The sequence below is a fragment of the Mobula hypostoma genome, chromosome 24 (genome assembly GCF_963921235.1).
Source record: "Mobula hypostoma chromosome 24, sMobHyp1.1, whole genome shotgun sequence".
Taxonomy (NCBI): Eukaryota; Metazoa; Chordata; class Chondrichthyes; order Myliobatiformes; family Myliobatidae; genus Mobula; species Mobula hypostoma.
The window spans coordinates 27,232,814-27,293,761 of NC_086120.1; the positions used below are offsets into that span (position 1 = coordinate 27,232,814).

General features: G+C 45.4%; 2 protein-coding genes across 3 annotated transcripts in view; both read right to left on the minus strand.

The window, feature by feature from the left end:
- Nucleotides 1–6,362, minus strand: part of kxd1 (KxDL motif containing 1) — a 13,561-nt gene extending 7,199 nt beyond the window's left edge. Inside the window, 3 exon segments of the mRNA XM_063032586.1 lie at nt 922–1,028; nt 6,223–6,266; nt 6,269–6,362. Of these exon segments, the coding sequence (XP_062888656.1) occupies nt 922–1,028; nt 6,223–6,266; nt 6,269–6,356 (239 nt within the window). The 5' untranslated portion in view covers nt 6,357–6,362.
- Nucleotides 6,363–21,931: 15,569 nt separating this feature from the next.
- Nucleotides 21,932–51,052, minus strand: LOC134337503 (homer protein homolog 3-like). Of its 2 annotated transcripts, XM_063032583.1 has the most exons (9): nt 50,760–51,049; nt 32,766–32,922; nt 32,084–32,215; nt 30,539–30,646; nt 27,780–27,922; nt 25,613–25,769; nt 23,617–23,727; nt 22,630–22,710; nt 21,932–22,262 (listed from the first exon to the last, which is right to left on the minus strand). In XM_063032583.1, exons 1-9 carry the CDS (start codon nt 50,936–50,938, stop codon nt 22,065–22,067), a joined length of 1,266 nt encoding a protein of 421 aa, XP_062888653.1. In that variant the 5' UTR covers nt 50,939–51,049; the 3' UTR covers nt 21,932–22,064. The 2 variants fall into 2 exon arrangements, with proteins under 2 accessions (XP_062888653.1, XP_062888654.1); XM_063032584.1 differs by lacking the exon at nt 30,539–30,646 and having other exon boundaries at nt 50,760–51,052.
- Nucleotides 51,053–60,948: the final 9,896 nt, after the last annotated feature.

Below are 60,948 nucleotides of genomic sequence, written 5' to 3' on the forward strand. Positions count from 1 at the left end.
GGACCACCTGATCAGAATATATGTCAGACAGTTGTTCACTGTCTGCAACTTAGCATTCAAACCATGATACCCTCAGAACTTACTGTCAAGCTCTAAAGACATGAGACTCTATATCTGCAACCGGATTCACAACTTCCTCATTCGCTGGGAGACCACACTCAGTGCAGATCAAAAACATCATCTCCTCTCCACTGACCAAAGGCAGCCCTCAGAGATGCATGTTTGGCCACCTGCTCTACTCTCTCTATACCTATGATTCTGTGGCTAAGTAGAGCTCCAATACAATCTACAAATTTGCCAATGACACCACCATTGTTGGCTGGATCATAGATAGTGACGAGGCGGTGTACAGCAGTGAAATAAGTCAGCTGGTTGAGCTGTGTCGCAACAACAACCTTTTACTCAATATCAGCAAGTCCAAGGAACTAACTCATTTTCCACGGAACCAACACTTGCTTTCTTAACCTTTTATAAATATCTTCAGAAGCTCTTGATTTTTCTTTCCTATTTCTGGCTATTCATACTCTATATTTTGTTCAATTTCCTAATCTGCCACCTGTCTTTGCATAATTATACATTACTTCTCCAAGTCTGATAATTAGCTAGTGAACAATGGTTGGCGAGTTCAAGATGAATTTTTTATTTTTATTTGCAGCAATAAAAAATTACAGTAGCTCAATAAAACGGAAGCAACTGACTTTAAGATGGCAAAACAAAACATTTAACAACTATGATAGCAATATTCAGCTTGTGTAGATGTGAAAGACAATGTTAATTTGCTCTGAATGTTTCACTTTAAACAACTGGAATAAACAGATGTTAGTTTCATGATAAACTCAGATTATAATGAAAACAGTATTCCAAGGACTGTGACACCTGAACAGCAGAGGCTAGTCAATGTCTGCAGAACAAGGTACTCACATGTGTCTCTGTGCCTGGACAATGGCATTAACATCCTCACGATTCACCATGCTTAACATTCTGCTGCAGAACACCCCGGCAGCTGAGGACTCCATCCCTGTGGCAGCCTGGCATGGACGTAATAATAATTATCTGGAGTATAATAACCCATAATACTCTCCCACATTATAACATGTCAAACCTGCAGCCACAATTTCAATGCTGTCTCATACACTGACAGACCTGTACTGTACTCAGGTTTGTAGAGTGAAAGATCTGTACCCATCATTACATCTCAGGGTTGAGCAACAAATCCATACTCACCACAGTATTATAGCCCAAGCTTACAGAGACAAGTAATGTACAGTAACACCAGAGATTCTACAAATTCTGGAAATCTTGAGGAACCCATACAAAATGCTGGAGAAACTCAGCAGGCCAAGCAGTACCCATGGAGGGAACTGAATAGTCAACATTTGGGTAGTGTACACATGTTACACCATGACACACCTATCCCCAACACTGTATACAGGCAGTCTCCAAGTTACGAACGAGATCTGTTCCTAAGTCTGTCTTTAAGTCGAATTTGTAGGCAAGTTGGAACAGGTACATACGGTTCTTATTTAGCATCAGTTAGTCAAATGTTTGTCCTAGTATATTTTACCTTTCTATGCATATAAAACACTTAAGAAACACTTCCAAGTACGCTAAAACATCTTAAACGTAATAGTACAGTACATAATAATAATAGTCACAATCACCTCCACATGCTGTACGTGCAACTTTTAAATCATTGAAAAGGCTTCGAGCCTTTTCTTGCACTAAAGTAAGGCTAATAGGCTTATTACACTGATTTTGATCATCTAACCAAATTATCAATAGCCTTTCCATTCCAATGACTGATGGTGTTTCACCTTTTCCCGATCGTTTTATTACTTCCACTTTATTCTCAGTCGTGATCGTTTTCCTTTTCTTTGATGCATCACCAGCACTTGCATCAGATTTACGCTTTGGAGGCATGGTTACAAGGGTAAATAAGAGAAAAATTTAAGCCAAATACAAAGTTACACACCCAACACAGTGTTAATGGCAACGTGATCCGACTTAAAATGGCGGACGGCGTTCTCCTTCCTCAAGCCGACGAACCGTTGAAGCCGCGCAATGTTTTCATGAACATCACAAAGTAGTGCGTGCGTTCGTTAATACGAACCATTGTATTTAACTCAAATTTTTAATATAATAGGCTTTATGGCAGTCCGTTCATAAGTACGAGTTGTCTGTAAGTTGGATGTTCTTAACCTGGGGACTTACTGTATTCCACTACAATGACAGACCTCCATCCATAATACTCTATAATGACTGGCCCATTCCCAGTGATACTACACCCATTTTACACAGTGACACAACTACATCCACCAGAAATGTATTCAGGCTCAAATCTATTACACTTGTATTGCAATAGACAACATACAATTCTGTACTCTAGTGTAATATGGCAACAGATTTACAACCAACAGCATTATATCCACATTCAGCAACAGACCCAATCCCTTCTGCAATGACCTGCAGTGTTATAAAGTGACTTGGGACAGACAGCACTAGAGTAAGAAACAATCACACCTGCACCTAGCAGCTAATGATAGAGCTGTCTCCAATACTGCGTTGTGATATCACAGCAGGTGAAAGCAATAATAATTCCCCCCCCCCCCACAACTCTAGCATTCTTTGATAACCAACCTGTCTCCATCAGTACTATAACCCTGTATCATTCAAAGACAGATTAATACCCACTAATACTGAACCACAGTTCTCTACAGGCTCCTATTGCTACATGGCATTCCACAGCATATACAAAGATAGGTCTACATCAATCTACTGCAGGCTCACATTTGCACCTACCAGAAATGAACAGGCTTGACACTGCTTTAGTGTCGAGCCTATCCACATCAATACAGCACTCAGATGTTACACAGCAACAAACATGTACCCATCATAATTGTTCCTCAGCGATAGATCCATTCATACCACTAACATACCAGGTCAGTGCCCCAGTGACTGACCTGGCCCTAGAAGTACTTTACCCAATGTCATACAGACCTCTAAACATGGGAATAGTATTCCAGGGTTACGAAGGAAAAGCTCTGCCCCTACTGGTACTGTAACCTAATGTTATTCAGCTACAGCTCTATGCCCACCACTACTATCCCAAAATATTATACAATGACTGACCTATTCCACTAGTTATCCCACCTAGTCACAGTTCTAACTCTCAAAGCAGCTCAGATTCACAAAGCTATCTATTATGACACTGAAGGCTGCCATTTGGCCAGCTGGCCCCCTGCCAGCTTCTAGCCAAGCCATCCCGCCAGTGCCATTCCCCCTCTGATTATGTCCCCCATGGCCCTGCAGCTTATTCAAGCTCTCACTACATCCACTACACCCACCAATTGTCCCTTGATTCTTTTGCCACTTAAGTTTTGGAATTTTAAAGAAACTTGTAAGCTAACTTTGGGACGTGGAAAAGAACAGAATCATCTGGTGTAAACCATAGACTCACAGGGAGAATGTGCACAGGCAGCACCTGAGATCATGAACAATTCCACATCCTTTTAACAGTGAGGCAAAGGATCTAAATGCTGCACCAGCATTGTGTCCCACATTATCATACCTGTCCCACTGGCACTGCCTGTGCCCAGTGTTATGCATACCTGTCCCACTGGCACTGCCTGTGCCCAGTGTTACACATATCAGTCCTACTGGCACTGCCCATGCCCAGTGTTACACATACCTGTCCTGCTGGCACTGCCTGCACTCAGTGTTACACATACCTGTCCCACTGGCACTGCCTGCACTCACAGTGATACACATATCTGCCCCACTGGCACTGCCTGCAACTTTAAAAATGCATCCCTTGTCTTAAGTATACTATCATGCTGTTTTATAAAAAAAAATTGGCTCCAAGCATCTTAGAGAATTATCCACAGTTCTTCTGCAGACTTTGGCTGTCTTGGTTGCTTCTGTCTCTAGGTAGTTGCAGACAGCCTCGAGGATGCTGAAATAGGGTCTCTGTGGAGGCTCTTGCAGAACCCATTCATCTTTTTGCTGAAGATAGCTCCTTATGACATTGGCCACGTGTTTGGGATTATTGTCATGTTGGGACCAATCAGACACATCCCTGATCTAACAACCAACTCCATTTACAGAAATGCAGCCCCAGATCTTCGGGGAACCTCTACCGTGCCTGTTCGCTGCAGGCACTCAACCACGTAGCATTCTCTAGCTCTTCCATGGACAAACTGCCTCCTGTTGGAACCAAAAATTTCAAATTTTGATTTGTCAGTCCAGAACACTTGCTGCCATTGTTCAGCACCCCAATCCTTGTGTTTTTGTGCATAGGTGAGTCTCTTGGCTTTGTTTCCATTTCAAAGGAATGGCTTTTTGGCAGCAACTCGTCCATGAAGATCATTTCTGACAAGACTTCTCCAGAATATTTGGATCTCAAAGGTTTCTGTGTGTTCAGAGCAGATAGCGGTGGTACACTTCTTCCAATTTAGAAGGGAACTCAGTTTGATTTATCTCGCCTGCTGCATTCAGCTTCTGTGGCCGACCACTGTGCTTCTAGTCCTCAACCTTGCCAGTTTCTTTGTGCTTCTTCAGAAGAGCTTGTTGAAACTCCCGTCTGCCACAAAATTTGTGCTTGGTAAAGACCTTGCTGATGCAGGACAGCCACCTACGTCTTGTTGCTATGCTTACTCTTGTCGTGTAAGAATTGATGATTTGAATGCTAATCTATCACACCTACCACACTCTCACCTTCCAGTTTGGTTGTCCTCCACTAAATTTAATTCTTTCTACGCCCATTTCTGTTTCAGTTAATCAGTTTAGTTCATTTTACTCAATATGCCATTGATCATTACCAGCTGTTTACCTTTGTTTAATCATGCACCAGGCTATATACCTACAGAATAATCAAGTTTGCATTTCATAAGTAGTCCATTACTTAACAGGTTAATTTCTTTAACAAAATACAAACATTTCTGTCTAACAGTGAATGTTTGGAAATCTAAAATTTGCTCTTTTCTGACACATTAATGCAGAAGACAATAAAAAAACATCTAAAACAATACTTACATTAAAAAATCTGGTGTGCCTAAGACTTTTGCACAGTAATACACCTGCCCCACAGGCATGCCTGCACTCCAGTGTCACACACCCCTGCCCCACTGGCACTGTCTGCACTCACGCCACACACCCCTGCCCCACTGGCACAGCCTGCACTCCAGTGACACACTCCCCTGCCCCACTGGCAGAGCCCACACTCCAGTGTCACACACACCTGCCCCACTGGCACTGCCTGCACTCACGTCACACACCCCTGCCCCACTGGCACTTCCTGCACTCCAATGTCACACGCCCCTGCCCCACTGGCACTTCCTGCACTCCAGTGTCACACACCCCTGCCCCACTGGCACTGTCTGCACTCACGCCACACACCCCTGCCCCATTGGCACAGCCTGCACTCCAGTGACACACTCCCCTGCCCCACTAGCACAGCCCGCACTCCAGTGTCACACACACCTGCCCCACTGGCACTGCCTGCACTCACGTCACACACCCCTGCCCCACTGGCACTTCCTGCACTCCAATGTCACACGCCCCTGCCCCACTGGCACTTCCTGCACTCGTGACACACGCCCCTGCCCCACTGGCACTTCCTGCACTCCAATGTCACATGCCCCTGCCCCACTGGCACTTCCTGCACTCCAGTGACACACCCCTGCCTCACTGGCACAGCCCGCACTCCAGTGTCACACACACCTGCCCCACTGGCACTGCCTGCACTCACGTCACACACCCCTGCCCCACTGGCACTTCCTGCACTCCAGTGTCACACGCCCCTGCCCCACTGGCACTGCCTGCACTCCAGTGTCACACGCCCCTGCCCCACTGGCACTTCCTGCACTCCAGTGTCACACGCCCCTGCCCCACTGGCACTTGCTGCTCTCCAGTGTCACACGTACCTAATCCACCGGTTCTGCACCCCAATACTGATGGGACTGACTTGTCCCACCAGTACTTCGGTGTTATACCTCAGATAAGCTAACTCCATCATTATTATACAGTGATAAAGCCGTCTCCCATCGTATTGACCCCGAGTTTATAATCAGGAGACCGGTACTCATCAGCACTGTGTTCTTTAGACAGCTTTACACTCGCCAATACACTGCACAGAGTTAGATGTCTGCAAGCTCCCGTTAGTTCCTGTGTTATGCCGGGAGCTGAGCCTCTACCAACACTGCCTCAGTAACTGCTGTTACTCACCGGTCGGGCCTGCGGCTCCAACGCTCCACGGTTCCCGCTTCCCGGCTAAGCCGGGTCGGGCCTACCAGATCCACTTCCCCCCCCCAGCCCCTCCACAGCGTCACCGTGGAAACCAAAGCACGCATGCGCACCATCCACTGGTTCCCGCCCTTGACACGGGGTCTCCCAGGCGCTAAAGCGCGGATCCGCGGGGTTTCCCGGCCGGGTAGCAGGGCTTCAGCCAACGTTGCGCTTCTGAGGGGAAGTTAATGCACGGCAGGATCCCATGAATTGTCCGGTGACTGGTCGAATGGTGCCTTTTGAGGATATGGACTGAGGGATAAATAATCTCATAAAACACCAAGGACTGTTCCTTCGGCACTGCCTTCCGGCATGATGACACTTTTCAGTACTGCCCAACAGTAAGACACTTACAACAGAGTAGAACTCTGTCATTAATACTCCCCGTTTGTGCACTCTCCAGCACAGAAACGCCCCTAGTCCCTGTACTGTGAAATATTCTGTCAATGCTATCCCTCCAACAATGAAGGACTTTCTTAGCAGGGCCCCTCTAAAAGCAAGGCATTCTCTGATACTGCAGATGGCAGATGCTGGCCGAATTCAACAGGTCAGACAGCATCTGTGGAGGGAAACGGGCAATTGAGATTTCAGGTTGGGACTCTTCATTTAGACAGTAGAAACATCAACTATTTTCCTCCACTGATAATGCCTGACCTGCTGAGGTCCTCCAGCATGTTGTCCGTTATTCAGCGAGGACAGGAAAATTTTTAATTGGGGAAGGGCAAATTCTGAGGCTATAAAGCTAGAACTTGCGGTTGTGAATTGGGATGATGTTTTTGTAGGGAAATGTACAATGGACATGTGGTCGATGTTTAGAGATCTCTTGCAGGATGTTAGAGATAAATTTGTCCCGGTGAGGAAGAGAAAGAATGGTAGGGTGAAGGAACCATGGGTGACAAGTGAGGTGGAAAATCTAGTCAGGTGGAAGAAGGCAGCATACATGAGGTTTAGGAAGCAGGGATCAGATGGGTCTATTGAGGAATATAGGGAAGCAAGAAAGGAGCTTAAGAAGGGGCTGAGAAGAGCAAGAAGGGGGCATGAGAAGGCCTTGGCAAGTAGGGTAAAGGAAAACCCCAAGGCATTCTTCAATTATGTGAAGAAAAAAGGGATGACAGGAGTGAAGGTAGGACCGATTAGAGATAAAGGTGGGAAGATGTGCCTGGCGGCTGTGGAAGTGAGTGAGGTCCTCAATGAATACTTCTCTTCGGTATTCACCAATGAGAGGGAACTTGATGATGGTGAGGACAATATGAGTGAGGTTGATGTTCTGGAGCATGTTGATATTCAGGGAGAGGAGGTGTTGGAGTTGTTAAAATACATTAGGACGGCTAAGTCCCCGGGGCCTGACGGCATATTACCCAGGCTGCTCCACGAGGCGAGGGAAGAGAATGCTGAGCCTCTGGCTAGGATCTTTATGTCCTCGTTGCCCACGGGAATGGTACCGGAGGATTGGAGGTAGGCGAATGTTGTCCCCTTGTTCAAAAAAGGTAGTAGGGATAGTCTGGGTAATTATAGACCAGTGAGCCTTACGTCTGTGGTGGGAAAGCTGTTGGAAAAGATGCTTAGAGATAGGATCTCTGGGCATTTAGAGAATCATGGTCTGATCAGGGACAGTCAGTATGACTTTGTGAAGGGCAGATCATGTCTAACAAGCCTGATAGAGTTCTTTGAGGAGGTGACCAGGCATATAGGTGAGGGTAGTGCAGTGGATGTAATCTCTATGGATTTTAGTAAGGCATTTGACAAGGCTTATTCAGAAGTCAGAAGACATGGGATCCAGGGAAGTTTGGCCAGGTGGATTCAGAATTGGCTTGCCTGCAGAAGGCAGAGGGTCATGGTGGAGGGAGTACATTCAGACTGGAGGATTGTGACTATTGGTGTCCCACAAGGATCTGTTCTGGGACCTCTACTTTTCGTGATTTTTATTAACAACCTGGATGTGGGGGTAGAAGGGTGGGTTGGCAAGTTTGTAGATGACACAAAGGTTGGTGCTGTTGTAGATAGTGTAGAGGATTGTCAAAGATTGCAGAGAGACATTGATAGGAGGCAGAAGTGGGCTGAGAAGTGGCAGATGGAGTTCAACCCTGAGAAGTGTGAGGTGGTACACTTTGGAAGGACAAATTCCAAGGCAGAGTAGAAAGTAAATGGCAGGATACTTGGTAGTGTGGAGGAGCAGAGGGATCTGGGGGTACATGTCCACAGATCCCTGAATGTTGCCTCACAGGTGGATAGGGTAGTTAAGAAAGCTTATGGGTGTTAGCTTTCATAAGTTGAGGGATAGAGTTTAAGAGTTGCGATGTAATGATGCAGCTCTGTAAAACTCTGGTTAGGCCACACTTGGAGTGCTGTGTCCATTTCTGGTCGCCTCACTATAGGAAGGATGTGGAAGCATTGGAAAAGGTACAGAGGAGATTTACCAGGATGCTGCCTGGTTTAGAGAGTATGCATTATGATCAGAGATTAAGGGAGCTAGGGCTTTACTCTTTGGAGAGAAGGAGGATGAGAAGAGACATGATAGAGGTGTACAAGATAATAAGAGGAATAGATAAGAGTGGATAGCCAGCGCCTCTTCCCCAGGGCACCACTGCTCAGTACAAGAGGAGATGGTTTTAAGGTCAGGGGTGGGAAGTTCAAGGGGGATATTAGAGGAAGGTTTTTTATTCAGAGAGTGGTTGGTGCATGGAATGCACTGCCTGAGTCAGTGGTGGAGGCAGATACACCAGTTAAGTTTAAGAGACTACTAGACAGGTATATGGAGGAACTTAAGGTGGGGGCTTATATGGGAGGCAGGGTTTGAGGGTCGGCACAACATTGTGGGCCAAAGAGCCTGTACTGTGCTGTACTACTCTATGTTCTATATTACCCTCTCAATACCACCCTACTGTTGGCATGATGCTCCCTTTGTGTTTCATTAAATAGTAAAGCTTATTGTATATTTTCCCGTCAATTTCACCAAGAAGTGGTGCATACCCTTGTTTTTAAATGGGATATTTTCACTCTAGGACATGACCAATGGTGTACCCAGCACCCCCATTATTGAAGGAGTGAACTTTTGCCATTGGGATGAATGAATATGGCATGAAACCGGGTGTTGGAGCAGCCTGCCACATGACACAAAGTTCAAGCTGAGGATGTTGAAAGGTTTCAAGAATGTGGAACAATATTGACCAAGTTGTCATACTTGGTCTGTGCCTCAAACTCGGGCCCTGAAACCCTTCAGCTCTGGGAACTAGCTTTGTATTTCACACTGTACAAAGGACTTTCCTTTAAGGGATGTAGTTACGTACTCTTCATTTTCTTGGAGATCCAGAAGGAGCGGAGCATCCTAATGCATGATTTTCAAAAGGCTAGCATGCAGGGAAGCGAGTTGGTAGAATTGTCATTCAAGGCTACAAGAATCAACTTTATAATTTAGGGGGTTTAAATTTGACTTACAGAGGACATTGGTGAAGCCACATCTGGTATATCAACCTCCAAATTTAAGGAAGGTTATAAGCATTAAAGTAAAGATTTACTCAACTAGAATGGGCTGATTGCCTTATGTGGAAAGCTTAGGTTAAACTTGTATTTGCTGGAGTGTACGACTGAAAGGTGACTTGGTTGACACATAAAAGATGCATTAACAACTTCAAGAGGATCAAAATCTTTGGATTTCTCGTCAAAGGGAGGTGGAAGCGGAGTTTTTCCAATATTTTTGAAGCAGAATTATACAGAGTCTTGATATACAAGGGGCTGAAAGGTTAACATGGAGTTGAGGTTGTTATCACATCAACTGATCTTATTAAATGGCAGGCATACCTTCATACCTTGAAGGTATGAGTGGTCGACTCATAATCATTATGCTTGTGTGTATGCTCAGCCATGCTGTGGCAGTCAGTTCTGCCATCTAGTGGTCAATGGAAACCTCACTGCAGGATTCTGCTTTATATTTGGGGCCGAGGGTGGAGAGATTTACAGAGCAGTCCTATGCAAAGGATTTTAACCTCATTCGCAGACTCAGATTCTTGACATCTGTGCTCTGATGGGTCCAAGCGTGAGACCTTGTAGTTCCTGTTCAAATATCTAAGGGGGCCGCACTTCAGTCCTATGCTTCTGATATTTATTTCAGTGGGTTGATTGAGGGATCTCCTCATCATGATGGCATTTACATTACCAAGCAGTGGGCTGTCATGTATTCTGTCCTCTGGCATGCCTGCCCCTCTTCCAAGGTTACATACAGCTAAGATGGCAGTGCGCTCCAGGTCCAAAAAAATAGGTGCAAATGATTGTCTTCAACAATTGCAAGACCCTGTTGGACATTCGTAATACAAAGTACTACTCCGGTTCATTAGTTTATTGGAAAGACCGATGGCAGGGGAACAATGTGGCCTTGTTTGTTGTGCGGACCAGGCACCTCAGGGAGGCGGTGTGGGAGAGAAACAGAGGCGTGGAGAGCACGGTGGAATCAGGACCTGATGAAGGGTCTCGGCCTGAAACGTCGATTGGTTACTCGTTTCCATAGATGCTGCCTGGCCTGCTGAGTTCCACCACCATTTTGTGGGTGTCGCTTGGATTTCCACCATCTGCAGATTTTCTCGTGTTTGCGAAACCCTCAAGTTATCCCACTTTATAACTAAAAGGAGATAAGAATATAGAAAAAGGAGGAGGTGGTTTGTGTTAAGTGACATGAATCTTCACCTGTACAGGGTTAATAAGATTTCAGACTGAATAAAAGTTATGGCCTCTGCCCTTATCTAATTGGGGCCATGGCACCTTCCTTCAATGTCTATTGGGATTTTAATGGTTAGGATGATAATGGATTCACAACCTTCTCTTCACCCAGTCTTGGGGAAACTGAGGTGCAGAAGTAGTTGAATATCAACTATGGAATGAAAAATAAGTAAGTCCTAGATTATTATATTTACTTAAATTTATGATCAGGACATCAACAACAAGGTTAATATTTATTGCTTGAGAAGGTGATGGTGGCCCAACCTCTTGAACTACTGCAGTTGTTCTGGTGCCCCACTTCCACTGTGCTGTCAAATTTGGCAATTCCAAGATTCCAACCCAATGACAATAAAATACGGTGGTATAATAGATTTACAAGCATGAACGGTGTATGACTTGGATGGTAACCTGCAGGTAGTAGGTCAAGTTCAAAGTTTAAAGTAAATTTATTATTGAAGTGCATATATGTCACCATATGCTACCCTGAGATTTATTTTCTTGCGTGCATTCTCTGTAGTTACAAAGAAACACGGTAGAATCAGTGAAGAACCACACACGACAAGGACGGAAAAACAACCAATGTGCAAAAGCAGTAAATATCAAGTACTTGACTTTTGGACTCCTTAAGATTTAGGCCATAGATTGTGGAATCATTTTGTTGGGATGATTGAGGTTATCCTCTCTGATTCAAGAGCCTTATGGTTGATGGGTACTAACTGTTTCTGAACGTGGTGGTGTGGACCTGAGGCTGCTGTACCTCCTTCCTGATGGCAGCAGCGAGAAGAGAGCATGGCCGGGATGGTTTGGGTCTTTGATGATGGATGCTGCTTTCCTGCGACAGTGCTTGTTGTGGTGAAGAGGATGTTACTGTGATGGACAGGGCAGCATCCACTGCTTTTTGCAGGATTTTCCATTCAAGAGCTTTGGTGTTGCCATACCAGGCTGTGGTGCAACCAGTCAGTACTCTCCCCCACGCGTCTATAAAAGTTTGTCAAAGTTTTAGATGACATGCCAAATCTGTGCAGATGTGGTTAGCATCCACATCTCTCTTTCCTTCACCAGACTTTCTGCACTGTTGTTGCTGCAGAAAATATTAATAGCAGCACCACTTCTACCCAATAGCTACTCTGAGGCAATTCACACGTCCCCCTGTCCAAATCCCCTTATATGCGGCAGCTGAAAATGCTTTTAGGTTGAAGAAGCTGCCACAGGGAGACGGGGTAGTGAGATGTTTGGCCTACAAAAGACATTTTCATTTAGATACGACTCCTAGTGAATGCAAAGTTTCCTTCTGAGTCAAATTGATTTTAGTTTCGCACAGCTGTGTTGGTGCAGAACCAGAATGAACACTGCTTCAAAAAACATCACTCTCACTTCTACTTTGGTGTACTTGCCTATATTTTCACACCTCCTCCTTTGCATTTGACGATGGGTTTGAAGGCTTCATATACAGCTTTGCCAAAGACACAGGCAACCAGGCAATCAATATAGATTACAGGATATGTAAGTAATGCAAATGGGTAAAAGCGGAAACAGATTTTTGTGTCAGGAAATACAAGATTGTGTAATATGAAGCTTACCTCCACTTACTTTCTAAATAGTGGAAAACTTGAAGGAATAGAAGTCCAAAGAGGCTGTGTGAGGTGGGAAGAGGTGTTGATTAAATGTCATAGACGATACAGGATGTAATCAAAAAGAATTCCATCTGGAGGTCTAGAGTACAAGGATAAAAGTTGTTCTAACTTGGCTAGACCAAACCTAGAGCAGAGTGAGGGAACAGTCTGTGCACCAAAACTGGGAAAGATATGTTGAAGGGAATCTATCATTGTATCACTAAAATTGTCCCTGATTTTAACCACAGAGAGCAGTAGGCTCATTTTCACTAAGTAGCAACATATTCAATAGACTTTGGGAGATTAAGGTGTAGTGACTGAAATTTTCAACATACTAAGAGATATAGAGCTGAGGCTTTGTAGAGGGTGCAGAAGAGGTTTTCCCATTACAAATGTGTCGATCCACAGCCTCCTCTTATGCCATGATGAGGCCACCCTCAGGATGGAGGAGCAACTCCTTATATTCCGTCTGGCTAGCCTCCAACTTGATGGTATGAATATCGATTTCTCCTTCCAGTGAACAAAATTCCCCCCTCCCACCTTCCTCTATTCCCCACTCTAACTTTTTACTTCTTCTCACCTGCGTATTACTTTCTGCTGGTCCGTTCCTCCTTCCCTTTCTCCTATGGTCCACTCTCCTCTCCTATCAGGTTCTTTCTTCTCCAGCCCTTGACCTTTCCCACCCACCTGGCTTCACCTATCACCTTCCAGCCAGCCTCTTCTCCCACTCCCCACACCATTTAATCCAGACAACTCCCCCTTTCCCTCTCAGTCCTGAAGAAGGGTCTCTGCCCAAACTGTCGATTGTTTACTGTTTTCCTGACCCATTGAGTTCCTCCAGCATTTTGTATGTGTTGCTTTAGATTTCCAGCATCTGCATATTTTCTCATGTTTGTAATTTACTGGGATGCTGCCTGGATTAAAGGGCAAGTGCTGTAATGAGAGGTTGGACTAACTTGGGTTGTTTTCTCTGGAGCAGCGGAGCCTGAGAGATCTGATAGAGGTTTATAAGACTAAGAGAGGCATAGATAGAGTAGGCATACAGTATCTTTCTCCTAGGGTTGAAACGTCTAATACCTAAGGGCAAGGATTTGGGGTGAGACGGGCAATTTTTTTTACACTGAGAGTAGTGGGTGTCTGGAATGCTCTACCTGGGGTTGTGGTAGAGGCAACTACATTAGGGACTTCTAAGATATGTTTAGATTGGCACATGAACGTAAGGGAAATATAAGGTTATGGACCTTTCATGGGCAGATGGGGTTAGTTGACCATTTGATTACAAATTTAATTGATTTGGCACAACATTGTGAGGGCGAGGGGCCTCCTCCTGTGCTGTACTATGTTCTATGACTCTGGTAGTCGGGATTATAGTAGTAAAGTCAGTTGTATGGTACTAGGTCACACATTGTTCACAACTCAATGAATAGCAAAACAGATTTGATGTTCGATTGACTGTAGCTGTTCCTATATTTCCGACCTCTTCTTCCCTTTGCCTCCTAAGCCCCATGCCTGTAGTGATCCATTATAATGAGCAGTTGATGCTTTTCTTTAGGTTGTGGGGCACATTGAGAGAAGAAGACACTTCATTCTGCACAGATGATGGACATCTGAAGGGTGTGTAAAGTTAACAACTGATACAGTAAGATAGCAGAACCTAAGGCTGTTCATTTAGTTCCAAGTAACTCAGCAACAGAAAAGACTCTGGAGATGATTTTAAAAGGGACTATCATTAAGAACCTTTGTAAAATCCTAGAGATTGTGTGTAGTGTTGCACTCTAGTGTCAAGTCTGGTGCTGTTTCCTGTAAGTCAGGAGTTCCTACAAAACCAAATTGTCACTCCACCAGACAGCAACAAAGTTCAATGTAAATTTACTATCAAAGTACTTATATGTCACCATATACTACCCAGAGGTTCTTTTTCTTGTGGGCATTCACATTAGATATGGAAAAAAACACAATTGAATTCAATGAAAATCTACATAAAAAGATGGACAAGCAACCAAAATGCAAAAGACAAACTGTGCAAATGCTAAATAAATAAATGATGTTGAGAATGTGAGTTGGAGAGTCCTTGAAAGTGAGTCCATAGGTTGTGAAATCAGTTCAGTGTTAACTACAGCTGAAAACTGCACATGGTGCGATTTCTTACTCACCATATCATCTTCCTAGTGAGAGTCAGGTGGAATGTCATCAAAATATTTGCATTTGGTTCATGGGAGATCTAGAAGAGGTTCTCCAGCCCCTAAATCTGTACAAATGAACCCTACATCTGTAAAACTAAACATTTGCAGCAAAGAACAAGAACATTTGGTCTATTATGTCTTTGCCAGCTCCATTTTGAGCATCCTGTGGCCCTGCTCATTCTTCCCATAATACTGTTTCACTATCAAGCTAATCCCAATGCCCTTCTCTCTTCCTATTTAAACTCTTCTATAGATAAGTCACCAACTCTGTCTCTATTTCCTCCTTCAAACAACTCAGTAAGTTTTGCCGTCATCTTTCACTTTAACACCAAATAAACCACGGCCACCTCAGGTTGGAGGAACAACACCTTATATTCCGTCTGGGTAGCCTCCAACCTGATAGCATGAACATTGACTTCTCAAACTTCCACTAATGCCCCACCTCCCCCTCGTACCCCATCTGTTATTTATTTATATACACACATTCTTTTTCTCCCTCTCCTTTTTCCTTCTCTGTCCTTCTCCCTTGCCCATCCTCTGGGTTTTCCCCCCCTCCACCTTTTACTTCTCCCTGGGCCTCCTGTCCCATGATCCTCTCATATCCCTTTTGCCAATCACCTGTCCAGCTCTTGGCTCCATCCCTCCCCCTCCTGTCTTCTCCTATCATTTCGGATCTCCCCCTCCCCCTCCCACTTTCAAATCTCTTACTAGCTCTTCTTTCAGTTAGTCCTGACAAAGGGTCTCGGCCCAAAACGTCGACTGTACCTCTTCCTAGAGATGCTGCCTGGCCTGCTGCATTCACCAGCAACTTTTATGTGTGTTGCTTGAAATCCCAGCATCTGCAGATTTCCTCGTGACTGCCACCATTATATTCCTTTCAGCTGTTCTCTCTACCTTTTTCCTACCCTCTACTCTCCTTACTTTGAGTGCCTTTCAATTTTGTGACCACATATTAATCCTTATTTCCGCAGATTAATCCTTATTTCCCTCCTTTCACATCCTTGCTAACATGATCCGTTTTCCCACTTCTGTTCCCCACAAATCCACTCCATCACCATGACCCTGAAGTTTAAATAGTGATCCAGTTTATTCTAAATATGTCACGATTTCCCTACGTTACTCCTTATGGTGAAATGTTTCACACTTAAACATCTGCTCTGAGAAGGCATTCCCTGAAATCTGTCAGAATTATAATTGATGGCCCCTTATCACTGAAAACACAGTTCATTTTCTGGCCATTTGAGAGCCTTCATCACTTGAGCCCAGGAGAGGGAGCCTGCTGAACACAGAGGAAAGCAGATGGAAAATTAAAACACGAGATTAAAAGGATAGCTAGCCCGATAAGCTTCAGGCTGTGTTCTGTAGAGATTTCCACACAGAGCTAGGACGGAGGATGAGGACTGGGTGAGCCGTCTAGGAAATATGTCTCTCTTTGTGATCCTGCAATATATTAGATAATTAGATGCAGATTCCAGTTTGTATCTTGTTCTCTAGCAATTTTTTGCTAATGTTTCTGAATTTATTTCACAGAACTATCTCTATATTGGCCTGAGCAAAAATAGTTAAAACACAAACTGAGAATTGTGGCAGGAATTCAGACTGATTCAAAATGACAATGAGGTTTACTCTCAGAAACTTAAAATGCAACTAATGTCACAACATCCTTTTTTCTCCTGAAGTTGGTGGGCAGCTCTCCACTTATTCCTCCAACACCCTCAATTAATATCAACTTGGGCTAGTCCTTTGCTAAATAAATGGTAACTCTACAGTTACCCAGCTCTAAATAAAAAGTAATTCTGTGCAGTAACACTGAGTGGATCATGGTTCTGTATAAGTAAACAATAGGTGACCCAACTATTGATAAACAGGCTCTGTAAATAGAGGGTGGCCCTTAAACAATGACTTTGCATGCTGTATGTGATCCTTAACCTCTCTCCCTCTCTCTCATGGTGAGGGAGTTTGCTGCTGATTCTCAAGTTGGAGAACTCGAAATGAAAAGCGACACTGCAGGCCGTAATATTGTAACAGCAAGCTGTTGTTTCCCATCTCACTGTGGCAGGAATGACTCCTGTCTCTCCCTTGAGAAAGAGAGCCTGTGGCATGTCAAACTGTTGGGTGAACAATGGTTTTTGATGGATTGCAGATCATGGTCTCTCTCTTTGGGGGCTTTGCTGTTGCTTCCATGGAGGGTGGTGCGAGTGCAATGCTTTTTGCTGGAATAAGAGGGAGGAGGGTTAACGTTTTTGCTGCTGCTTGTGTAATGGGGGGGGGGGCTTTGAGGTTTTTATGTTTTTTTCTGTCATTCATTCTTTAGGGTTTTCTTCTGTTTCGAGGATGTCTGCAGAGAGTAAGAATTTCAGGTTGTATACTGTGTACATTCTCTAATAATACATGGAACCATTCAACCATTGAATAAATCACAACTCTGCGAGTTTTGTAGACAGAAGGAACAGGTATCAGCACAGAACTAAATATAATTTTTATTCATCTTTGTAAACCAAGAAATGCACAACTACAAATCGTTAATTCATTGTTTTATAAGACTTGTATAGTGTTGAATTTAAGTCAACCAGTTTTAGTCAATGCTAAAATCAAGCAGTTTGAAGATAATGTTTGAATGATATGTTGTCAAGCACATATAGAATGTACATGATATGTGCACACATTGTGTGGATATTGCTTGCATACAGTACATTGTATCTGTGTCCGTAAACTGTGGGAATAGTATAAATACTGTGCATGTACCACCTATATTTTGTACTTTGCACAGTTAGCCTGTATACTGCATATATACTATACGATGTGTATATACTACATGCATGCTCTTTATGCTTATATGCATGTACATACTATGTACATTTTATGTATATGTGGATATATACTACATATGTAAACTGCATATAGATTGGATATGTACTGTGTTCACAGTGTGCATATCAACTATAAAATGCATTATTTTATTCATTTCTAATACACTATGAAAGTTTATTTTGCACAATAGGACCTCCTAGTCATTGCATTATTAACTATGCCGAACTATTAACTCTAATTATTAAAACTCAGAATAAATACTATGTGAATTGTTTTCCTAAGCAATCTGAAGAGGTTTAATACAATGGATGGAGTGCAGCTTGGATGGAAGAATCACCGACCAGCTTTGAGGGCAGGCACGCGCTCCTTGTCGTTGTCATTGCCGTCTTTGTAACAAATATCCAAGGGAGTTTGTGACTTACCTTATGTTTGTGCAGCTTGGCATCACATCCAAAATGAACATAGCTTATTTATGTCCGAGTAGAGATGCTGGGATCACACTGTGTGTGAATCTATTCTCGGTAGACTTTAGGATTAAGGGCAGGGCTGGGAATGATTTTAGCTGCTATTTAGTGATAACAGCATAATACTTCCTTGTTAAGAAAATCTCCCTGCAACTAGCAATCACACAGAGATCACCTTGTGTATGACGGCTATACATCCATCACTCCAGATTGTTACTGATTTTAAACCGTTTCTAAAAGTGAGAGAAATGATAAGTTGCAATAGTTTGCCATTGTCATTGGAAATAGCAGCAAAATGAAAACTACATGCAAGTGGCAGGCTCCAGCCTATCGGTGAAATGGATCTGTTCGCATCTGCACAACAACCTTTTAGCAGTGTGAGATGGCATTCAGCTCACTTTCAGACACAGGCCGAGCAGGATGTGGATATAAAAACCACACAGTGTGGGTTGGTGACTCACTACATCCATTTAAACACTGTCACGAAGAGTTAAAAATGACCCCAAGAGAGTTAGCAGGATTTTCAATTATAACACAATCCCAGCCAAAACTCTACATGAAACGTCCAGCTGGAATCACTGGACGAAGAATAGAACCCTGGCCAATTTCCCCTTTCTCCCTAAGCCAGGGTCACTGGGTACAGATCAAGACCAGGAAACTTAGCTGATTTCCTCTTTTTCTCTGAGCTCCAGAGTCAACGGGTATAGATCAGGACCAGGAACTATTTTCCTCTTTCTCCAACCCAGAGGTCACACACAGTAAACAAGGGCAAGAAACTAGCCAGTTTCCTTCCTCTGAGGACCCTGGGCATAGATGGGTAGTAGGAACCCTAGCAACTTCTCCTCTGTCCAGCCCAAGGATATGGAAGTAACCTTTTGAGTCTTCAAATTAAATCATCGTTGAGCTTGATAAACAAGAGAAAGTAAAATCATTGTAGTTCTATTCAAGTTCAGGATGAACTTTACAAATTAATGTCTTCCAGTAAGGTTTAACCAGAGATAATGCCAGTGCGACCACTGGCAGACAAAGTCATTCAGCCACAACCATTTCTCACAATCTAAGTAAATTCTGTCCCTCTGGCTCTTTGCAGAAACTCTGATAATTTTGAGTTTTCAAATCTCATTTACATGCCTCTGTGACTGCTATACTTTCAAAACAACACAGCAAAAATACAGAAAGCTGCTGTCATGTAAACATATGGCTCACTTAAAACTAGTCATATCTTAACTACGGCACAAACCTAACACTAAATTAGTTCTATTTTCCTAAGACTGTCAATCTACCAGCCCTGCCTCCCATTATCATCATATACAAATGGAATTGCAGAAGCTTTGGAGGTTAATTCATACCCTACAATGCACAAACTGCACACAGTTTATTAGCACCACCTTAACCTGTGGTCTCATAGAAATACCAATACCCGCAGACTCCCCTTTACAATCTCAACCATCCCGATATGGGAATATACAGTATCACCACTCCTTCATTATCAATAGGTTTAAATACCCAAACTCCCCCATCTACAGTGCCACAGAACAGCTTCACCACAGGGACTGCAATGTTGAAGAAGGCAGCTCACCACCATTTCCTCAAGGGCAATTAGGGATGGGTAATGAATGTCAGCACTGCCACCTTTATCCCTCTCACAAACTAAAAGAAAAAAAATGCACTAGTTGCACGGAACACTAAAAATCTAGTTACTGAGGGATTTAAACAACAGTTTGGTTCAGGCAGCAATGCCCGAGACAGCAACACTATCCTAAATACATGCAGATAGAGGGGATCCACACAAAGACTTTTAAAAGGCTTTTCTTCACAACATTAAAGCCAAATGGATTAAGAGACAGTGTCCGATTGAATACTGAATTGCTTAAATAGACAAGATTCTGTGTAATAGTGAGTAGCTCTGTTTCAGATTAATGGTTAAACATATTTCAGATTAAATATTCCAAGGGAGGCAGTTTAGAGTCAGAGAGTGATAGAAAAATACAATTACAAAAGCAAACCCTTTCACCACCAGGTCCATGCTGACCATCAATCACCCACATTTAATGATCACCACACATTTTGACATGTCCAGTACTAGTGACTGGATATGCCAGATGACCTTTCGAACAGTTGCCTTTGAAGTAAAGTTTGAAGCATAGTGAATTGGAGGATGGCAACAGAGATTTCAGAAGGAGCCTAGTGAAAGAAAGGCACACGACAGATGAAATTTAATATTAATGTGAATTCAATGTGTTTTTAAGGGAAGAATGAGGAGAGAACTTAAAGAATTTGGAGAAACAGAGGAAATGCAAATGTTTGTACACAAATGTGTGAGGATGCTGGATATTGAAAGTCTTTGATTAGAAAAAGCAAAGAACAAAAGCATAATAAACCATTTTCTAGGCCCGGGTGAGGTTCTGGATCTATTTCCAAGCCCCATACTTCTAGAAGGAAATCAACGCCAAGTGGGATAGGAAAGTTACTGGTGTGGACCTGGGGATTAAGGGCTCCTGTTATTTACTGAAGACGGAGAAGTAGGAAAATTTTATTCCAAATCGTGAAGGTTTTGACAAAGTAAATAAGGAAAATCTGTTCCTTGTGGGAAAAGCATCGATCGGTAGAGGATCAGATTTGATGTGTTTTATGGGATTTTTATGCATTATCTGAGGGGGAAGTAGAAGCAAAATCACAAGGAACTTTTTTAAAAAACGGCTAAATGGGAAGAAAACGGCCAAACTTTGAAGACGAGAGGTTTCAGATAACTAACAGACAGCAGAACCATGATTGATCCGGTGGCTTTCTTCATGATCCTGCTCCATGAAACAGCATATTATGTTAAAAATATAACCAGCACACCACATTTGTGTAGTGGGGTATCTGCTGAAGAACGTACAAAAGGGCAAGATGTATGGGTTATATCACAACATTACAAGAAGGGTGTTTCAGTGTAATAATGAGAAGAAAGGGGTATATCCGATTGTTGTAGAGGGTGTTTCATATAAGAAATTTACTGAATTCAGAGAGTATATCAGATTTAACAGTGAGGGACATGCACAGTGTTATAGTGAGGGGAGTATCGTCCATATGGGAATGTTACGGTGAGGAGCATACAGTATATATTGGAATTTTGCAGTTTGGGATGTACAAAGTAAATCAGAGAGTTACAATGAAGAATGTGCAATGTGCCAGATTGTAATGGTGAGGGTTATGCAGTTTTCAAAGCGTTGTAATTGCACATATCATAATGTCACATATAAGAATACAAGAAAGAGGAAGTATTCTGCATCCTGCTCATTCAGTAAGATCCTCCTCGCAAATTACCTGCCCATCCTGCATGTTATTAAATCCCTTCAGTGACCAAAACTCAATCAATCTCAGCTTCGATATTCATAAAGACCAAGCCTCTGATCTCTCCGGAGCTGTGGCTTCCAAAGATTCACATCTGATTGATGCAAGTTCTTCTCCTCCCTGTTCTGATGGCCAACATTAACCTCTCAACCTTCCTCAGAACCTGTATGAGATCATCTCTCCTTCATGTAAACACCAACAAGCACAGGCTAATCTCTTCTCATAGGACAACCTACCTTCCCCAGAACTATCGTGAAGGCGGCAGGTGCTTCATGCTGACACAACGGGTTCTCAATAGTTCTGAGGTCAGTAATAATCTTATGTGACTACGTAAAAGGAAGAATCAGCTTCAAAAAGGAATTGGAGGAAAAGTTGCTGAGATTTAAAACAGACAGATAATTTGCAGGTGAGATAGAGTTTGTGCAGGGCTGAGAGTTAGTGTTTAATTTTTCAGCAAGTGAACTTGAACCAAATGTTTTTTTTACAGGTTGGTGCTGTAAGATGGACACTGCACATTCAACTGCTGAGCCCAAGGTAAACACATGAAATTAACAGTGAGGGAGTGACAGGGGTGGTGGTGACGGTAGGGGATGAGGGAGTTAAGTCGATGGGCAGGGAACTGTGTGTCAGGAGGATCTGGACATCAAGAGTCAGCTACACAAAATTCAGGACTTTTCTTCCTTCTCTGCAATTTTAGCCAGACCCTGGCGCAAATCATTCAGTTCGTACAGCTTAACATCGAGGATATCCAGCAGTTTACGAGCATCACGCTGGACCCTCTCTCTGTCGTTCACGCAGTCCACCAGGGTCTGCTCCACATCCTGTAGTTGTTGCTCCAGCTCAGCGTTCCGGCCCTCCACCTCCTGAGGAAAGAAGGTCAAAGATCAAATAGAAGGCAGGCAGGGTGGGGGAGGGTTTAGGGTCTGGCATCAGCTCCACTCCGAATCCTCTCCAACCACACCATCAACCTCAATCAGCCCAGTCGCCGGCCTTCGTCCATACCTCATCTGCTGCATGTGCCTGACCACTTCATGCTGGGACCAGTTTTCACCTGCCAGTACCTCTTTGTGAACTCTGCCCCTGACCCCATCATTCCTGCCTTAGTATGCCCCTACCCATGTTTCTGCTCTTCATTGCTTCTGCATTGGTCCATTGTGCTCACCCCACATTACTCCTGTCCCTTTGCTTGCCCCTGCTCCTGCCCCGTCACCTTGCATAGGTGTCGCCTACCTGCAGTCGGAGCAGTGCCTCCTCCCGGTCGCTTTCCAACTCGTTCACATCAGATTTCTGACTCCTCAATAACTGGATCTCCTGCAAAAAACAAGACACTTGCTGAGAACCGTGAAGTTCAGGGTCAATCTCAACCCAGCAGCAAAAACACCCCATGGGATTTGGCACCGGTCAGTGCTCTCTCCCTGATTCCACAGCACTGGGTCTGAACACAAGCCTGAACATGCTGCATGTATCACACTCTATGACATGCTCCATGTAGTCATGCACCACACACCCACAAGAACATGCTTTTCACTATTACATGCAAGGTATTGTGCACCAGGACACACACTGTCCTTTCACGCACTGTCCCATTGTGAACCAGGACACACACTGTCCTTTCATGCACCGTCCCATTGTGCGCCGGGACACGCACCGTCCCATTGTGCACCAGGACACGCACCGTCCCATTGTGCACCAGGACACACACTGTCCTATCACGCACCGTCCCATTGTGCACCAGGACATGCACCGTCCCATTGTGAACCAGGACATTCACTGTCCCATTGTGCACCAGGACACGCACCATCCCATTGTGCACCAGGACACCCACCGTCCCATTGTGCACCAGGACACCCACCGTTCTATCACGCACCATCCCATTGTGAACCAGAACACGCATGGTCCCATTGTGCACCAGGACACGCACCGTCCCATTGTGCACCAGGACACGCACCGTCCCACTGTGCACCAGGACACGCACCGTCCCACTGTGCACCAGGACACGCACCGTCCCATTGTGCACCAGGACACCCACTGTCCCATTGTGCACCAGGACACACACTGTCCTATCACGCACCGTCCCATTGTGCACCAGGACACCCACCATCCCATTGTGTACCAGGACACACACTGTCCTATCACGCACCATCCCATTGTGCACCAGGACACACAGTGCTGCGGGTTACTGAGTTGCAGTTGGTGCCCCAGCTATTTCAACATTACCTCCTCTTTCTCCTTTAACAAGGTCTCAAGCTCCTCTACCGATTGGCTGAGATCTGTGTTCTGAGTTGCAACTGTCACGTTCTCCACGCCCTGTGACTCAAGCTCAATGACCTGGGGACAGACAGCAGGGTGTATATGAACAGAAGAACACAGGACATTAGCAGCACGGGTAGGCCACTCAGCCCCTCAAGTCTGCCCCAACTACCAATATAATCATGGTTGCTCTACCGCAGCCTCGTCTCCTCAGTTTTGCCAGTTCCTGATAGCCCTTGATTTGCTACCCTTATAAAACGTTATCTGCCCTCTTGTTCAATACCCCCAATGTTATCTGCCTCCTTGTTAAATACCCCCAGTGACCCAACCACCACAGCCCTCTGAGATAGAGAACACCAGAAGTCAACCATTCTCTGCAAGAACAGGTTCCTCGGCACCTTAGTTTTAAATGACTGCCCCCTTTCCTTTCAAGTATATCTCATTTGAGATCCTCAAACTAGTGGACACATCTGCCCCGCTCTCCAAGGACCTCGTATGTTTCAACACCATGCCTCATTCTCCTAGACTCAGAAGAGTATAGACTTGATTTCTTTAGTTACTTGTGAAGGATAGTTTGCCTTTTGATTTAACCTGACGACATTCATCCCCAATGATCTCCTTCACCAAGATTTTACTCTCTCACACAAACTACCTGAGTCCTAATCCTGCAACAACAATCCAGTTCCATGTTGAGACCAACTTGGATACCATATATTCTGTCCTTTCCTTCAAGTTATTAATATGAAGTGTAAATTATTGAGGGACACATTAATATAAATTGTAAACAACTGCAGAGAAAAGCAAGGAAGGATTGGAGAGAGTAGTGGTGTGAGTGAGTGAGAGGACAGTGGGAAGATAGAAGGAAGAAAGAGAATGAGGGTGGTTGGGGAAGAGACGGAGGGAAATGGAAGGGGAGTGAGGGAGGAGCAGAAGGGAAGGGAGAAGTGGAGGAAGCAGGGGAAAAAGAGGAGGAGTAAAAGGGGCAAAGATGAGGAAAGAAGGAAATAGAGAGAATGAGGTGAGGAGGAGGAAAGAAGGCAAGGGAAGAAGAGCAGGACGACTGCATAAGAAACAGAGAGGACTGAGAAGGAGTAGAGGAGGATGTGGTTAAAGGATTGGGAGGAGAAGTAGAATTGAAAGGAAAAAGATCGTGAGCTACTCTGCCCTGTGAATTTTTTAGGAATTAATTTTTAGGAGGTGGCTGATGCTGGCAAGACCAGTATTTATTGCTCTCTCCCTGTTATCCTTGAACTTGGTGGCCAGTTGGACAGTTTCAGGGTGACCATGTTAGTGGCTCTTGAGTTACACTAACACCAGGCTAAGGACAGCAGATTTCAGGCACTGGATGCATTTTTACAGCAATCTGGTAGTTTGGTAGTCAATGACAGTTTTAATTTAGATTGCGGGTAATTGCATGAATTGCAGCCCCATAAACGACCATGGTGAGATTTGAAAGTGGGTCTTGGGTTCGTTAGTCTAGGCCCCTGGGCTATTAATCTAGCCACTGTTGCACCACATTGCTGTTCTGTGGTGAGGTACATTGCACCACCACATGTCAGCAGCCCTCTTACTGTTCTGGGTGCAGAGGTGGAGGGAGAAGTTCAGTGCCAGGGGCAGAGAGATGCTGGTCCTACATGATAGGGGGTGGCAGAAGAGAATGGATCTCTTCAGCAACAGGCGGCTGTACATTCAGTTCACACTCCTCTGATGGGAGAATGTGGTCTGCCCTTGCAGGCAAATCCGGTACCCTCATCCAGCCCTGTTCCCTGTTTCAGCTAATGACCGTCATCTCCAGCCCCTCTTCCCCTTTGCCATCCAATCTCCTCTTCTCCTTCCAGCTCCTTATCACTACCTCCCCTCACACAGCCTCCTCCTGTGCTATCTTCTACCACTTCAGACTCATCCCCGCTGTACGCTCTCTGTACCCCCTCTGTACCCTCTCTGCCACCCGCCAGATTCTCACCCGGTCCCGCAGTTTCTCTGCCTCCTCTTTATATGCAGCCAGCTGCTTCTTCCACTGCTCAACTGTGATGTTCGACTCATGGAGTGCCTGCACCAGCTTTCCGTTACTCTCCTGCAGTGCAAGTAACTCCAACTCCCACTGGGGCTCGCTGATGGACCTGGGCAGGGGGAACAAGAGAGGGAAGAATTTGTCAGTGAGTGAGAGGGAGAATGAGAGGGAGAATGAGAGAGAGAGGGGAGAGAGAGAGAGGGGAGAGAGAGAGAATGAGAGGGAGAATGAGAGAGAGAGAATGAGAGAGAGAGAATGTGAGAGAGAGAGAGAGAATAGTCACAGCATGAGAGAGAGAAAGGGAGTAATTACAAAAGAAAGCAAGAGAGAGCTAGAAAAGACGAACGAGAGAACAAGAGTGAGCAGTAGAGAGGGAGTGAGTGAGGTATAGTGGAAGTGAGAGCGGTGGGGGGGGCGAGAGTGGTGAGAGTGCTGAGGGGGGCGAGGGCAGTGGGGGGGAAGGGCGGTGAGGCGGCAGGCAAGAGCAGTGGGGGGGCAAGGACAGTGACGGGGCGAGAGTGGTGGGGGGCAGGCAAGAGCGGTGAGGAGGGAGAGCAGTGAGGGGGGCGAGAGCGGTAGATGGGTGGGAGCAGTGGGGGGAGGTGAGATTGTTGGGGGAGTGAGAGTCCTGGATCATGTCCACTCTCACTCCCTCTCTAATGCTCTCTTCTCCAAGGTCCCTCTCCCACAATCTGAATTACAAGTGCAGTATGCCACCATGAGCAGAGGGGGAGAGATGTTGTTTAAGGAAGATTGGCAAAGCGAGGAAGGGAGGGGTTGAAAGTGAGGAAATAAGGACAAGGTTAAGAGAGAGTGAGAGAGAAAGGAAAAGTCTAAGTGCACTGAGAGCAAGTTAGAGAATGATGCAAAGAGGAAGACAGGAATAGGTAAGAGTGTTAGACAGAGAGTGACCGTTTTGGACAAAGCGGTTAAAAGAGGTGGGAATGAAATTGAAACTGTGAAAGAGTTGAGAGGGAGAGAATGAAAACATGAAATATTGTGAAAAAGACAATGAGAGGGAGATGGGTGTGGAGAGGGAAGAGAGAAAGAACCAGAAAGCCTGACACCAGTGTACTTTAAACCAGCCTCTGGCAGGATGAAACTGAACCACGACCAGTAGACACAAGTGCTGAGTAAAATCATGTGGATGTACAAACAGTCGCTCTAGAATTACAACAGGAGAATAGCTTGTAGCAGGTCCTGCACACACTGACTCTGACCGGTAACGACTCTCACTGGAGTACAGGCTGCACACAGACTCAATGGAGGTATGGGTTAGAAACATCATAGAAAACCTACAGCACAATACAGGCCCTTCGGTCCACAATGCTGTGCCAAACATGTACTTACCTTAGAAATTACCTAGGATTACCCATAATCTCTGTGGCATAATCCAGTTGCATAATCTCTGACTGGAGCGTGGGTCCCACAGATACTTACACTCATTGAAATATGGATTCTGCACAGTGTGCGTGTGCACGTATACACACACACACACACACACACACACACACACACACACACACACACACACACACAAGGGTATGAATCACGCTCATACTGACTCTCATTGGGGTACAAATCTCATGTACACACTTCAAACATTGACTTTCACTGACATGTGGGTCTCATACACATACTGACTCTCACTGGGACACAAGTCCATCATATATGCTTACACTGGGATTTGGCTTCAACAGACACCCTAACTCTCACAAGGGTATAGGTTCCAAATGCTGTTCACTCTTAATGGACTCTCATCGGTGTGTGGGTTGATTGCATTCCATTCCTGAGCCTTGGTTATTGCGTCCTGGTGCTGACTGAATCTACAAACATAGATCCTTCTCTTTACATAGTGTGTCTCTCTGCCACCATGCAGGTAGGCATTCACCCAGCGTCTCTCACATTGACAAAGATTGCCAGAAAGAAGTGTGAGCAAGAATTTCAGAACAGCTCGATGACGTAATGATTTGACGCAATCTATGCAAATAGGATTTCCCGCTGCAGCTGCTTCTTTGCCGTAGGATCAACTGTCAGGATGTGAGACGATGTGCGGTCAGTGGGATTGGGGCAAAAGACAACCCAAGTGAGTGGATCCCAGCAGGGACTGGGAACTTACCCCTGGGAGAAGAGAGACTTAATCCGAGCACTGTCCAGCATCATTTCTCCATCACAGCTCTCGGAATGGTAAAGTTTCGGAACACCGCTCCCATTTGCACTGGCCAGCTGCAGTGGAGGGGAATTAAGATCGATGGACAAGTCCTACAACAGGGGAGCAGAGATTCAGTAAATCTAATGTTCACAGGGTGGAGAACGAGGGAAACTAATTGTAATACCAGCATATAAAACAGGAATAAAAACATCTTAGTGCCCCCCCCCCGCCCCCGGAGACAGAGAATTCAGACTGCAGAGAGGGACACCAGATTTTGAAACAATAACTATTCTAGAAATAAAGGAGCTTCCTGTCCTGGGGCCAAAAGCAATCCTGATCCCAACAAAGAGGTTCCCAGGAATGAAGGAGGACTCCCAATCCTGGAAATGTAGGGCTCCTGATCCCAAAAATGAGGGTCTTCTGATCTACGAATGAGGGGACCGTTGATCCCAGGAATGAGGGGCTTCCAATCCGGGGATAAGGAGGTAGCTGTAAAATGGAAGAAAATGTTTTGCGGAAAAAAGCTGTTTGAGGAGACTGGGAAAAGAAAGAGGTAGACAGACAGAAAGCGAGGAATCAGGATAAAGGGAGTGAGAGGGAGAGTCTCAGAAAAAAAAAGCATTGCTTGAAAGGGGTAAAGCTTTGCAGAAATTAGGCCAACTCTGGTAACCAAAGAAACAATTAAAGGCGTAAAAAGGGAAGTAAGAAAATGAGAAATGACATAGCAGAGAGAAATAAAAAGAAACTGAGCAAGAGACAGGCTTGGACAGAACGAAAGAACCAGCAGGAAGGCGCGAGCATTGGAGTACTTGATGCAGGAAAACAGATGTGTCAGTCTGTCAGAGTTGAAACTATTTGTGCGGCACCAGCCCCTCCCCCAGCAGCTCTGTGTTATTCAGGGTCAGCAGATTATCCACGCTCTGCTCTGTGGGGAGGGAGAGTAGGGGAAGCCAGAGAGAAAGAGAGGGTGCAGGATTTGTAATGAAAGAGTACAAGATAAGGTGCTAAATTCTCAGAGTGGTCTGCACATGAGACTTATTGAACCAAGATCCATTCCAGTAAATATTTTTCTTTCTGCATGAAGGGACATTCACTTAAGGAGTCACAGCAGGTCCCTGTTGAATGAAATGTACTCTGGGGACAGACAGGCCCAGGTGCGACAGCTGCTGGTCCTTCTCGCCGACCCCACTATCTGTTGGTGAGATCAATTCCAGTGGGTAAACTCCAAGCATTGGCTTAACACAATCACATTAACAGACATAAGATATCCCCAGAGAGCCTTGTAGCTTTACTTTGTATCTAACCCGTACACTGATCAGGCCTAGAAAAGACCCTGCCTCAAAAGTGTTTGATGGGCTGGCACAGAGGGGGCTGAGCTCTGTATTTATCCCCGTTGTCCTGCTCTGGGTGTGTTTGGTGGGCAAGTGTGGAGCAATCTTTACTCTCGATCTAACACAGAATGCCCAGTGATTAGAATTCCATTATACTCCAAATGGATGACAGTGCACTGATTCTGCTCACTCTCCAAGGTAAAAGATCAGATTATTTTTGGTCCTGGCCTACATTGCTGACTAGCAGAAGATGAATTAATCGTGGGGCTGAGGATTGTTGCAACAGCTGATTCATGTAAATAATTCTCTGACCTACTAAATCCCAGCTTCAGCTACCATTATACACAGAAACAGAGCAGCCACTGAGTTGTCTATGCTCTGTCTCCCCCCACCACCAGACTATCCATAAAAACCATCTGTCAATCTGTCTTTCTCACCCATTACCCAGTTAACCCCCTCTCTCCACTGCCCTCACCTAACCACTCCCTTTCAGCAGCTCTCCCTCTTAGTTATTCTCCCTTGTGGCCTCACTCACTTGGCCAGAAATACACAGGTTCAACAGGAGAGTGACACAGTGGCGTAGCTGGTAGGTCTCTGGCCTCACAGCTCCAGTGTCCTGGGTTCAGGCCTGTCCTCCAGTGCTGCCTGTGTAAAATTTGCACGTTCTCTCTCTGTGACCGTGTGGGTTTCCTCCAGATTCTCCGGTTTCCCCTCACAGCCCAAAACTTCCCGGAAGTGTTAACTGGCCACTGCAAGCTGCTGCCAGTGTGTTGGTGAGTGGTAGATTCTGAGGAAGGTTGATGGCAGAATAAAGAGTGTGGCTGATGGTCTATGTGGACCCCGTGTACAGAGCAGCCCACTACTGTACTGTAAGACTCCACTCTGTGAGTCTCTCAGGCATCAAACCTGCAGAGTCACAATATTAAGTCTGTGCCAGAGTAAATGCTACAACATTTCGGAGAAGGTTGTTAAGAATAAGACCCACTGACCACTAAGAAACACTGGGGAGGAGAATTCATGTACCAGAGAGATAGGTGTACAATTCCAGCCTATATACCAGGGGAGGGAGATATATAGAGACTGATTTTCCACTGGGATATTGTCATGCACTAGGGAGAAGTGAATTAATTAAGGCCAAGGAAGATAGATTTCAGACCCAAGAGGAGGGTTTATGACGGGGGAAAGTTGTTTGTGCACCAGAGTTATGCTAAGGAGGTTGCAGTCCAGGCAAATGGATTTACACACTATCAGGGGGACTTTATGCATCAGAGGAGTCGGATTAACATACGAGGGGTCAGATTTACATCCCACACACTGGGGGTTTGGATTTACATGCTGGGTGTGGATTCATAAACTATGGAGTTAACCTGCCAGTCGGTCACTTTACACTGTTACCTGTGGGGTCGTAATCTCTAGTGCTGGGTTTGTCAGTTCCGTTTTATCCTGGGATTTCTCTCTTGCCAAGCGAGCTGCTTCCTTCACCTCTTGAAACCTCTCTGCAAACTTCAACAAGGCATGAAGATCAGAACTCACATTCAAATATAGAAGCATGTCTCTGGTTCTGAACACCCTTTTCATCTCATCTCATCCCAACCCCTTCCTCATCTGCCCTACCCACCGATCCCCATTCCTACTTTTCTTTCCTTGCTACCTTTCACACTCCCCTTAACTCCTTCTAACCTGACATTTTAAATCCCCCTCCAGCCTTGTACCTCCCAGCCATGCCTTCAATCTCTCGTCCAGTGACCTCGCCAGCTTCCAGCAATCAATGCCCTCACCTGCATCTCCTCCATTTCCCGGACCTCTGCACTTCCTTCTTCCCACCTTCCCACTGCCTTAACAGGGATAAAGTTCCTCTTGGCCTCACCTACCATCCCATGAGTCTCTGCATCCAACACATCATTTTCTGCAACTTCCACCATCTTCAGCGGGATCCTACCACCAAACACATCTTTACTTCCCCCTCATTCTCCTCTTTCTGCAGGAATCGCTTCCTCTGTGATTCCTTTGCCCATTTGTCCCTCCCCACTAATCTCCCCCTAGAACATATCCCTACAAGTGACAGATATGCTGTATCTGCCCTTTCACCTCTTCCTCCACCTCTATTTAGGGACCCAAACAGTAGTTCCAGGTGAGGCAACACTTCACTTGTGAATCTGCTGGAGTTGTTAATTGTATCCAGTGCTCCTGATGAGGCCTCCTCTATGTTAATAAGACCTGATGTAAATTTGGGGACAACTTTGTCAAACACCTCTGCTCCATCTGCCAAAAGTGGAATTTCCTGATTGGCCAACCATTTTAATTCCCATTCTTGTTTTGACTTGTCAATCCATTGCCTCCTCTTCTGCCACAATAGGGCCATGCTCAGGATGGAGGAGCAACAGCTCATATTCCAATTAGGTAGCCTCCAATCTGATGGTATGAACATCGATTTCTCCTTCTGGTATTTTTTTTTCTTTTCTCCTCCCCCCTTCTCTCATCTTCTATTCCCCAGTCTGGCCTCTTATCTGTTCTCCTCACCTGCCTATCACCTACCTCTGGTGCCCCCCCCCTTCGTTTTTTGCCCCATACATTTTGTTCAACTCTTTCCCTTCTCACCCACTTGTCTTCATTTATCACCTTCTAGCTAGTCCTCCTTCCTCTCCCCCCAACTTTTTATTCTGGTGTCTTCCCCCTTCCTTTCCAGTCCTGATGAAGTGTTGTGGCCCGAAATGTTGACTGTTTATCTATTGTCATAGATGCTGCCTCATCTGCTGAGTTCCTCCAGCATTCTGTAGGTTGCTCTGGATTTCCAGCATCTGCAGAATCTCTTGTGAGTCAATGCCTCGGATAGCTAGTTCCTGTAATTCCCCGCAGGAGACTGTTCTGCAGCTCTGGGACCCAGTTGTCAAGTGTGGTTTCTCAGGCACAAACCCTACCCTGCTAGAACTGGCCAGATACCTGTGCAAGCTGCTGCTCAGAGTTGAAGCCCAGGCCATAGACTGTGTTGGCGCGACTGTCGGCCCATTGCCCAAATTTTTGCGAGGTTTTGGTGAAACTCATATTGGGCGTGATGGTGCTGTTGATAATTGCCTGAAAACAAAACCATTCGTTAAGTCTTGGTGCTGGCAAAACCATGGCCATCAAATTCTATTCAGCAGATTTAGCCAAATGGTCGGTGTGTTCTGATGAATCAACCAGCCAAGGGGGAAATGTCTACACAGACAGAATCATGACAAAATTTGTGTGAACTACTTGTGCTGAGTAAGCCTGATTGCGGTGTACACGTCATCTGTTACTCTTTTGTGATGTGTACAAGGTCTGATCGGTGTGCACACAAAGTCTGGTTATATAGTGTAATACAGTGCAGTCACAGCATATACACAATCCCATTACAGTATATCCAGTACAGTGGCAATATGTACGCAGTCCAACTGCATTGGCTGACCGAAGCATGTCTGAAGGTGCATGCATCCCACTAACAGTATGTGCACTGTCCAGTGGCTGCAGGTACACCATCCAGTACAATGTCCACTACTGACTGTAGTGTGTCTGTGAGACACTTGGGCACAGATTCTTCGCAATTATCCACTGTCAGTGTGTGCTTCTCTTGCCTGAGTCGCTTTCCCCGCCCCAGAGTTACCTTGGTGCCCCCGACGCTGATGATCCGGTAAACATTGCGGGTGCTGTCGTAGAAGAAGGAGACGGTAACAGCGTGCTTGCTGGCTGGGATCCAGTTCCGTTTGGTCGTTGGGTCGATCTGGAAAACGTGAGCTCGAGCGCTGAAAATTGGTTGTTCCCTGCAACAGGAAACAGAGGGAGGGGGTCAAACCCTGGCAACAGACATATCCGCACCCCCAAGGCCAAGCCATCTGCAGAAATCAATGCTCATGTCCATCAGAGATGCACAGTAAAATAGGTACTTCCCACCCCTGAGGCCACACAGCGAGGGATGGGTTCCCACAGCACAACAGATCTATTGTGAAAGACCGGCAAGATTTTTACAAGATGCGAGTCACATAGTTAACTCTACAATGCCAATCTAATTAACTGAACTTAAAATACCCAGCTAACTGTATGGGATTCAGACTCAGGCCTCTGGTTCATGAATTCAATGTCAGGATTTCCAGTCCAAGAACATAAACACTGTAGCAACCACGAGCACTATTGTTCAGTTTGTAGAGGAACCTGGTACCTGGCACCAAGGCGTGTCAACCAGCCTCCTCTTATCAGCTCCGTCTTAACTTTCACACTGCCTTGGGCAAACAGCCAACATGGTCAAGCACCCTCCCACACTGGTCATTCTCTCTTCTCCTCCACGACCTGGATCAACATGCTGACACGTGTGGAGTCTTGTGTGCTCCAAGGACTCCAACTCAGGACCAACCATGTTGGGACGGGTGTGGATGAGATGCCAGACAATGATCCAACCCTGGCTCCCAATCGGACAGACTCGCGTCTGCCCTTCCTGGGCCACACTTCAATTAGAAGTGTAAATGCCATGTGAAACGACAACAAGTTTTCCCTTCTCACCCCTTCTTTGGGTAGAAGATACAAATGTATTCTAAAGGGGGGTAAAGCAACTGTGGCTGACAAGGGAAGTGAAAGACAGCAAAGAAATTCGAGAGTGTCGGGGGGTAGAGGCTGAGGAGAAGGTGCTTCGAAAGCAGAAAGGTCTGAAGCTGGATAGGTCACCTGGAACAGATGGACTACATTCTAATCTTATGAAAGAGGTGGATGAAGAGATTGTGGAGGCATTAGTAGTGATCTATCAAGAATCACTAGATTCTGGAATGGTTCCAGAGGGCTAGAAAATTGCAAGTATCACCCCACTCTTGAAGAAGGGAGGGAGGTAACAGACAAGAAATTATAGGCCAGTTTGCCTGACCTTCATGGTGGCAAGACGTTGGATTCCATTATTAAAGTTGAGGTTTGGGGGTATTTGGAAGCACATGATAAAAAAGTCTTAAGTCAGCATTATTTCTTTATGAAGAAATCTTGCCTACCAAATCTGTAGGAATTCTTTGAGGAAACAAAAGGCAGGATCAACAAAGCAGAATCAGTGGATGTTGTTTACTTGGAATTTATAAGGCTTTTGACAAGGTGCCGCACATGAGGCTATTAAACAAGATAAGAGCCTATAGTATTACAGAAAACATACTGGCATGGATAGAAGCAACACACACAAAATGTTGGAGGCCCGAAATGTCGACTGCTTACTCTTTTTCCTAGATGCTGCCTGACATGCTGAGTTCCTTCAGCATTTTAGTTCATAAAACCATATGACATGGAAGCAGAATTAGGCCATTTGGCCCATGGAGTCTGCTCCACCATCCTTTATCCCCTCCTCAGCTCCACTCCCCAGCCTTCTCCCCATAACCTTTGAATCCAGTCAAAAAACCTATCAAGCTCTGCCTTAAATACACATAACTACCTCGCCTCCACAGCTGCCTGTGGTTAAAAAAAAATCCACAAATTTACCACCCTTTGGCTAAAGAAATTTCTCCACATCTCTGTTTTAAATGGATGCCCCTCTGTCCTGAGATTGTACCCTCTAGTCTAGACACCCCCACCATGGAAAACATCCTTTCCACATCTACTCTGTCTAGGCCTTTCAACATTCCAAAGATTTCAATGAGATCTTCCCTCATTCTTCTACATTCCAGTGAGTACGGACCGAGACCCATCGGATGTTCCTCGTTTGATAACCCTTCCATTCCCAGAATTATCCTTGTGAACCACCTCAGAATCAGAATCAGGTTTATTATCACCGATATGTGATGTGAAATTTGTTAACTTAGCAGCAGCAGTTCAATGCAATTCATAATGTAGCAGAAAAAAAATACTAATAATAAATAAGAAAATAATAATAAACAAGTAAATCAATTACATATATTGAATAGATTTTTAAAAAACGTGCAAAAACTGAAATAAAGACAGAAATATTAAAAAAAAAATGAGGTAGTGTCCAAAGATACAATGTCCATTCAGAAATCGGATGGCAGAGGGGAAGAAGCTGTTCTTGAATCACTGAGTGTGTGCCTTTAGGCTTCTGTACCTCCTACCTGATGGTAACAGTGAGAAAAGGGCTCTGGGTGCTGGAGGTCCTTAATAATGGACACTGCCTTTCTGAGACACCGCTCCCTGAAGATGTCCTGGGTACTTTGTAGGCTAGTACCCAAAATGGAGCTGACTAGATTTACAACCCTCTGCAGCTTCTTTCCGTCCTGCGCAGTAGTCCCTCCATACCAGACAGGGATGCAGCCTGTCAGAATGCTCTCCACAGTACAACCATAGAAGTTTTCGATGGTATTTGTTGACATGCCACATCTCTTCAAACTCCTAATAAAGTATAGCCATTGTCTTGCCTTCTTTACAACTGCATTGATATGTTGGGACCAGGTTAGATCCTCAGAGACCTTGATACCCAGGAACTTGAAGCTGCTCACTCTCCACTTCTGATCCCTGTATGAGGATTGGTATGTGTTCCTTCGTCTTACCCTTCCTGAAGTCCACAATCAGCTCTTTCGTCTTATTGACGTTGAGTGCCAGGTTGTTGCTGTGGCACCACTATACCAGTTGGCATATCTCACTCCTGTACGCCCTCTCGTCACTACCTGAGATTCTGCCAACAATAGCTGTATCGTCAGCAAATATATAGATGGTATTTGAGCTATGCCTAGCCACACAGTCATGTGTATATAGAGAGTAGAGCAGTGGGCTAAGCACATACCCCTGAGGTGCGCCAGTGTTGATTGTCAGCGAAGAGGATATGTTATCACCAATCCATACAGATTGTGGTCTTCTGGTTAAGAAGTTGAGGATCCAATTGCAAAGGGAGGTGCAGAGGCCCAGGTTCTGCAACTTCTCAATCAGGATTGTAGGAACCTCTGGACCCTCTCCAATGCCAACACATCTTTTCTGAGATGAGGAGCTTAAAACTGTTCACAATACTGAAGGTGAAGCCTCACTAGTGCCTTATAAAGCTCAGCATCACATCCATCCTCTCGTATACTAGACCCCTTGAAATGAATGCTAACATTGCAGTTGCCTTCCTCACCACCGACTCTACCTGCAAGTTAACCTTTAGGGTGTTCTGCACAAGGACTTCCAAGTCCCTTTGCATCTGAGATTTTTGGATTTTCTCCCCATTTAGAAAATAATCTGCACATTTATTTCTACTACCAAAGTGCACGACCATGCATTTTCCAAAATTGTATCTCCTTTGCCACCTTCTTGCCTGTTCTCCTAACCTGTCTAAGTCCTTCTGCAGCCTACCTGTTTCCTCAACACTGCCTGCCCCTCCCCACCAATCTTTGTATCATCTGTGAACTTGGCAATGAAGCCATTTATTCCATCATCTAAATCATTTATATACAGCACAAAAAGAAGCGGTCCCAACACCGACCTCTGTAGAACACCACTAGTCACTGGCAGCCAACCAGAAGAAGATCCTTGTATTTCCACTCGCTGCCTTCTGCCAAACAGCCAAAGCTCTAACCTTGCCAGTCACTTTCCTGTAATGCCATAGGCTCTTAATGTAAGGCCTTCTAAAAGTACAAATATACAACATCCACTGCATCCTCTTTATCTATCCTACATGTAATCTCCTCAAAGAATTCCAGCAGGTCTGTCAGGCAAGGTTTCCCCTGAAGGAAACCATGCTGACTTTTCCTATATCTTGTCCTGTGTCACCAAGATCTACATAACCTCATTCTTGATAATTGAATCCAACATCTTCCAAACCACTGAGGTCAGGCTAACTGGTCTATAATTTCCTTTCTGCTGCCTTCCTCCTTTCTTAAAGAGTGGGGTGACATCTGCAATTTTCCAGCCTCCTGGCACCATGCAATGATTTTTGAAAGATCATTGTCAATGCCTCCACAATCTCTACTGTCATCTCTTTCAGAACCCTAAGGTGCATTTCATCTGGTCTGGATGGTTTATGTACCCTTAGGTCTTTCAGCTTTTTGAGCACCTTCTCCCTTGTAATAGTAACTGCACTCACTTCTCTTCCCTCACACCCTTCAACATCTGGCACACTGCTTGTGCCTTTCACAGTGAAGACTGATGCAAAATACTCATTTATCTGCCATCTCATTGTCCCCGTTACTTTTCTCCAGCCTCATTTTCTAGCAGTCCTATATCTACTCGCATCTCTCTTTTATTTTTTACATATTTGAAAAAGATTTTACTATCCACTTCGATACTGTTTGCTAGCTTGCTTTCAAATTTCATCTTTTCCCTCCTAATATTCTTCTAGTTGCTCTCTGTTGGGTTTTAAAAGCTTCCCAATTCTCTGTTTTCCCAGTAATTTTTGCTTTGTTGTATGTCCTCTCTTATGCTTTTACATTGGCTTTGACTTCCCTTGTCAGCCACAGTTGTACTATTTTGCCATTTGAGTATTTCTTTGTTTTTGGAATACATCTATCCTGCACCTTCTGTATTTTTCCTAGAAACTCACGCCATTGCTGCTCTGCTGTCATCCCTGCCAGCATCTCCTTCCAATTCACTTTGGCCAACTCCTCTCTCATACCACTGTAATTTCCCTTACTCCACTGAAATACTGCTATGTCAGACTTTACTTTCTCCCTATCAAATTTCAAGTTGAACTCGATTATATCCTGTTCACCGTCTCCTAAGGGTTCTTAAGTTCCCTAATCACCCCTGGTCCATTACATAACACCCAATCCAATATAGCTGATCCCCTAGTAGGCTCAACAACAAACTGCTCTAAAAAGCCATCTTGTAGGCATCCAGACTAACTCTCTTGACTTCCATTTCCAACTTGATTTTCCCAATCGACCTGCATGTTGAAATCTCCCATGACTATTGTAACATTGCCCTTTTGACATGCCTTTTCTATTTCCTGTTGTAAACTGTGGTCCACATCCCACTTACTATTGGGAGGCCTGTATACTTTCTAACTGCCATCAAGGTCCTTTTACCCCAGCGGTTTCTTAACTCAACCGACAAGGATTCAACATCTTCCAATCCTATGTCATATTTTTCTACTGATTTGATGCTATTCTTTACCAGCAGAGCCATGTCACCCCCTCTGCCACCTTCCTACCCCTCCAATACAACATGTAACCTTGGAAGTTCAGCTCCCAACTACAACCATCAACCATCTTGTGTATGTTGCTTTGGATTTCCAGCATCTGCAGATTTTTTCATTTTTCTAGCATGGATAGAAGATTGGCTGACTGGATGGAAGCAAACAGTGGGAAGTAAAGGGGGCTGTTTCTGATTGGCTGCCAGTGACCAGTGTTGTTTCACAGGGGTCAGTGTTGGGACCACTTCTTTTCACATTACATGTCAGTGATCTGGATGACAGAAATGATGGCTTTGTGGCCACATTTGTGGATAAGTGGAGGTAGTGTCAAGGAAGCAGGTAGACTGCAGAAGGGCTTGGACAAATTAGGAGAATGGGCAAAGAAGTGGCAGATAGATTGCAGTGTAGGGAGACGTATGGTTATGCACTTTTTTAGAAGGAATAACGGGGTAGACTGTTTTCTAAATGGGGAGCAAATTCAGAAATCAGAGGTGCAAAGTGACTTGGGAGACACCGTGCAGAATTCCTTAAATGTTAAACTTGCAGGCTGAGTCTGTGGTAAGGAAGGTAAAGACCAGAAGACATAGGAGCAGAACAAGGCCATTCAGCCATCGATTCTGCTCTGCAATCCAATTATGGCCAATTTATTATTGCTCTCAACCCCATTCTCCTGTCTTCTACACATAATTTTTAACACCCTGACTAATCAAATCATTAAGGTAAATGCAATGTTAGCATTCGTTTTGAGAGGACCAGAATATTAAAGCAAGGATGTAATGCTGAGACTGAGGGTTTATAGGACGTTGGTCAGACTGCAATTGGACTAGTGTGAGCAGCTTTGGGCCCCTTATCTATGAAATGATGTGCTGGCTTTCGATAGTTGGAGAGGGTCCAGGGGAGGTCACGAGAATGATCCTGTGAACGTTGATAATTCTGTTCCTTCCACCGATCTTGCATGATCTGCTGAGTGACGTGGAGAGATGTTTCCTATATTGGGGGAGTCTAGTACCAGAGGGCACAGCCTCAGAATGCAAAGATGCCCCCTTTATAACAGAAATTAGGAGGAATTTCTTTAGCCAGCAGGTGGAGAATCTGTGGAATTCATTGCCAGACAGCTGTGGAGGCCAAGTCATTGGCTGTATTTAAAGCAGAGGTTGATATTTTCTTGATTAATCCGGGTGTCAAAGGTTATCGGGAGAAGGCAGGAGAACAGGGTTGAGAGGGATAATAAATCAGCCATGATGGAATGGAAGAACAGACTCAGCTGAATGGCTTAATTCTGCTCCTACGTCTTATGGTCTTTACCTGTCTACCTGCACAACACTTTCTCTGTAACTGTAATGGGAGACCGCTTTGCTGAACATCTACGCTCTGTCCGCCAGAGAAAGCAGGATCTCCCAGTGGCCACACATTTTAATTCCACATCCCATTCCCATTCTGACATGTCTATCCACGGCCTCCTCTATTGTAAAGATGAAGCCACACTCAGGTTGGAGGAACAACACCTTATATTCCGTATGGGTAGCCTCCAACCTGATGGCATGAACATTGACTTCTCTAACTTCCGCTAGGCCCCACCTCCCCCTCATACCCCATCTGTTACTCTTTTTTATGCACACATTCTTTCTCTCACTCTCTTTTTTCTCCCTCTGTCCCTCTGAATATACCTCTTGCCCATCCTCTGGGTCACCCCCCCCGTCTTTCTTCCCGGACCTCCTGTCCCATGATCCTCTCGTATCCCCTTCTGGCTATCACCTGTCCAGCTCTCGGCTCCATCCCTCCCCCTCCTGTCTTCTCCTATCATTTTGCATCTCCCCCTCCCCCTCCAACTTTCAAATCCCTTACTCACTCTTCCTTCAGTTAGCCCTGACGAAGGGTCTCGGCCTGAAACGTCGACTGCGCCTCTTCCTATAGATGCTGCCTGGCCTGCTGTGTTCACCAGCAACTTTTATGTGTGTTACTATTTTCTGCATTGTTTTCCTTTTTATCATGTTGATATACTTAACTGTGGATAATCTGTAAGGATGGCGCAGAAATAAAAGCTTTTCTCTAGATCTCAGTACATAATAAACCATTTTCAATTACAATTCCTCACCTAGGTGCATGCTGCACATCCTCCACCCATTCAAGTCAAAGCTATGAAAGAGATCTAACTTAGGCCCAACACATTGATGCAATTACCAAGGCATGCCAGCGGTTCTATTTTATTTTATTTTATATTTTTATAAAATCAAAATATTTTCTATTCTATTCGGTATTTTATCAAAATTTCTACAGACGTACGGTGACAAGCATTCTGCCTGTCTCCATCACTGCCTGGCATTGAGGTTTCAATGTATAGTGTTGAAAGAAGCCACAGAGGGCTGCAGATTCAGCCAGCTCCATGAGACCATAAGACATAGGAGGAGAATAGCCTGGCAGCTAATTAAATTCCTCCTCATCTCTGTTCTAAAGGGACATCCTTGTATTCTCAGGCTATGCACTCTGGTCCTAGACTCCTCCACTATAGAAAACAGCCTCTCCAAATCCACCCTATTTGGCCTTTCAGTATTCAATAACTTTCCATGTGATTCCCCCAACATTCTTCTGTCATAGGTACAAACCTCCCCACCATCGAGGTCATCTTCAAGAGGACTTACCTCACGAAGCTGACATCCATTATTAAGGACCTTCACCTCTCCTTGTCATTACCGTTGGGAAGGAAATACAGGAGCCTGAAGACTCACTTGCAGCACTTTATGAACAGTTTCTTCCCCTCTGCCATCAGATTTCTGAACAGTCCATGGAACCATGAACAGTACCTTCTGATTCCTCTTCTGCAATATTTACTTTTTTGTTACTTATAGTAATTTTTATGCTTTGCACTGTACTGCTGTGCAAAACAACAAATTTTACAGCACGTCAGTGACAATAACCCCGATTCTTATTCTGTCTCCTCCTTGTGAAATGGTTATATTACTCTTCAATTATTCAATAAATCAACTGCGGTTCAGTGTTCAAAGAGACAGATGCTCATCAACAGGAATTAGAGAGGCCAGAACAGGAGCAGAGCTAAGAACTCTGACCCTTCACCTTTATACTTTACTTCCATAGGTCAGCCTAGGAAAACTCACCCAGTGTGACAAAAACAGATGGATGAAGCCAGACAGAGGTATGGTCGGAAAAGGAGACAGAGAGCAAGTGTGTGACATTTATATACAGAGACAGACCTAGGGAGAAAGGAGCAGAAGGAAGGACAAAGAATGAGAGCAAGAGAGAGAGGGGGGAGGGGGGAAAGGAGATAGAGAGGGGGAGAGAGAGGAGAGAGAGGTAAAGGAAGAGAGAATTAAAGAGACAGTGACAGAGATTTAGACAAATACTCTGCTGGCAGGTGATTACAGTTAGGTGTCTTTCTGCAGCCCTTTCTGCCTCAATGTTTTGACAAGTCACTGACAGAGAAGTCCTGAGACAGAGCCTGGAGTCGGGTTAGTCTTGTTCGGCGAAAATTCACCACAATTTGACTTTTGGCCCCTCCATGGCGTACCCAGTAACCCAGGATGGTGTGTGCAGCTTTCTGTGGCTGCACATAGCAAACATCGCAGAAAAACAGAGCAATGCCCCAACTCCCCTGGCTGTTTCTCTAGAATTAATGAAGAAATATCCCAGAGGACCATGCTGGAGCCATTAAACCAGCGCTACTGATCCCAGTGGAACAGCTCATGATTCTTATTGGAGATTACAATTAATTGGAAAGGACGATCCTGGCATGTAGAAATATCGGCCTCTTGGGACTAGCTCAAATAGACTACTTGGTTAGCATGAACAGGTTGGGTCAAAGGGTCTGTTTCTCTATATAACTGTGATGCTATGTCATTGAAGCCTTTCTGGAAGAAATGTAACATGCCCGATGAGTTGTGAGAATCCCTGGTCCATGACCACTCAAAACAGAGACAGAACTAATGGGATGGCAGTGAGATCTTTGAGTTTTTTAAAAATCAGGGGCACATAGCAGTGTGGCACCTGCCAAAGAACTGACCTCTGCCACCTCACCAAGTACATCCAGCCCCACCTGTCACAGAGTCTGCACACCCTACATCAGCCTCCTCAAAACCCACAGGTCAAGTGGAATCAAGTCATCCATTAAAGAGAGAAGAGTAGTTGGCAGCCATGCCTGGAATGCAAATTCAGAAACCAAGGTGCAAGGGGGCTTGGGTGTCCTTGTGCAGAACTCCTTAAAGTTTAACTTGCAGAATGAGTCAGTGGAAAGGAAGGCAAGTGCAAGGTTAGCATTTATTTTGAGAGGATTAGAATATAAAAGCAAGAATATAATGCTGAGGCTTTATAAGGTCGTGGTTAGACCACATAGAGTATTGTGAGCAGTTTTTGGCCCCTTAGCTAAAAAAGAATGTGCAGGCAATGAAAGTGTGTTAATATATGAGGAGTGTTTGATGGCTCCAGGCCTGAACTCACAGGAGTTTAGAAGAATGAGGGGGGAGTTTCACTGAAGCCAATGGAATATTGAAAGGCCTAGACAGAATAGACGTGGATAGAATGTTTCCTATAGTAGAAGAGTCTAGGACCAGTGGGTACAGCCTCAAAATACAAGGATATCCATTCAGAACAAAGATGAGGAGGAATTTCTTTAGCCAGTGGATGGTGAATCAATGGAATTCATTACCACAGACAGCTGTGGAGGCCAAGTCATTGGGTATATTTAAAGCAGAGGTTGATAGATTCTTGATTAGTAAGGGCATCAAAAGCTATGGGGAGAAGGTAGAAGAATGGGGTTGAGAGGGTTAAATGAATAAGCCATGATGGAATGACAGAATAGACTCAGTGGGCCAAATGGCCTAATTCTGCTCCTATGTCTAATGATTTTGATATGATCACCTCTCACTTGTCCACATCCCAATAAGTATAAGTCCAATTTGCTCAACTTTTCCTCATGAGTACTGGAGAATCCACAACCCTCTGGGGCAGAGAATTCCGAAGATTTACAACCCTGTCTGCAGAAGAACGTCTTGCCATCTCAGACCTAAATGGCTGAATTCTTATCTGATTTGAGACAGCTCACCCTCAGAAAACAGCACCTCACATAAAAGACAATATTCCATTTATTTCTGTACCCATCAAATAGTTTTTAAAAACTTCTCTCTCTGTTGTCCTGAATCCCTTGACTGTTCTAGATATTTTGAGTCTGAAGTCCATGGTCCCCTGTTTCTCCCCTCTGGATTCAAACTGCCACAGTTCCTTTGCTACTGACCAGTTGATAACTGGCAAGAAGCCTCCATCACTACTTTGACCTCAGCCCTCCCTCACACCGTTTGATTGAGGGTCAGCCGGTGTAAATTTTGTGATCACGCTAACACCTCCATCTGATCCCGAGACGTACAACCAGACCTTCCACTTGGTCAGTATTCTGGAACTCCTTATCCTGCCAATGGCCCATTTTCCCCAAACCCTCAATGGCACCTTTCCTCTTTTCGTCTTTGTGGCTTCTCTCTTCTTACCCACAATGTTCCCTTTCCTACTCTCCCCAAATGGTCCTTCTCTAGTTTTTCCTGAGCATCACCTCTCCTCTTTTCCCTGAATGTCCCCTCTCCTTTTCCCTGAACGTCCCCTCTCCCCTTTCCCCTGAACATCCCCCTCCCCTTTTCATGAATGTCCCCTCTCCCCTTTTCCCTGAATGTCCCCCTCTCCTTTTCCCTGAATGTCCCCCTCCCCTTTTCCCTGAACGTCCCTTCTCCCCTTTCCCCTGAACGTCCCCTCTCCCCTTTTCCCTGAATGTTCCCTCTCCCCTTTTCCCCGAATGTCCCCTCTCCTGTTTCCCCTGAATGTCCCCTCTCCCCTTTCCCCTGAATGTTCCCTCTCCCCTTTCCCCTGAACGTCCCCTCTCCCCTTTCCCCTGAACGTCCCCTCTCCCCTTTCCCCTGAATGTTCCCTCTCCCCTTTTCCCTAAACGTCCCCTCTCCCCTTTCCCCTGAACATCCCCTCTCCCCTTTTCCCTGAACGTCCCCCTCCCCTTTTCCCTGAACGTCCCCTCTCCCCTTTTTCCTGAACGTCCCCTCTCCCCTTTTTCCCCAATGACTCATTTTTCCCCAAGACAGATATTTACAGACCTCAAATGGGGCCTGTTCTCCATTAACTGCTTTTCATTCTTGGCCCCGTCTATTGATCACTCTCCCTAAAAACTTCTCTTCCCTTCCCTGCCCCTTTGAATTCCTAATCCCCCTCACCCCACCCACAGCCTCCTCCCCTTCCCCTTGCTGGCTGCACACTCCCTCCCCCAGTGTCTGCCTCTGGAGAACCCTCACGGCCACAATTATAAAAAAGAATGAACGTCTGCAAAACTCAGCTGCTGGCCTGGTTTCTAATCCCCAATAGGGCCAGTGTCTTGTGACACTCTGAGTCACGTGTATAAAACCTGTGGTATACAAAAAAGGAAGGACATTTATCTGTGTCAGTAACGGGGAGGAGGAGGGAATCTGTCCAGTCAGGCTGGTGTCAATGAGGGTCGAGGGAATGAGAAAGTGAGGTGGGGGGGGTGAGAAAGACACAGAAAGGAAGCTTGGAGAGGAGACTGAGAAGAGGGAGGGAGGGAGAAAATGGGGAAGGAGTGATGAGAGGGGAGAAAGAAGGCAGGTGGGAGGCAAGAGGAGAGACTGGGGCAGGATGAGAGGTTGAGGGCAGGAAGAAAGAGGGGCAGGAGGTTATGGTGGGTGTAGGATGAAAGACTGGGAGCTGACGGGGACGGGGTGGGAGGAGAGGGGATTCAGAAGGAGAGAGGAGGAGAGAGATGCTGAAACCGACACCGACATTTGAGTATATCGAGATTGTCGTGTGCGATGGAAGGAATGCTGAGACAGGGGCTGTTACATGTCACCGCTCAAAACCAAACCTGAGCATCTGAGATTCAGCAGATATCACAGGATCTATAGTTCACAAAACCCAGACTGATTGACCGTAAAAATTCCTCACACTCCCCAACACCGGCAATTGACATTATACATCCTATCACCAGTCCGTCACACATCGCACACAGGAGGAGTAACAGTGATGCCAGCTCTTCAAATTCTTCCAAATACACCAGCAGAATAAGTGAACCGATGCTATTCTCCTTTCCCAGGCTGTTATCCTGAGCACGCAGTCACCTACACTGCGCAGGCCCGACACTAGATCCTGAAACTGACACCCTGCTCCGGGCTCTGCTGTTAGCTGACATCACCAGGCGAACAGAGGAAGCCTCTCCAGGATGTAGACGTGACACCACCCAGGACACCTTCAAAAGGCGGTGCCTCAGGAAAGTGACAACCATTATGAAGGGCCCTCACCATCCAGGACATGCCCCCATCTCATTACCACCATCAGGGAGCCTGAGGACACACACTCAATATTTTAGGAACAAATTCTTCCCCTCTACCATTGGATTTTTGAACAGTCCATGAACTCATGAACACTACTTCGCTATACCTGGTTTGCACCACTTCATTTTTATTGTAACTTGTAGTAGTTTGCTGTCACAAACCAACAAATTTTACAACTTAAGCCAGTGACAATAAAGCAGATTCTGATGCTGACACAGCATAGGATGGATGTGGTGCAGGAAAGGTTCACAAAGGTGATGCAGGAACTGGAAGGCTTGAATTAAAAGAAGAGACTGGATAAGTTGGGACTGTTTTCCCGGGAGTAAAGGAGGCTGAGTGGTGATCTTATAGAGGTTTATAAAATCATGAGGGGGCGATACAAGGTGGATAGCCACAGTCATTTTAACCAGGATCATTGTCACTATGTGTTGTGTCGTATGACATAGGCAATGATGGTCTTTCCATGACCATGACTGTTCTTGCCAATTTTTTTCTATAGAAGTGGTTCGCCATTGCCTTCCTCTAGGCAGTGTCTTTACAAGACAGGTGACCCCAGCCATTATCGATACTCTTCGGAGATTGTCAGTGGTTGTGTAACCAGGACTTGTGATGAGCTCCAGCTGCTTATACGACCATCCACCACCTGCTCCCATGACTTCACCTGACCCTGATCCGGGGGGGGGGGCGGGTGGCTAATCAGGTGCTACACCTTGCCCAAGGGTGACCTGCAGGCTAGTGGAGGGAAGGAGCGCCTTACACCTCCTTTTGTAGACACATATCTCCACCCTGCCAGCGGGGATAAGGGAGCCCTATACACTGGGGCACAAGTTTAAAGTGAGTATTTCCCACAGAGGGTGGTGGGGATATGGAACAAGCTGTCAAGAATGCAGGTACAGTTACAAGGTTTAAATTATAGGTACATGGATAGGAAAGGTTCAGAGGGTTATTGGTCAAATACAAGGAAATGGGTCTAGCTCATCTAGGCACCTTGGTCAGCATGGACAAAGTGGGCTGAAGAGCCTTCTTCTGTGCTATTTAACTCTATGACTTCAAAGCCTCCTTGAGAAAGTTTAACAATGAGTGGGTTTGTGCCTGCAATTCACTGCCTCTCTCTACCCAGTACAATCAGAGCTGAACCCACATTCTACCATCTGTGGAACTGGAGATTAAAGGGCATGAGGGGCTTACTGAAATCAACTGAACTGCAGTGGCAGCAGCCGCATTCTCACTGCAGCCACACCACACCCAGATATGTCACAAGTGTAGGGAGTGTGGGACAGGGTGGGGGGGGGGGTAATCTCACAGGAAGAGCCACACACATCACAGTGAGTTGTGGCTCCAAGCACGATGCCAACCATGTAACCACGTTCACTCAGGAGCAGATGCTGTCCGGGTAGTATTACAAGCAGCCACTGAGGCCAATTTACCATCTCCCCAAAGTCAGGGGTTACTGCTTCATAATCAAGTGCAGGAACTCAGTCGTATACCCCTCTCTCTCACCCAGTGATCAGTTGGGTTGAAGGTCGGTGGAGCATAGCACATGGGTGCAAAAAAGGACAAAAACTGAGCACCTTCAGTCAGAAATCTAAGTTCATGACCTACATCAGCCTCCTTCTGTCCTCTAAACCTCTCTGCAGAAACCAGTCCCAAGCTAACCCAAATGTCTCCACACGGCAGCAAGAAGTAGCCAAGGACACTGAATCCAGTAAGAAATTTCACCCCAGGAAGAGTTGCCATTCCTATTAAACAATATTTGTCCCACTGCTCATAGACACTTAGTGTAAGTCCCATTCACTCAACTTGGACCAGACATTAAACCGTCCAAAAATGAATAACCATGTTGATATTCAGAAATGAGGTGGAGACAGAGGTAATTGGAGATCAAAGAAAAAGCTGAAGTCATACCCTGCCAAATGAAAGAATAGTTGTTGGAAAGCACCATTTCACACTGGGATATCGCTCCAAGTTTTCCACCAGGTACTCCTCTGGATGCAATGATCATTGTCAATCATCATCCCCTCGTCAAGTTCAGACGCAGGGATTTCTACTGAAGATTGCACACGTCCATTTGCAAATTATGAATCAAGCCAACCCACATACTCGATTGTCCAAATGGCCTAAATTCTGCTCCAAATCTTACAGTCTCATAGAATGAGACCCAAACAATTGGCTGTGTCAGTGACAAGCAAGACAAATACCATATAGTACCCACCTCCATCAATAAAGAGTGTAAGCATCTCTCCGATACTCAACGGTTTTACTATCTTCAAGATCCTACCATTAACGTCCTATGATCCCCACTGACCAGAAACTTAACTGGATCAACCACATAAATGCTATGGCTACAAGTGAAAGTCAGAGGCCATGTACCCTGCGGCAAATGACTCACCTCCTGACACTCCAAAACTTTTCCGTCATCTACTAGGTATAAGGTAGTCCCATCCAAATTGAACTATATCCACCATCTGCAGTAGATCAGGGGCAGTATGCTGGTACATTCACTCTGTCTAACCCAGGGTGTCCTTGTATTGTCCCACCAATGATCAGCAAATTCCACTGCCGCTTCACATCTAGATGAGGAGATCAGCAATTCCTTATCTCTGACCTCCTCACTAGGACTGGGTATTGTTTAACACCAAACTTGGGATGTTCTTCCTGAGTGACTCTCTGTTGTGTTTCTGATATTATACTCCACGACTTAAACAAACACTCAATGGCTTCTTGGCAATTTCCATGTTGTGGTCAGCTTGCTCTTGGCCTGCTAACCCCTCCCCTCCTTCACTTCCAGCAACAAGCAGTGCTTTGCTGGCCAATCTTTACATCCCCTAATTCATCATTAACACTTCCTATTCTTAGGTGCCAAGTACCTGATTTCTGGATCTCTCTGGGTTTCCTGGAAGAGTTACTCACAATTCCATCACTCCCAGAGGTTCTTCTTAAGCAGGGGTTCCCAACCTTTTTTATGCCATGGATCTCTATCATTAACCGAGGGGTCTATGGACCCCTGTTCTAATGAGTCTGGAAAGTGTTCACAATCTAGTCACTTTAAGCAAAGGGACATTCCAGGACTCCAGCATTCAGCGCCTGAGGTCAGTAATGGCCATATCAGCTTACTTCCCTACCATCCGACCCACCGGCACAGCTAAAATCAACTCTCCATCCTTGGTTCAAATTCATTCCAGACATCTCATTGTTCCTGCTGTAAAGCACTCTTGGAAAAAGAGAGTTTTCTAATTTCCACTAATAACAATTCAACTCTGATCCAAGGATATAATGATTTTACAAAGGAAAGGTTGAAGGGGCACAGGTGTACTTTAGCAGAACAATATAGTGTGTTAAATTATGCAGTATCAAACATCAAGCTGTTTATTGTATCGAATGTACAGCATCCACAACAAGTTACCTATTTATAGCATCAGTAACATTGAAAGAACTTTTGCCAGACCCTTCATTGAGATATGGGTAGGTAAAAATGGATGCTAAACCAAAGGAAAAAAATACCAAGGAAAACCAAAGGCATAGCTGAATAATTGTCTTTTAAGGAAGGACTTACAGGAAGAGAAAAGAAACAAGGGGAGAGATGGAGAAGCAAATTCCAGCACTTGGATTCATGGAAGTTTCCTGCCAGGCTGCTGAGGGTGGGGAGATGAAAATCTCAGATGATTAGGAGGCCAGAGCTTGAGGGATGTGATGGATGGAGAGATGGAGGACTGAGAGTGATCAGGTGAACTGAAGGGCTGAGCTTCCACAGCACTGCCTAGGCAGCGGCCGGACACATCTGGAGAGGAGCTGTGTTGCAAAACAAGTCAGGCTGGAGTAACACCACAGCCCTATCCAGTGACTTGGTCATTTCATTGAAACACACACACAAAAAAATGAGAAATAAAAATAAAAACAGGTTAATTGGAATTTGGGATGGACAAGAATACAATTACCAAATCTCAAGTGAGATGAGAAAGGGAGAGTGGAGGCAGGTGAGAACAAAGTCTCAGTAAAAGCAATTAACAGCAGCGATGAGCTGTTGCAGAAAATGGTTAAACCATTGCAGGGATGAACCCTCTGTGAGGTGTTCTAGTTTCCTCTGGTGAAGGTTATTGGGGATGAGTCTGAAATACACGGTGTGAAATTGCCACAGAACAAACTGGGATGAGCTAGAATTCCAGAGAACTTTCCTCTGCAGAAGCAGAAGTGAAACAATTCATAATCCCAGCCAATAGTGAATTGATTTACTTTTTACAGACTTAACTGCCGAAATTTCCTCAAACCCAAACCGTAGTCAAGACTCAGGACTCCAGGCTATGGAATTGCACCAGGGAACCTCTGGATCTGTACCCAGGCCCAGTGAGCAAGGCTTGGCAAAATAGTACCCGGTTCAGTTAGGAATAGAACTAATACCCAGGATGGAAAGAAGAGAAATCCCTTCTGTGACTCAAGGTGTGCACTGCAATGCCGAGAATCCTCAATACAAATTACAACCAATGGCAAACAAAGGGTCTCTTGCGTGAGGTTGGTGCATTTTCCCTGTCTCAGTGAGTCCTCAGATTGGCTCTGGAGTGAAATGGAGATTCACAAGGGGTTCCTGTCTGCTCCCCTCACTGTTCCTGTTCACGGCATCTCCGTCTCCCCCTCCCCTTCTATCCAAATGTCACCCTTTCTCTGTCTATCACTGTTTGCCTTTCTCAGCTCCAACTGGATGTGAGTCACTTGGCTCAGCTCCCCTTTTCCATTCTTTTTCTGGCTCACCCACTCATTATTTCTCCCCCTCCATTTTCCTTGAATCCTACGACCACAAACCTCTGGCTCTTACATGTCTCCCTTACTTCTGCTTTCTCTCTCTCTCTCTCTCTCTCTCTCTACGACCCCTCCTTCCCACTATCTGCTGCACGCTTCCTCTCCTGTACCCTTTCCCACTCCACCTCTCCCCCCTTTCCCTCATTCCCACACTCCCCATCCTTCCTCAGTGCTTCACTCCATCTACCACTCCGGCTTTTTCTGCATCACTCCATCTCCCTCCACCATTCTCACTCCCTCCCTCACTACTCTCTGCTACTCTATCACGCTAACTTTCCCCGTTCCTCTATCTTCCCCATTAGCCTCTCTGTCGCATTCTTTCTCTCAAACCTTTCTTTCACTCCTTCCCTCTCTCCTTCCTTCCCTTTTTACTTTCTCACTCTCCATCTTCCCCCTCGCTCTTCTATCCCTCCCTCTCCCGGACTTTATCCCACTTTCTCCCACTCACCCCATGTTTAACTCTAGCAGCCGCTTCCTCTCCCTCCGTTTCCGCGAGTCCCTCCGCTCCGGTTCCTTGCGCCTGTTGCTGGAGTTGGGATTCGGCTCCTCTCGGCTGCCCGCCTCTGCCACCGGCTGCCCGCTGTCGGTCCCCGGGCTCCGAGTCGCCGCTCCGCTCGCTGACTGCATCAGAACAAAGTAACTAACGGGTCTTCGAATTCAGCTCGCTGCTGCCGTCTGTGGGAGAGAGAAGGGGAATGGGAGGGAGAGACAGAATGGGACGGAGAGGGAGGGCCCGTGGACAGGGAGAGGGAGGGAGAGGGAGAGGGACAGAGGGGGAGAGACAGAGAAAGGGGAGGGGGAGGGGAGAGAGAGAGGGGGGGAGGGGAGAGAGAGAGGGGGGGAGGGAGGGATTGAAAGAGAGAGGGAGGGAGAGGGGGCAGGAGGGCAAGTGAGAGAGAGAGAGATGGGGAGAGAGGGAGGAGAGTAGGGAAGGAGGAGAGAGTGAGGGAGGGATGGGGAGGGGGATTGAAAGAGAGGGAGGGAGGGGAGAGTGAGAAGGAGGGGGAGAGAGAGGGGGAGCGAGGTAGAGAGGGAGAAGGGTGAGGGTGGGGCAGGGGAGAGAGGGGGTGACAGAGAGAGAGGGAGGAGAGTGGGGAGGGAGGGGAGAAAGGGAGGGGTGGGGAGAGGGATGGGGAGTGGAGAGGGAGGGGGAAGAGAGAAGGGGAGGGAGGTAGAGAGAAAGAAGGGGGAGGGTTGCAGGATAGGGAGGGGAACGGGGGAGAGAAACAGTTAAAGGGAGAGAGTTGAGGAAAGTGCGGGAGGGAGAGGGAAAGGGTGGGGAGGAATGGAGGGAGGGGAGAAGGGAGTGTGGAGGGAGGGAAAGGGGGTAAGATGGAGGGTGAAGGGGAATGAGCGACGGGGAGGGAGGGAGGGAGGGCATAGGAGGGAGAGGGATGAGACAAATTTGGGGAGAGAGGGACAGAAAGAGGGGTCACAAGGGAGGGATTGATGGGGAGGGATGGGAAATGAGAGATGAGGAAAAGAGGTGGAGGGAGAGAGGGAGGACAAGGGGGCAGAAAGGGTGGGAGGAGAGTGAGAGGGTGGGAGGGTGAGGGAGGAAGGAAGAGAGGGAAGAGGGATTTAGGGAGAAAGAGGGAGCAGGAGGGGGAGTGGTGGGAGAGGAGGGAGTGAGAGGGAGGAATGGAAGGGGAATGAGGGTGAGGGAGTGGGAGGAGATGGATGAGGGAGAGAGGGGTAGCAGGGGGTGAGGGTAATGAGGGAGGGGGTAAGGGGGTTGGGGAGTGAGAAGGTGAGGAAAAGAGGGGTGGAAGGGGCAGAAAGGGGGAAAAAGGAGAGAGGATGGGAGGGGGAAGGAGAGGGTGGAAGAGAGAGGAGGAGGGTAAGGAGCAAGAAGGAGAGGGAAGGGGGATTTAGGGACAAAAGGGGGAGAAAGGAAGCAGGAGGGGGATGGATGGTGAGGAGAGCATGGGTGAAGGAGGGAGGGGCTAGACAGGGATGGAGAGAGGGAGGGAGGAGGGAAAGAGAGGGATGGAGAAGGAGGGATAGAGACGGGAGGGGAGACAGTGAGGGAGAAAGCGAGGGATGGAAAGGAAGGAGGGGAGAGAGGGATGAAAGGAGAGGGAGGGACAGGTGGACAGAGAAGGGCAGAGGTTTCTAGAGTAAAGGGGGGAGGAAGGAGAGTGGGAATGAAGGAGGAAGAGAAGGAGGGATTGAGGGAGAGAAGCAGAGCGAGGGAGGGAAGGAAAAGAGGGTGAAGGGAGAGAGTGGGAGGGAGATAGAGGGGAAAGGAGGGGATGTGTGGACTCGGGGAGGTGAGAGGAACAAGAGGGTTTGGGAACCTTGGGATGGGAGTGACATTGTAAATTTAGTCCAAATAAAGAAAGGAAACATATGCAAGTTCCTGGAAGCTAAAACCAGAAGGGACCTGTGGGAAATATAAAGAAATAGGGAACGGTGAGGTCTTTAAAAAAGGGCCATTAAATATATTTGGTGAGTAGAATATCAAAGCATTTTATATCTATGTTACAAACAAGAGGGTAACTGGGGAGAGGGTAGGTTCAGTCATCAATAAAGGAGGGTCACATCCAGAGCCAGAGGAGGTGTGTGAGGTAGAAAAAGAGCATCTCTCATCAGTTTTCATCAAGGAAAATGACATTGAGTTCAGTGAGATCAGAGAAGGATACGCTGATGTCCTATGACACATTGATATCAAGAGGTTTTCAGACACTTGAAGAACATTAAGGTGGAGAAGTCCCAGGGCCTGATAGGATCTATCCCAGGTTCAATGAGGACAGGAAGAAAGGAGATCCATTGATATCTTTGTATCCTCTTTAGTCACACGAGATTCCAGTGGATGGGAGAGTAGCCAATGTTGTTGCTCTTTTTAAGAAAGGTGAGAAAACAAGCCAGGAAATTATAGGTCAGTGAGCCTTACATCATCTGTAGACAAACTGTTGGAGGAGATTCTTAGGCATAGGATCTACTCGAATCTGGAAAAGCATAGACTTATAGATAGTATGGGTTTGTGAGGACATGATCTTGTCTTACAGACTTGATTCAATTTGATGATCAGGCAGTGGATGTTGGAAACATTAACTTTTGTAAAGGCCTCAACGAAGTCCCTCATGGTAGGCTGATCCATATGGAATCCATGGCAACTTGGTAGATTGATTTCAAAATTGGCTAGGCAATAGACGACAGAGGGTAGTCGTGGAGGTTGTTATTCCAACTGGAGATCTGTGACTAATGGTGTTCCAGAAGGATCAGTGCTGAGACTTCTATTATTTGTTATATATTGATTAAGTATATGTGTGTGAGTATATATGTACACACACATAAAAAGTATTCCCCCCCCCCCCCCCGCCGGAAGTTATCATGTTTTATTGTTTTACAGCATTAAATAACAATGGATTTAATTTGGCCTTTTTGACACTGATCAACAGAAAAAGGCTCATGTTAAAGTACAAACAGATCTCTACAAAGTGATCTAAATTAATTACAAATATAACACACAAAGTAATTGATTGCATAAGTATTCACCTCCCTCGTCCCTTTTAATATGACACACTAAATCATCACTGGCGCAGCCAATTAGTTTTAGAAGTCGCATAATTCGATAAATGGAGACCTGTATACAGTCGAGGTGTTTTAATTGATTGTAGTAAAAATACACCTGTACCTGGAAGATCCAACTGCTGTTGAGTCAGTATCCCGGCAAAAACTACACCATGAAGACAAAAGAACACTCCAAGCAACTCCGTGAAAAGGTTACTGAAAAGCACAAATCAGGAGATGGATACAAGAAAATTTCCAAGTCACTGAATATCCCTTGGAGTGCAGTTAAGCCAATTATCAAGAAATGAAAAGAATATGGTACAGCTGTAAATCTGCTTACAGCTAGCTGTCCTCAAAAACTGAGTGACCATGCAAGAAGGGGACTAGTGAGGGAGGTCACCAAGAGTCCCATGACAATTCGGGAGGAGTTACAAGCTTCAGTGGCTGAGTTGGGAGAGACTGCACATACAACTGTTGCCCAGGTACTTCACCAGTCACAGCTTTATGGCAGAGTGGCAAAGAGAAAGCCACTGTTGAAAAAACCTCACATGAAATCTCAGCTAGTTTGCCAGAAGACATGTAGGAGACTCTAAGTCAGCCGGAAGGTTCTATGGTCTGATAAAACCAAAATTGAGCTTTTTGGCCATTAGACTAAACACTGTATTTGGCGTAAGCCTAACACCACACATCATCAAAAACACACCATCCCTACCGTGAAGCATGGTGGTGGCTGCATCATGCTGTGGGGATGCTTCACTGCAGCAGACCCTGGAAGGCTTGTGAAGGTAGAGGGTAAAATGAATGCAGCAAAACACAGGGAAATTCTAAAGGAAAACCTGATGCAGCCTGCAAGAGAACTGCGACTTGGGAGATTTGTTTTCCAGCAAGATAATGACCCAAGCGGAAAGCCAAAGTTACACAGGAATGGCTTAAAGACAACAGAGTTAATGTCCTGCAGTGGCCAAGTCAGAGTACAGGCGGCAATCCAATTGAGAATTTGTGGCTGGACTTGAAAAGGGCTTTTCACTCATGATCCCATGCAATCTGACAGCTTGAGCAGTTTTGTAAAGAAGAATGTGGAAAAATTGCAGTGTCCAGATGTGCAAAGCTGATTGAGACCTATCCACACAGACTCAAAGCTGTAATTGCTGCCAAAGGTGCATCTACTAAATACTGGCTTGAAGAGGGTGAACGCAATTATTTTGTGTTTATATTTATAATTAATTTAGATCACTTTGTAGAGATCTGCTTTCACTTTATATATATATACACACACACACACACACACACACACACACACACACACACAGTGGTCACTTAATTAGGTACAGGAATGGAACCCGGTGTGTTCTTCTGTTGCTGTAGGCCATCCACTTCAGGGTTCAGTGTGTTGTGCGTTCAAAGATGCTCTTCTGCACACCACTGTTGTAATATGAGGTTATTTGAGTTGCTGTCACCTTCCTGTCAGCTTGAACCAGTCTGGCCATTCTCCTCTGACATCTGTCACTAACAAGGTATTGTCACCCACAGAACTGCCGCTCACTGGATGTATTTTGTTTTTTGCACCATTCTCTGTAAACTCTAGAGATTGGTGCATGTGAAAATCCCAAGAGATTAGCAGTTTCTGAGATACTCAAACCACCTCATCTGGCGGCAATAACCGTTCCACAATCAAAATTACTTAGATCACATATCTTCCCGATTCTGGTTTGTCTGAACAATGACTGAACCTCTTGACCATGTCTACCTGCTTTTATGCACTGACTCACTGCCACCACATTGGCTGATTAGATATTTGCATTAACAAGCAGGTGTACCTAATAAAGTGGCCACTGAGTGTGCAGTGGCAAAAGTAGCAGAGGGGCTGATCAGTAGGTTTACAGATGACACAAAATTTGTCAGTGTTGTGGATAATGAGAAAGGTTGTCAAAGGATTCAGCAGGATATAGATCGGGTGGAAACGGGTAGAGAGAAATGGCAGATAGAGTTTAATCTGGACAATCACTTTGGCAGGTCAAACGTAAGAAGAATGTCAAGGCTCTCAGGAAGCAACGGTTGCAGGGGGACCTTGTGGTCCAAGTCTATTTCTTCCCGAAAACAGCAAGTAGACGGGAATAAAGAAAGTGTGTGGCGTACTTGCTTTCATTGGTTGGGTGATTGAGAATAAATGTTGGGAATCGTGTTGCAACTGTCTGAAACATGGGTTAGATTATTAGATTATGAGAACACTCAGTCCTCGTTTATTGTCATTTAGAAATGCATACATGCATTAAGAAATGATACAGTGTTCTTCCAGAGTGATATCACAGAAAAACAGGACAAACCAAAGACTAACACTGACAGAACCACATAATTATAACATATAGTTACAGCAGTGCAAAGCAATACCATAATTTGATGAAGAACAGACCATGGGCATGGTAAAAAAAAGTCTCAAATTCCCGATCGACTCCCGAGTCCCCGATAGCAGGCGGCAAAGGGAGAAACTCCCTGCCATAAACCTCCAGGCACCGACAACTGCCAATGTATTGGAAGCATCCGACCACAGCTGACACTGAGTCCGTCCATCTGAAAACTTCGAGCCTTCGACCAGCCCCTCCGATACAGCCTCCCAAGCGCCATCCTCTGCCGAGCGCCTTTGATCTCACCCCGGCCGCCGAAACAAGCAAAGCCGAGGATTCAGGGCCTTCTCCTCCGGAGATTCCGGTTACCACATAGTAGCAGCGGCAGCGAAGCGGGCATTTCAGAAATTTCTCCTGATGTTCCTCCGTACTCTCACGTCTGTCTCTATCAGATCAGAATTGTGCACGGTACCCTACTTAACAAATAACAGACATCACCACCGGAGTGGCCGCGCACGCTGCGTTAGGTAACAGCAGTCCATAGTATGTGAGTGGGTGGGTGAGAAAGAGGCTTGTTTTGTTGGTATTGTTTTGTTTTTGTGTTGTTGTTGCTTTTGTTATGCTGGTCATTGTGGGCATGTTAATTTGGCGCCAGAATGTGGCCACATTGTATGTCTGCCCCTGTATGCCTTCAGGTTGTGATGGTTTTAATGCAAATGCCTCATTTCACTCCAGGCTTTGATGTCATTGAATCAGAACAGTCTGCAATATTCCAACTTCAGTTTCAGGTTCAGATCTAAACGTACGTTTCTGGTCAGCACATCACGGGAAGAATGCATAGGCTTTGGAGAGGTGCGAAAGTGGGTCTGTGGCATAGAAACATAGAAACATAGAAAATAGGTGCAGGAGTAGGCCATTCGGCCCTTCGAGCCTGCACCGCCATTTATTATGATCATGGCTGATCATCCAACTCAGAACCCAGCCTTCCCTCCATACCCCCTGACCCCTGTAGCCACAAGGGCCATATCTAACTTCCTTTTAAACATAGCTAATGAACTGGCCTCAACAGTTTGCTGTGGCAGAGAATTCCACAGATTCACCACTCTCTGTGTGAAGAAGTTTTTCCTAACCTCGGTCCTAAAAGGCTTCCCCTCTATCCTCAAACTGTGACCCGTCGTTCTAGACCTCCCCAACATCGGGAACAATCTTCCCGCATCTAGCCTGTCCAATCCCTTTAGGATCTTATACGTTTCAATCAGATCCCCCCTCAATCTTCTAAATTCCAACGAGTACAAGCCCAGTTCATCCAGTCTTTCTTCATATGAAAGACCTGCCATCCCAGGAATCAATCTGGTGAACCTTCTTTGTACTCCCTCTATGGCAAAGATGTCTTTCCTCAGATTAGGGGACCAAAACTGCACACAATACTCCAGGTGTGGTCTCACCAAGGCCTTGTACAACTGCAGTAGTACCTCCCTGCTCCTGTACTCGAATCCTCTCGCTATAAATGCCAGCATACCATTCGCCTTTTTCACCGCCTGCTGTACCTGCATGCCCACTTTCAATGACTGGTGTATAATGACACCCAGGTCTCGTTGCACCTCCCCTTTTCCTAATCGGCCACCATTCAGATAATAATCTGTTTTCCTATTTTTGCCACCAAAGTGGATAACTTCACATTTATCCACATTAAATTGCATCTGCCATGAGTTTGCCCACTCACCCAACCTATCCAAGTCACCCTGCATCCTCTTAGCATCCTCCTCACTGCTAACACTGCCACCCAGCTTCGTGTCATCCGCAAACTTGGAGATGCTGCATTTAATTCCCTCATCCAAGTCATTAATATATATTGTAAACAACTGGGGTCCCAGCACTGAGCCTTGCGGTACCCCACTAATCACCACTAGGCATGTTGCCTATTTAGAGGATATTAGCTATAAAGAAAGACTGGATAAATTTGGATAGTTTTCTCTGGAGGGTCGGAGACTGAGGGGAGACCTAACATTATGAGAGGTAGAGACAGAGGAGGCAATCAGGGTCCTTTTCCCGGATTGAAGTTCTCTGATACATTAATGTGAAAGTCTTAATGTGAGAGGGGGAAAGTTTAAAGGAGATGTTTATATGGAGAGTTGTAGGTGTTGCTAGAGGAAGTGATGGAAGCAGACTTGACAAACACAAGAAAATCTGCAGATGCTGGAAATCTAAGGCAGCACACACAAAATGCTGGAGGAACTCAGCAGGTCAGGCAGCATCTCTGGAAAAGAGTAAACAATCGACGTTTCAGCCAAGACTCATGTATCCCTCACTCTACACACAGAAAAGTGCACCGGGCACTCTAGCAACCAGGAGAAATGCAAAAAACAGAAAAAGCTGGCAAGCTGCTCATGTCATACACGAGAAATTTGCAAGGAATATGAAAATCACCCAGTAAAGCCTCCACAATTATATTGAGTAAAAGCAGATGTTGACAAGCAAGTGAGCTCTGTAAACACTGATAACTGACTTTGTAAATGGATGTAATGAAATGGCAGCAATAATTATTTTGATAGGATTGATGGAAAAGGAAAGAATATTGTGCTGAAGGTTTCAAGGAGACATAGTGAATCAGGACGAGAAAACAACATCTCTAGAACACCAAAAGGCTTTTCTCCACTGAGGTGGGGTGGGACTGCAACTAGAGGTCATGGGTTAAGGGTGAAAAGTTTAAGGGGAACAGGAGGGAAAACTTCTTCACTCAGAGAGTTGTGAGAATGTGGAATGAGCTGCCCACACAAGTGGTGCATGCAAGCTCGATTTCAAAGTTTGAGAGAAGTTTAGATAGGTACGTGGATGGTAGGAGTATGTGGGCCTATGGTCCCGGTGCAGGTCGATGGGAGTGGGCAGTTTGAATGGTTCGGCACAGACTAGATGGGCCAAAGGGCCTGTTTCTATGCTGTACTTTTCTATGACTCTAAATGTCCAGGATCAAATGATTTACTTTTTAGCATTTAATAGGATTCAGTACAACGGTGCTTCAACTGTGGGCTTCTAAAGTTCCTTTAGTTCAGGAACCACTTCTAAAATTACAAAGTTGCCCACATTATTGCAAAGGCATCTACTTTGGCTGCACCATCTCTCTCGGAACATTTAATGACCCCTGACCCTAGAAAAGCAGTAGGATTAGGGCACTTAATCCCCAAAACTAGGGAAGACTTTGGAAAATACGGGTGTTTATCTCAGGAAGTAAATGGAGGTGAGGAGGGAGAGAAATGGGAGAGGAAGAGATGGGAAGCGGAGAGATAGGATGTTGAGAGAGAGAGTGGGATGTGTGGGTAAGTGGAAGGGGAGGAGGAAAATCTTAAACAACTTTAAGTGTTTTTGATTATTTTTCATAGAAAGTCCACTTAAAGTGTTTAGAATCTAACATTTGACGATATTTTAGTTCACAAACAAGCTATTTATTTAAATCATCAATGGCATTTCTGCTCCACACAAACCTCCTCCCACCCTCCCCATCTCTCCCATCATCAGCTCCTTCTACTCCGAGTGAGTCAACCCAGCTTCCCTTCAACCCCATTGTCTCTGTTCAATTCAACTCACCTCGAGAGTGCTTCCCACATTCCTGTCACTTTCAGCGAAAAATGGAGTTTGTACTGAATTCCTAATGGGATTTATTGGAAAGTGATTGAGATGGAATCAATGTAGGGCCAGAAAGCAGTGGATATGTTCTATTAATGGAAAAATCCTTTCAATTAATACCCTATTGAACCCTTTCATAATTTTACAGACCTAGATCATATCTCTAAAACCTCTTCCCACTAGAAATACATCAATGTTTTTTGATAAGTATAATGAGGTGTCTGCTAACTTATATGTGTCCACACTATCTCTCTGTAATACGAGGCCTCGAACTGTGCAGTGTTCTGGCACCAATCCGGTCTATAGAACTTCTATAACCTCTTCCAAAACTTCTTTTAATACATGCAGATGTAAACCCACCGGATCAGTGATTCATCGTCTTTAAATTTGATTAGATTATCAATTATCTCTCCCTATCAATGCAAAATACCCTTATATCCTTTCAGGAAACTTCTAATGACATCTCCACCATCCTGAAGCAAAGCCATTATTTAACTTCTCTGCCAGTCATCTGTTAGTCTATTATGTGCAGGCGTTAAAAGCCTGTTCTGACCCTGATATTTTCCTGTGAAATACACAACTATTACTTAATATAAAACCTGCAAATTAGATTAATTGCCTTCCTTTATAACCTATCTCTTACCTACACATTTTTAAACAATATATGAGTCCACTTGGCCCATCAAGTTCATGCCAGCTCCTAATGCAGCATCACCAGCATGAGAAAATCTGCAGATGCTGAAAATCCAAGTCAACACAGACAAAACTGCTGGAGGAACTCAGCAGGCCAGGCAGCATCTATGGAAAAGACCGAACAGTCTGGAGAAGAAGTGTTTACTCTTTTCCATAGATGCTGCCTGGCCTGCTGAGTTCCTCCAGCATTTTGTGTGTGTGTGTTGCTCCTAAGGCAGTGACCACGTTCGTCCCATCAGCCTTGACCTTATTTCCCGACAATTTATTCTCTCTCAGCTACCCATCAGCTCCCCCCATGCCTCTCTCTGTCATCGATCCATATTCGGGGCAACCTCCAGCAGCCAAGTCACCTACCAGCAATTTTGGGGACGTCAGTGAGCACCAGAACTCCTGGTGGAAAACATGCAGTTGCGTGACCTGCCGAAGGGTCTTGGCCCGAAATGTCGACTGTACTTTTTTCCATAG

Bases quoted from the DNA above. Each gene is read 5' to 3' on its own strand.
- LOC134337503 (XM_063032583.1), bottom strand. From the start codon at position 50,938: ATGCAGTCAGCGAGCGGAGCGGCGACTCGGAGCCCGGGGACCGACAGC. The intron at 32,923-50,759 runs GTGAGTGGGAGA...TTCCTGTTGCAG, and splicing joins CTGCTAGAGTTAAACATGGG to GGAACAACCAATTTTCAGCG. The intron at 25,770-27,779 runs GTAAGTTCCCAG...CCCCCTGCCCAG, and splicing joins AAGTCTCTCTTCTCCCAGGG to GTCCATCAGCGAGCCCCAGT.